Here is a 66,215-nt window from a genome sequence, read left to right on the forward strand (position 1 = left end):
TAGGTCAGGACCTGGGTAGAAGTCCCGTGTAAAGGGACACGGTGTTAGGGATTTACACCGCCGAAGATCCGGGTCTGACCCGCCGCTGACCCGGATTTTTCGGCGGTGTAAAAGGGGTATCACATGGCAGTTAGCAGGTGATTGGCTGGACGTTTATCTCCCTTTATCACCCTTGGATTTATCTCTTGTTAAGGCTTAATACATCTGCCCCTGTGTCTGAAAAATGACAGTTATGAATTGTATGTCTGGAACTTTATCACTATTCACTCTCCCCACGATTTAGTAATTAGTCCCCCATGTCATCATTTAACTACCGTATTGCAGTGGTGGTCTATGTGCAGTCCATTGTTGTAAAAAAAAAAATCAGTTCTAGAAATGCTAACTCTAAATAAGAGAGACATCATTGTGTATTATGTGAATGTGGAGGAATACATGGTGGCCTAGAGGGCAGATGTCCTTGGAGATAGAGATAATTAGCACTTACGATAGCACAGAAACAATAGAGGTATATCTGACAAGGAGAGAACAGCCTTGAGCACAGTCTACAATCTAGAGTAAGCAGAAGGCTGAGCAGACAGGTGATGTGGGACAGGGAATGTCAAACAACTGTTACTTAATTGGATTCCATATTTCATCAAATGCCGCTCAGTGGAAAGAGTGCAGAGTGCGTCTCTAGGGAGAAGTCACGTGACTGCAGAGTGCGTCTCTAGGGAGCAGTCACGTGACTGCAATAGAATGTACTCTACCTACAAAGGTGTATTCAGTTACGCTTAGTCGAACATGTTGACGGCGTCCAGATTGAAAGTTAGACACAAGTGTTTGACTCACAGAGACATGGTTGACCTGAGTTTTTCACTTTTTGTTTTCGACTGACTTGGTGCATACTTTACCATCCAAGTGGGCATATAGTTAGGTTATAACAGTGTGCCGCACCGCGCCGAAAGCATGGTGAGTGTAGCGAACCATGCGAGGAAACGCTGAACACTTATTTGGGGTCCATGTTGACTTATGTCAACATAGCCGCCAAAAAAAACCATGAACAACTCATGTCAGCCTTGTGGCGGTCAATCACGCTCCCTTCGCCCTAAAGCTTGCGTCTAACTTTCGTTACTGTTGATCTAGACGCTGCCGACTATCGTTAGGCATCTAACTAAATGGGTACGGCTAAGCGTTTTCTGCCATAACATGTTCGCTCGGGACACCGTTGATGCGCTATACCACACAGGAGGGAGACAATTTGTGGGTGACCCCATTTTTTCACAATTTGGGAGCTATAGAGACTTAAAATACCCTGTTCTAAAGCATGACTTATTTTCCAGTGGGGCTGTTACGTCATTGTGACACGTGGGCATAAGCTCAGTTTATCTTCTAACTCCCCAGAGCAGTGGCGGACAAGTTGACCTGTATGCAGGGGATGGGACCCGCTAGTCCTCCACAGCGAAGGAGTTAATAACGGATGCTGCTGACATCTATATTACACTATGATATATCACTTCCCATCACACAATGTACATTTCATGGACATGTTATTCTGGCTACATATGAAAGTATTATGCAATAAACTGAACACTAGAACCGCACATTGTTATTGTGTTGACCTACTTTGATCGCTGCACCTGATATGGGTGGATGAGTTGGCTGGCCCAGTCTGTACTGGACATTCCGGTTACTACGGTAACAGGTTCTAGGGCTTAGGCCTGTATTCCTGAAATGTAAATTGTAAATGACAAGGTTTCTCCTATCTCCTGGCCAACAACCATTCTGTTACAGAATCTCCCAGAATTACATTTTACATCTGTAATGGATTCATTTTACAGATGATAGATAATTAATATTTTCAGTTGACTGTATGGCTGTAGTAACTCATAGTTGCCGACTTTTTGGCTGCCCAGGCATTGCACTGCAGGGGGTGGGGCTAAAATACCGCAATCTCGTCATTTGACCCGGTGGGAGGAGGTTCGCGGGAGATGGAGGGCAATGCAGGAGGGTTGCCCCCCTTTCCGGAGGGTTTGGGATGGGGGCCCGATTTCCGGGACAGTATTCACACATTTATACACGGACCTGTGTTGCGGGACGTGTGTGAGGTTTATGGCCGTTGCGGTATGTAAATCGCAACCATGCAACGGAAGTTACAGGTGTCATTTTAAATGTGTGGAATTTGCATGGACCTCCGCATCCTGTTCTGTAGACGCTGCTGTAAGGAAGCCAGTTCTCTTCCTGCGTCTGTTGGACCTATTCTTCACTTGTCACATTAATAAAAACGAATTGTAGTCATAGAAACAATCATCTGTAAGACGAGCTGTTAAGTCATATGAAGCTTTCATGTTTGCACGCTTAACCGGAGAAGTTGAAATCCCTCAGGTTTTACTGAAAGCCCCATTCATCCCCCTTCTGCAGACCTCTGCCTGCTGACTTCTGACACATTCCTCTCGTCTCTTCACCCTTAAAGGGCCACTAAAAAAGCCAAATACAAGTTGATTAATATAAAAGGGCTTGTAATAACTTCCACACAGCCTTGCCTACTCTAGTGACGGGGGTGTGACAGGGGCTTGATGATGGGTCTCACTGCTGATTGGCCTCTTGACCTCACCCCTTGTGGTATTATGCCATCACTAGTTGCAAGCTTGTCAAAATGACGGGTGACGTCGGGATCCCGACTGTCAAAACACCGACAGCCGGGTTCCCGACGGCCACCAGCTATTTTCCCTCATGGGGGTCCACGACCCCCATAGAGGGAGAATAGAATAGGTGGCTCGCGTAGTCATATGCAGGGCAGATGTATCCTGTATTACATGTGGTTTGCAATCCTCTCCTACTGCGCATGCTTAGCGACATTAATGTTAATTCGCATACAGTAAGGGGGTTACTCTGGTTCACTCGCAATGGCACAATCTCTAATGGACAAAACCATATACACTGCAGGTGGGGCAGATGTAACATGTGCAGAGAGAGTTGGATTTGGGTGGGGTTTGTACTTCAAACTGATATCTATATTGCAGTGTAAAAATAAAGCAGCCAGTATTTACCCTGCACAGAAACAATAGAACACCCAAATCTAACTCTCTCTGCACATGTTACATCGGGTGTGGATCGTATTGTCGACCCGACAGGTCGACAGTCATTACAGGCAGCAAGGTCAACAGGGTTTTAGGTCGACATCGGTTTAGGTTGGCATGGCTTATGTTGCGACGGTGACATGGGTTTTTTCACTATTGGACACACATGGACACAGCTGGAAGTCCTCGCTTCGCTCGCGAGGCTTCGGGCAGTATTTTATTCTGCCACGCACCCTAGTGGATGGATGAAATACCCCCTGTCGGCTCAAAAAACAGTGAAAAAACCCATGTTGACCTGTCGACCTAATGCATTTGTCAACCTTGTCCCATGTCGACCTAGACACTTGTCGACCTAGAACCCTGTTGACCTAAGTCGGGTTGACAATACGACCGTATCCCGTTACATCAGACCCACCTGCAGTGCACATGGTTTTGTCTATTAGAGAGTGATTGTGCCTTTTGTGAGTGAACTAGAATAACCCCCAAAATATGATTGCCGGGACACCTCTTCCGAATCTAGATGCAAGTTACAGAAAGGATCATCCCTCAGGTGATTTTTTTCTGAAAAGATATCCATAAGCTTCAGTAGCCCATGCCATCGAATAATGCCATATTTTTGCATTTACAGTACTGTAGGTCTTCCTGCCCTTAGTAACTCCCTGCATCTAGTTCTGCACACACGTGTCTACTAGGCTGCTTAGTGCATAGGAGAAGCCACATTTTCTCTTTACAATGTAAATGTTTGGAATGATTTAATGTTGTTCACAGGGCCGGTGCTAGGGTGTTCGGCGCCCTCCTGCAAACTATAAATTTGCGCCCTCCCATACTTTAGAAAGAGACAGCAAATAACAAATGTGGACGCTGAAAAAAAAGCTATATAATACCTGTAGTGCCACATCATGTGCCCAGTAGCATCAGTGTAGCAACTATACATTTTGGTGCCCTGTGCCAGAAAAGGAATTAGGTCCCTGTACCTCCTGCCACCCATACATACACACACTGAATACAGGGAGAGTGTGCACTGTGCCACTTCTGCACATTGTTCCAGCTAGAGCACTGCACTAGGTAGAGACTTTTAGACACGCTGTACCAGGTAGAGCCCTTAGACACCCTGCGCTTGATAGAACTTCTATAGAAGAAGCACCAGCACTAAGCACACCATAATGCCCATTACACTTTATGCCGCACATCTTAATGCCCATGACACATTATGTCTCACACCGTAATGCCCTTTACATATTCTAACACACACCATAATGGCTATTACACATAATGCCGCACACACTGTAATGCCTATTAGACATGCCACACACCGTTATGCCCATTACATATTATGCCACATAAGTTCAGCTTACCTACACGCTCATTGCCAGGAGTTACATGCTCATTGCCAGGGATTACTTGCTCCTTTCCAGGGGCTTTATGATTGCTACATGCTAGTTGCTTTGGTGGTTTACATGCTTGTTGCCAGGGGAGTTACATTCCTGGGGATGCAGGCGCACAGCATGCCAGCACTCCTGGAATCAGCACTTCCTGGTAGCGCTAGGCTCCCTGACAGATGTGCAGGAGGCACTCAAGCGCCTCAATCCTCTATTGTGGCAGACATTTATAGGGGCACTGGTTCTCTGTCTGTACATGGGCACATATATAGGGCATGGAGTACCTGATACAGGGGAGTGGGAAGTAGAGGAAGGAGAAAGGACTGAGGCACCTGCCATACAGTAGCAGGGGTAAACGCAGGATTTTCGGAGGGGGAGGGGGGTTCCCATAATAAACACATACATACACATAGGACATAGACGCACATACCATGCATACACACAGGGTATGCACTCAAACAAAATACGTACACATAGGGCATACAGGCACACATACCATATATACCCCCACAGGGCATGCACACCCAATACATACAGGTTATACAAGCACACGTACCATACATACACATAGGGCATTCATGCACACGTACCATACACACACATAGGGCATGCATGCACACGTACCATACATACACACACACACACACACGGCATGCACTCATACTGTACATACACACTAGGTATACAAGCACACGCACCATACATACTCACTGGGCATAAAAGTACCATACATACACACCTACCATAAATACAGACACACAGGGTGCACATGTACCACACACACACAGTATATGTATAAAAATACACAAGCTATAGACATACACAGCAAACTGTATATATACACAGTACAGGCATACTTGTTATTAGAACAAATAAACCACACAAGCAAACATAGAAAATGCCCTGCAGCTGCAAAGATATCATAATGCTCCCTGGGCCAGTATACAGTTATTTAAGGTGCCCCCCACCCACATCAAGGGTCACACACACCTGATAGTCAACATCAACCAGTGGCCAGCATCAGCTTACATCTGAAAGCCCCATGTGGTCACTGTCTCACGGAGTAGAAGGAACTGCAGAAGAGCAGAGGACTCGGAGCTTTGTGTGCACTGCAGCGCCACCTACATGCAGCTCTACACAGCCTCCCTGCTCTCCTTTCAGCTCCGCTCAGCTGGCTCGATTGATTGCCGGGCGGGCAAGGGGTGAGTGTGGCGAGGAGAGAGGAGTCGGAGGACGGAGGGAGCCGCACTGCTTATCTATACCCGCTCCAGCCGCCGGCACCGCAGGTTCCCTAATGGATTGTCAGGTCAGGCTAGGCGCAGCGTCAGCAGCCGGATAGCAAAGGCAAGGAGAGCGCCTCTGCACGCTGGCGCCTCCCTGCTTTGCATCCGCTGCTGAGCGGGTAGCGCCGGCCCTGGTTGTTCATCAAAAGAATGTGAAATTCCTCTAAATGAGACTGGAAAACCCCAGCTGTGTCACGCTATTTATCCCCACTGCTGCCAATTGTCATTTACTGTATCTTGTGATGTTGTCGGGAATTTCCATCCTCTTTTGCATACAACTTTTCTATACAAAGTATGCTATCTTCCGTTGTCACTTTCAGGGGTGAATTTATGAAGCTTGGAGAAGTGTTATCTATCCCCATAAAGAACGTTATGAGCAAGGTGAAAATGGTTCAGCCAATCAGCTACAATATGTAAATTGACAAGTAAGAGCTGATTGGCTGAACCATTATCACCTTGCTCATAACATTCTTTATGGGGATAGATAACACTTCTCCAAGCTTCATAAATTCACCCCTCAGAAACAGATAAAGATTATTTAAAAATTAGTTTTATAAGCTTTAAAAAAATGGTTCACCTATAATTGCATTTCTATCAATTTAAAGGGCCAGATGTGTCAAGCTTCAAAAAGTGATAAAATGGAGAGTAATAAACAACCAGCCAATCAGCTGCTACCTGTCATGTCACAGGGTGGGTTTGAAAAATGACAGCTAGGGGCTGGTTGTTTATCACTCTCCATTTTATAACTTTTAACGCTTGATACATCTGCCCCATAGATTTGAAATACTCTTAGCTATTAAGCCAGTCAGCAATCTAATGGAATCATCACTCCTTCGTCCAATATTTTTAAATGATACCATGTAGTTGACTGTTCTGACACTCCAATACAGGGTCTGATTTGTTGTGAACGGGTTAAATATGGGAGCCATATAGAAATTCTACCTATCTGTCTAAAGACCTCTCTGTTCGATCCATATAAATCTGTTGAGATAGACGTGGACAAGGGGATGACAAACTTGGGGCATCCACAGAGACCCATTGGTAAAGAATGACCTTTTTTCAACAGCCGCTACTGTAGCCAGAAGGAATGGGATACGGTCATTAGGTCTACACCAACTAGGTCGACACCACTAGGTTGACATGGGCTAGGTCGACAGTCAAAAGGTCAACATGGGGTTTTTCACTGTTTTTTGTTCCGACAGGCGGTACTCTTTCATGCCCTACCATCCACTAGGGCGTGGTGGGAGAATAAAATAGTGTGCCGAGCGTAGCGAGGCACCGTGCCCGACGCATAGCGAGCGAAGCAAGCACTTGAAACTGTCGACACTCGGGTAAAAAAAACAACAACGCCATGTCGACCTTTTGACTAGCGACCTAATGTCCTGTCGACCTAGACCCATGTCGGCCTTGCTGCCTGTCGACCCTATGCTTGTCGACCTAGTTGGTGTAGACCTAACAACCCACACCCGAAGGAATTTAGGTGGTGGGTAATAAATGTTCCATAGTGCCCATGCATTTGTTTATTTAATTGTAATTCTCAACTTCTGTATGTTATTCTGTGGCTTTCACCAAAATAATTATACTTTGGTGCATCACCACACCACACCACACCAATCAAAACGTTCAAATCATCCAGTGTGTATGCACTATGCGACTGCTGATTCACACTCCTGCCAGTTGTTGCTCGCTACTTCTGTCTTAGTGTGTAACCAGCTTTAGATAAGAATGGTAACAATTAATAATGCATTTTAGGCATAGAAACCAATGGAGAAGTTCAGCTAACTGCAGCTGCCAATATATTAAATCTAGAAATACCTGAAAATTCCATACCTCCATTAACTTTCCCAAATCTGTCTTACATTGAGGGCCTTATTCTAGTTCACTCTTTCTGACAAAATCCTTCTTAGATGGACAAAACCATTTGCACTGCAGGTGGGGCAGATGTAACTTGTGCAGAGAGAATTAGATTTGGGTGGGGTTTTACTTCAAAGTGAGATCTATATTGCAGTGTAAAAATAAAGCAGCCAGTATTTACCCTGCACAGAAACAAAATAACTCACCCAAATCTAATTCTCTCTGCACATTTTACATCTGCCCCACCTGCAGTGCACATGGTTTTGTCCATCTAAGAAGGATTTTGTCAGAGTGAACTAGAATAAGGCCCTGAGTGTGTTTATAAGTATGAGCTATAGAAAGGCTGCATATTGCTGTACCCAACGCACAGGTCCTGTCTGTCTCCATCAATGCTGAAACCATTTAAATAACATAACTTACAACCTGACAGATAAGTGTATAAATATATTTGGGCATTTACTATGAAGTTGCGAATACTTAAAAGATAAAAGGCCACATAAAAAAACACTGTCTGTGACATGACAGGTAGGAGATGATTGGCTGGCTGTTTATCACTCTCCATTTTAATTGATAGATATATTGTACAACTTGAAGAACCCAACTATCTTAGAGGAGTGTCCATCTTGAAAATCTAGGTTGTCTAGGTTGTGGTAGAAAAATATATTTTATGGCTAGATTTCATAGTGCCGAGTTTGCTGGAGGTGTGGAATGCCGGCCGGCCGACCATACTGAGGCATTTATTATTTAAAGTGGTAATTCTTTAAAAGGCATGTGTTTAAAAAAATAAATAAATTCAAGCTCAGCCGGCATCCTGCACTTTAGCGTAAATAAAGCACTCTCCAAGCATTCTATGAAGGGTTTGGGGGGGAAGGGGGGGGGGGGGGGGGGCATTTCTGGGCCATTTTTTTTTTTCCATGCTGAACTTTGAAAAACTTTGGATCCCGGGGTTGGCCTCCTGACGGCAGAGTGGGCGTGCGGTGGTGTGAGGGCCAAAATCGCAGGGACTGGGGTGTGCGGGGACTGGCAGTGGGGACAGGCCAACACAGATAAGAGGATGGGCAAATGCGTGGCTGCGGCGAATGACTTCGAACATCACTCCACACATCATGCTTTCCAGGCAAGCGGCTAAGCAGAGCGCTGCTGGTGCTCAACGCTGCTCGGCAAAAGGTGATGAAATGCACATTTCAATCCTGAAAAACTGGGGTTGGCTGTTCCAATCCTGGGATTGAAATCATGGCCAAAAATGCCCGAAATCCTGGGATCCCGGCGATCCCGATATTGGTATCCCTGTACCCAGGTAGCTCTAAGAAATCTGTTTTCATGTAGCTGTAGGGAATGACTCCCTGGACAAGTATGAAGGAGATGATTAACATCAGGAATTAACAGAGAAACTGTATTACGTGCAAATATGTATTTTGGTACTTCTTTACTTTCATGGCGCCACTAGATCAGAAATCGCGGGCATTGAATGCACTTAAAAACAGCCGCGACGCGATGCCCGCGATTTCCCATAGAGATCAATGTTAAATTTCTCAATGGACCCGATTTTACTGTTAAATGCCTCAATTGACACGATTTTTCCATAGGAAACAATGTTAAATGGCCCACAGAGGCCAAATAGTCACCGTAAAGTGTGAAATGGCCCCCACATTTTTTAACGCCACCCCACGATCAACGCGAACCCGAAGCGTGGCGAGCGGCGGCGGTACGCGTCCTACGACCTTTTCATACCCCCACTATCCACGTCGGCGTGGAGTTGAGAATAGAATAGTGTGGCGAGCGCAGCGAGCCACCGAGCCCGAAGCGTGGCGAGCGGACGAGGATACCTGTGAAGCCCGCGAAAGGACGCGTTTACCTGTGAAGGTATCCGCGTCCCCTCGCGGGGCTCGCTGCGCTCGCCACGCTTCGGGCTCGGTGGATAGTGGGGGTATGAAAAGGTCGTAGGACGCGTACCGCCGCCCCTCGCGGGCTCGCTGCGCTCGCCACGCTTCGGGTTCGCGTTGATCGTGGGGTGGCGTTAACAATTGTGGGGGCCATTTCACACTTCAGGGTGGCTAATTGGCCTCTGTGGGCCATTTAACATTGTTTCCTATGGAAAAATCGTGTCAATTGAGGCATTTAACAGTAAAATCGGGTCCATTGAGAAATTTAACATTGATCTCTATGGGAAATCGCGGGCATCGCGTCGGTCGCGTCGCGGCCGTTTTTAAGTGCATTCAATGCCCGCGATGACCGCGATTTCTAGTGGCGCCGTGAAAGTACAGAAGTACCTGTATTTTTATATAAGAGGAAGCATTTGAAGTGCATACAGAATCTTAAGGCCCGTACACACTGGGCGACTTTGAGCTGAAAGTCGCTCAAAACAGGAGGATTGAGTGGCTTTCAGCTCAAAGCCGCCCAGTGTGTATGCCCTGGCGGTGAGCGGTGAACGCTGCTGCGCGCTCCGGCAACATCGCCAGGAAAGCCGTTCATCTGCTGGTTATACCAGCAGATGAGCGGCTTTCAGATCGGCTTTCTTGAGAATCTCTGTGTTGTACCATGGCTCACACTCATACTATGGCCTCCCCATATATATCACCAAGACCTGTCATTCACATTTCAGTAAGGATCGGTCTGGCATCAAATCTAATCAAGTCAGATTTACTGCCAAATTAGATCAGGATTCTTCAGTTTGAAGATGAATGTGGTGCTACAGGAGAGGGACAGGTAAGAATGTGGTGCTACAGGAAAAGGAGAGGGGATAATGTGATGCTACAGGAAAATGAGAGGGGATAATGTGATGCTAGAGGTAGGTCATGGGGAGAATGTGGTGCTATCGTGGGGGGCTACAGGGGGGAGTTTGGATAATGTGGTGTTATGGTGGAGGGGAGAGTGTGGTGCTACAGGTAGGTTATGCGGGGAATGTGGTGCTACAGGGGTAGAGGAGAGAATAATGTGGTGCTATTGTGTGTGTGTGTGTGTGTGGTGGGGGACTGGTGCTACAGAGGGGAGGCGGGATAATGTGGTGTTATGGTGGACGGGAGAATATGGTGCTACAGGTTGCTCATGGGCATAATGTGGTGCTATTGTGTGTGTGTGAGTGGGGGGGGGGGGGGGGTAGTGTTACAGAGGGGAGATTGGATAATGTGGTGTTATGGTGGAGGGGGGAATGTGGTGCTACAGGTGGAGAGGAGGGATGTGGCTCTACAGAGGGAAGCTGGGATAATGTGGTATTAATGTGGAGGGGGGAATGTGGTGCTACAGGTACAGTAGGTTATGGGGAGAATGTGGGTCAATGGCGGGGAAGTATGTGATGCTACAGGTAGTATAGAGGAGAATGTGGTGCTATGGCTGGGGGAATGTGGTGCTGTGGCAGGGAGGGTAAAGTGTGTGGAGCTACAAGTTAGCGTGGCAGTGGCAAGTGCAGATTGCCATACCTACTGGGGATTTCTCCACCTTGGTCAGGAGCTTGTGAACAAAAATCTGCAGTAAGTGCCGTGGTGTAATTGAATCTAGCCCTTAGTACACCCAGTAAATATGTATGATCATGTGTGTTAGATTTACCCTATGTTATCTTATCACGGAATTCAGAATATTTTCCACTGAGCCAAGAACAACTGTGCTGGATAATTACTACAGGAGGCAGGGCATAAAGTGGTCAGGCAGAGGTGGGGGAACTCCTTTCTTGATGCCACCTAATTACACCCCCTCCCCCCATTAGGCAGAGATGGGGCTAGTGGTAGGGATCCCCCTGCAAACTAGAATGATTTTCTCTGGTAATTACTGTGCAGGGCCAATGTGCAGGTAAAATGTTCCATTCCACCCTTTTCCCGCTCACTTTAACCCCTGAACATAGGTGATCAAGAATAAACTTCCTTTTTTTTTTTTTTTTTTTTTTCAGGAAAATTGTTTTCAGAAAAAATAAATAAAATATTTCAGTCAATGGAATTTGCCTCTTGCATATATCTGGTGAATTTAATAATACAGGTAGAGTCTCCCTTATCCGGAGAAATATTAAAACCATTTTTAAAAAAATATATATTTCGGATTTTTTTTTCTCCCCCCTGCCCCTTTGTTCATACTTACCAAGTCCCCCGATGTCCATGGTGGCCTTTAGGATCTTCTTCAGCGGTCCCAGGAGTGCATTGCACAGGTGCGCTGGTGACAGCATCAGCGCGACTGCAAACTCACGCAATGCATCCCTGGGGCCGCTAAAGAAGATCCTGAAGGACGCCATGGGACCATCGGGGAGACCAGGTAAGTATTAAGAAAAAAAAAATCCCTTATCCGAAATGCTCATGACCCGAGCATTTTCGGATAAGGGATACTCAACCTGTAATAATAATAGCATCTCTTCTGGATCCAGTGATTAATCCCTCTGATGACGCACATGGTATTCATACTATGAAAAGATTCAAGGTTTTTTATTTATTTTTTTAAATCAAAACCAGCTTCTGCCCTTGATACACTATACTGACAAGGAATCGCCACCCACAGGTTTCATCTGTTTTCTTTAATAAGTCTGCTGTAAACATCTGAAGTACCTTCATGAATTGTATCAATACGTATGTAACTCCTAATAATACAAGTACACAATTTTAAGTGGTATTGTGAAATATCAATGTTCGTAAATTTATGTGGCCTTGTGTACTAAGTTCACTACCGCTGACAATGAGCGACATGATTGGTCAACAACGTTTAATGTATCCTCCAGTTATAGATTATCATGCTGTACAGATATCACCCTGTGCTAACACTGGGTCTGATGGCAAGTCACTGGACTTGGGCCGCAAATAGCAGGGATAAAATGCGTGACACAAAAAAGGGGCCACAGCCTAGGTGCCAGGTTACATTAGGGAGAGATTACATACTGGGGTGCTGGACAGTTTCCATACAGTCGGTATCCCGACAGTCATTACCCCGACGTTGGGATCCCGACTGTCAAAACCCAGACACTTGGGGTCCCAACGGCCACCAGCTATTCTCCCTCGTGGTGGTCCACGACCCCCATAGAGGGAGAATAGAATAGGTGGCGAGCCACCGTGCCCGCAGTGTGGTGAGCGCAGCAAGCAAGGGGCTTTTTTTGCGATCGCCCCGTTGCTAACCCACTTTCCACCACCACAAACCAGGATCGCAGTCCGGACCAGTCTAACAGGATCCAGCTTTGCTCAATGACCCCGCTCTCCATCTCGGGGGCACTCAACACCTTTCAAATCAACATCCATCAGGTACCACTCCTTTTGGCCACTTGGGACCTATTCAGCAAAGTTTTCTTCCATCTGTATCCTGTGGACTGGTAATTTGAGCCAAGATTTGGGCTGACCACTTGGACTTATGGACTATACCAGTGGTAGCCAACCCTAGCCCTCGAGAGCTACCAACAGTTCACACGTTCCAGACAACCTAGCTGCTGCACAGCTGCACTCATTAATCACTGACACATTTTAAAAGATCCACAGGTGGAGCTAATTAACTCACTTGTGATTCTGTGAGGAGGCTACCCCAGGACTATACCATCACTGCATTTGCTTAACCAGCCAGGAGTGGTAACTATTGCTATAACTGCATGTACTGTTGGGCGTACTAGGAATGGACTCTCCTTACATTGCTGCTAGTGTGGAAGTGGGGTTTTCCTGTTGTTATACCATGTTTTTAACATGTTTTATTTGTATTATTTCAAGTATTAAATTTATTGGAAAGATCATCCAATTTTTTTATTTAAAGATACAGCGCTGCTATTCCCTTTTTCTTTGCACAGCACCTTACAGGAGTAACTGACCTGTTTTTAGCAGCTGCTGAGAGACCACTCATTTCAAGTGCCCCTTTAGTTCCAAACCTACTCCAAGGTTAGGTTCTAGACAATCCTCTTCTTTTTGGTCATCGAGTTTATCCTCAAACTGATCTACTGTGGTATAAATGACCTGAATGAGGTTACCGTCTAATCATTATAAACCAGGGTCTCCGATGACTCAAAGTGGCTGTCCAATCTGAGTGCACATTATAATTAATGATTATACCCCTGGATACTATGAATCTAGATGCCCGTTAAATTTCCACTGTACCTACTACGCTGTAAATTATGAGGAAACTGCTGTTTCAGAAAGATTAACTGGGGCCTTATAAATTTGTAAATTGGCCTCATAAGCTCCAAAAAAGTCAATTTAATATTTCAAGAGGTGACATTTTTCTTACAAGTTTAGCACTAGACAATCATAAAATGTTCCTAAAATTCTGCTTTCAGTGTGTACAAGTGGCAAGTAGACTATAACCTCTTCTGTGCTACCACGATAGAATGAACTGTTTAATTACCGTATTTTCCGGCGTATAAGACGACTTTTTTCCCCTGAAAAACATGCCTCCAAGTGGGGGGGTCGTCTTATACGCCGGGTACACTTCAGTTGGGATCAGGCCAGGCTGTGCAGGGTTAATGGAGGGGAGCCGCTGCAGCATTCCTGAGTGACAGGAAGAAGAGGAAGCCACAGGATTGGCTGGCGCCGGGAGGAAGATGCGGGCAGTGGAAGAGAGGAGGAAGGAGCGTGCACCGTGCAGGGAACTCACGTGTAGCCAGAGAGAGGGTGCCGCACCAGTGCCGTGATGACCGTTTCCCACACCGACGCAGCACAGCCGCTGAAAAGGGAGGCCACACAGTGTAGCCGAGGCCAGAGCAGACAGAGGCGCCGGGGACAGCAGCACAAGGGACCCGCCACCCGCCGCAGCACACATGGAGACCGGAGCCATGGCACTCAGGGGGAGAGGCTCCCCACAGGTACAGCTCCCACCCACTCGACCACGCACCACAGCAAAGGGGGATCAGGGACAGGCACTCCAGTTAACAGCAGCAGATTATACCGGTAGTCGGGGAACCCCTCCAGCCTAACCCTCTGCCTCCAGTTCTAGCACCCCTGCCTGAGGGACACTAGGTCCTCCGAACGCCCCCTGTGATTGACAGCCCAGCAGTATTCCCTCCAGGATACACAGACTGGCTACTTGCTATATCCCATCCAGTATCGCACGGTACGTTTTATTTGGTGTGTGGAAGAGGGGGTAGTCTTATAGGGCGAGTATATAACAAACTCTACATTTTGAGTGGAAATCTTGGGGGGTCGTCTTATACGCCCAGTCGTCTTATACGCCGGCAAATACGGTACACAGAGGAGGTAAATTCTGTTTCAGTTAGCACATGTACAAAGCTGTTGCATCGACAAATGAGAATTATAGAAAACACTAGTCCCATGTATCATAATCCAAGTACAGTACCTCCAAGAATGAGATCACGGGTTTTCCTACATGAGGGACATGATCTGGGTCTCTTCCATGGGTACTTTAGGGTGAAAGTGCTTAAAGTATGTGTTTTAGCTGCTCTAACAGACTTATGCTGAGCATACACTTGTGCAACTTCCACCTTCATAGAGGTTGCACGCATCCTTCCAAGTTGAACCGCCTGGATGGCGGCATAGCATGCGATAAATCGATCCGATAGATCACTCCTGCTGGCGGTGCAACTCACACGCTCCAATGCAATGTGCACGGGACCGCGCATCATGTCAGACCTGCACTTTTTATGCGATTGATTGCCGCAATCTTCTCATAAAAATGACCAAATCATATGTGTGTATCGCCCTAGTGTCTAGGCACCTTTTTAGATGTCTGATACTACCATGGCAATGGTTCTGTTTTATTATTTAAGTAAAAATAAAGTTTCTAAATATGGAACTGAACACACACAAACTGTTTTATACCTACAGCTGAAGCTACGCTCATCATTGCCGCAATGCAGCCGATAGTACCTGTTTGGAGCACAAAGGTTGTGTGCGTTTCACCGTGTGTGTTGTACCTGCGACACAGCAGAGGATCAATGCGGCTGGCTACATCTGAATGTATTTCATTAGGAGAAAATAGCACACAATACTGCAAACAATCAAAACTCACAATCAAATAAGAGAAACTTTAGTTGGATCAGTTTTTTTAACCCTTTTAGGTTCAACGTTTAGTCCGGTTCAACAGCCCTAGCGCCAGTAGCAGATCCAATGGTGAGCCACTTTAAAATAAGAACATTAACCTCATTTAACATTCAATGTAGACCATTTTTGAATAAAAAAAAATAAAATAAAAAAAATACCATTAATTTAAACCAGACTTTTTAAATTGCAAAAAAATAAAATTTGGGCTGCAAAGGGTTAAATAGCTGTATTCTTTCTAAATGTTTGCTTTTTTTTTTTTTTTTCATTATATTAATCCTAAAAATTAAAAATACAATAAATTTGCCTATAGGATCCAGGACCTCAAACGGCTCACGTTTTCCAGCTCACCTAGCAGGTGCACAGGTGAAGTCATTGCACACTGACCCAAATTAAAATATCCACAAATGGACTTGTGATTCTTTGAGAACCTATTTATTTATTTAACAGTTTCTTATATAGCGCACACATATTCCGCAGCGCTTTACAGAGAATATTTGAACATTCATCAGTCCCTGGCCAGTGGAGCTTACAATCTATATTCCCACCACATGTACAGGCAGACAGACATTCTAGAGTAAATTTTGTTGGAAGCCAATTAACCTACCAGTATATTTTTGGATTGTGGGAGGAAACCCGGAGTAAACCCACGCAAGCATGGGGACAATATACTGTACAAACTCTGCACAGTTAGGTCTCCAACCTATGGTAGGGATCGAACCCATGACCCCAGCACTGTGAGGCAGTAATGCTAACCATTACACCGTCCGTGCTGCCCTAACCTATGACTTACATTAAATATGTTTCAGTGCCAAAAGCCTTTCCCTCTTTGAAAAAAAAGACCAAAAATAAAATTCCCCTTTTAGAGAATAAGTTATTCCTGGACAAATAAACGTTTCTGGTTTCCGGAGTATTAAATCTGTCACAAAACCAAGGAAATGAACAAGTGCATATAACTACCAGAATCATTGGCCAGTAATACTATTCCATTATCTTTTGTAAATGTTTTTCTTGGTACTGACCGTTTCTGTGCTATATTTGACCTCTGCTTTGCTGAACAAACTGCGTCAGTTTCCACTCATTATTTTAAATGAAAAAAATATAGAAAATATTATGTAATAGCTGTGTAATTTCTTATGTAATTTTTTTTATGTTTTACTGCACATGGCAAGTGGCAAACACTTTTTATAAATACTCAGTGGTTACAGGGTGTGTAGGGAATTAAAAAAAAAAAACACATGGGTTTTTACTACCTATTATTTTGTTACCTAGGAAAACATTAATGTATCTATCAGTGTTGCTATACATTACATAATTTTCCATTCTGAATATGTAGCTCAGTCTAGTACAGCTGCGTTGGGTGTTTTTAGTTTTGTTTCTTGGCCCAGAGCTCTATTAAACAGTGGGTACTTATGTATTATCTGGACTCCCATGCTAAATGCACCCCATTTTTTCATACCCCTACTATCCAACTACGCATGGAGTTGATTTTATATAGTGTGGCGAGCGCAGCGAGCCACCGTGCCCGAAGCGTGGCGAGGGGACACGGTCTCATAAGAAAACCGGGAGTCCAGATATTACACAAGTACCAAACAGTGTTTGAATTTACTATAGTGCATTATCTACTGTAGTTAAATCTGAACATTTTAAATGGCAGACTTGTCTGTTATAACATTTTGTGGCAAAGGTAGCATTGTTCCACATGATGGTAATGTGGAACAGGATTAAGCTTTAGAGCAGCAGCAGTAGTAGTAGGACTGATGTATCCAGTCCGGGTTTTCCGAAGATCTATTGTGAATCACTGTCTGCCAATTAACAACACCTGTGGCTTCCTGTTAAATGTTTGTTCTGAACAATGGGTCAGTGTTTCCAATGTCTTTTAGTGGCTGGGCAATAGGCTGGGGGAGTGTGGTAATTACGGTAGGGATCTGTACCCGCATTGTGAAGCTGATGTGTTGCCTGCTGGAAAACCTGCCATGCTGTAACTTGAGACTTATCAAGCTGTTAACCTGGTGTACAGTGGCTACAAATAAAGAACCAGACTTTATTTTATCCAGTGTATGTGATTCCTTGTCACAGTATTTGTGCAGATCCTTGAATACTCACCAAGATTAGCCATTTCACCAAAAATTTGATTGCTCCCATGTTCCTACCATTGTATTAACCGGTGTTGAATTTATTGAAGTTAAAGTAAAATAACTCTGGGTATATAGAAAGATGATAAAGAAACATTTATTTCCCGATCTTCTTGAGGATTCCATGATTAGAATGACGTGTAGGGTCTTAGTAGGATTTTTTTTTTAACAAATCTACTATACTAGGTGGCCCGTGCGCAATTTTAACATGCATATAAAATACTATAAATTTTATGGCGAAGGTGGTGTTTTGTTGTAGGATGAAAGAAGAACTGATTCATTTGTAGCTATTTCGAATTGCCGAGCAAAACTGAACCATATTGACGCATCCAACGAAAGAACTCAAAGGCCAAAAGTCAATACTTAACCTGGATTTTCAAACAATTAGCTGTGTTTGGAAAATCTCTATAGGAGATAGCAAACCTTCTAAAGCCATCAAGTGGAGAAGTTACCCCTAACAACCAATCAGATACTACCTATGATTTATCAAATACATTCTATTAAATAATAGCTACGGATTTAGACACGCCTCATCTGTAGAGGTCAGTTGGTTGCTGTTAGCAACTTTTCCACCAATCCAGTTTAGAAGGCTTGATCAACCTGTTTTTGGTCAACCCCAGGGGCCAATTAACTGCACCTTTTTTATAGAAACCAGTTATACCCCTTATTACACCAAAATCCCATATCCGACCTGGTATTTGGAACAGGGTTCCAAGCCAGGTCAGATCTGGGATTTGCTACGTTTATACTGTGGTGCCGACCCGCAGTGTAAACGGGGGCGGTGCTTGGAGATGGCATCATCATTAGAGATGACATCTCCAAGCACCGGGGCTGCCGATCGCCGTGCCGGACTGCCGCACTGGGGGCAAGCCCAGCACCAAGGTAAGCTGCTGGGCTGCCCTCAGCCTCCACGTATGCACCCATCCTCGAGGTGAGTGGATGCCGCACATAGGTTATTGTTGTGTCCTTCCTGGTCAAAGGAACCTAGAACGTCATTGCTCTTTCATTTATGACAGTAAGCCATTCATTCTATTCCTGTCTTCTATAGACTTTTCTTATACTCTTCCTTCGGTCCTGGATCAGTATCTGCAGAGTTTCACTGCCTATTGATACTTAAATGGCAAATATTTGTAAAGTTTTTATTTTTATACTTGTTTATAAAACTTTTGTTTTCTAAAATACAATATTTAATTGTAAATTTATTTAACTTTTTTTTAACAACCATTGCCATTTTTTTAATTTATTTTTTTGCCACATGCGAAAACGACAATGATTAGCAATCAGTACTTAATCCCGATCTTTTTAACCATTTTTTAATACATTTTTTTTTCCAAAAAAGAAATTTGGCACAGATTGAATATCCCCTTTAGTGTTCTTTTCTGTTCCACAAGTAGGACATACTGCAGAGTACAAATGCATTTATTGAGAATTAAAATGTACTGTACATTTTAAGGAGGTATTTATTTAAGATAGGAATTTCCATTTTCTTGCTAGTGTTCTATTGCTTTTTACTCCTTACATTACTGACACAATACTGATGAATAACTGAAAAGGGATACAAAGAAAATAATAAAATGGAGTGCAGGTTATAAAAAAAAAAAAAAATGAGGGTGGGGGGATTATTGGGGCAGCATGGATGGTGTAATGGTTAGCATTACTGCCTCACAGCACTGAGGTAAGTACCAACTTTGCGAAAATGGACTTACTGCAGTATCTGCCCAGATACATTGTTTGAAAAGCGTTCGCTTAATGGTTACTTTTTATTTACATTGTGCTACAATGGATCGCCATACACAGGGGACAGTACACACAACCAAATAGCAAATGTTACAAAACCAATTCCCTGATTTTACATCTATACATAACTATTATGTAATTTGATACAATTGTAAAAAATAAAATGGGAGAGGGCCCTGCTCACTAGAGCTTACTACGTGGATGTGGATGGACACAAAAAGGGAAGAGGGCGCGTGATGCTGTGTATTTACAACACTTTTTTTATGAACACTGTATGCAAGACGTTATAAGCAGCTTTGTCAAGTTTTCAGAGGGATACGGTCGTATGGTCGACACCATTGGGTCGTCATATAGCAAGGTCGACATGACATTAGGTCGACATGGGTTAGGTTGACAATCAAAAGGTCAACATGGGATTTGTATTTCATGCCCTACCATCCACTAGGGTGTGGTGGGAGAATAAAAGAGTGTAAAAAAACAGTGAAAAACCCATGTCGACCTTTTGACTGTCGACCTTATGTTATGTCAACCTAGACTCATATCGACCTTTTGCCATGTCGACCCCTGTCAACCTTGTTGTATGTTGACCCGATGGTGTCGACTTAATGACTGTCGACCTAATGTTGGTCGACCATATTATCCCAACATGTTTCAGAAAGTTTTTGGAGTTTCTGTGCAGATTTCTCAGGCAGTAGAATTCTATGCACCAGCAAAGACTGATCTGTGTCAGTCCAGCATCTGTCTGTCTGAGCAGTTGTCTGAACAGTCTCAGAGGCCATATCCACATAAGTGCACCTCCATGAAGTGTAGTACTACTGTACAGTGTTTGCAAATATGCGCTATAGTGTGAATTTTATTGTGAGGGTTGTAGAACCATTTTCTCTCTCTCTCTCTTTCTCTTTCTCTTTCTCTTTCTCTTTCTCTTTCTCTTTCTCTTTCTCTTTCTCTTTCTCTTTCTCTTTCTCTTTCTCTCTCTTTCTCTTTCTTTCTCTCTCTCTTTCTTTCTCTCTCTCTTTCTTTCTCTCTTTCTCTTTCTCTCTCTCTCTCTCTCTCTCTCGCTTTCTTTCTCTCTCTCGCTTTCTTTCTCTCTCTCTCTCTCTTTCTCTCTCTCTCTCTCCCTCCCCCACCCGTCATTCTCTTTCTCCATGCTTCCCCTCTCTTTCTTCCCTCTCTCTGACAGTCTCTCCCTATCTATCGCTACCTGTCTCTTTTCCCAGACACCCAGTCTCTCCCTGACATTCTTTTACTCCTGCTTGTAACCCCATCCCTCTCCTTTGCTCTTTCACCTTTCTCTAACACCCTACCTCTCACCCCTCTCATTATCTCTAACACCCCCCGAGGTTATATTGTATGTATTATACCATATAAGTAGGTTATATATTTGTAAGTATTTATACTGTGCTTTGGAATGTGTAGTAAATATATATATATTTTATATTCCTTTTTTGATTGCAGGTTAATCTGCCATGACTACAGCAAGGTATAGGCCAACGTGGGATTTGGCGTTAGATCCACTGGTTTCCTGCAAACTTTGTCTTGGAGAATATCCTGTGGAACAAATGACCACAATATCACAATGCCAATGCATTTTCTGCACACTGGTAAGCACTGCCATTGATTGCCACTGTTTCCATTGCCTGTCTCTCTTCTTTGTTTATGTATAACTTCCAGAATCAGTGGAGTCGCCTGCCTCTGGGCTCTAAGCCCTGAAGGGGCACCTGTGTGGTTTTACAGCAGGATCCATGTGTGACCGCTGCTCCTCCAATGAAGCTCTACGGTGCTCCCGCTGCTGCTGCACAGTTAACTGGCTCTGTCCCAGAGCTCTGCTTACAACTGCAATAGGGGCAGGGAAACTCAACGGTGCACTCACCACTGCTGCTGGACTGTGAGATTGGACCCACCAGTAAACAATGATATGCTGGAGATGACTCAATATCATGAGTCACTAACCCACCGGCCATCGTCCCACTACGGACTCCGTCCTTGTAAACTGTCTGAAAGTGCTATGTAATTAAACTTCAACTTGTCTCCAGGTGACTGGGATGAACTTGCGCCTTATCTCTATCTTTGCGGGTATACTTTACAGCACACCAGTATTAAGCGACTGTATGTTACTTTGGCATCTCCTTTTACTATGGCTGTTAAACATAAACAAACACATAAACCAAAGATGTATACAGCTCTTTTGTGACAAGGTGTGATGACCTCCAACCTGCATCAGGCTGTAAAGTGTAGGAGTCTATCCCTAGCTCACCCTGTTATGTCTGTATTACACAGCTATTATCATACAAGTTATTTCAAGGCCTCAGTCTGTGTAATACACAAGACGTCATCAGGCTTGTGCATGCAGCCAGGGGTTTTTCAGTTGCTGCAGCAGAGAGCAGGGAGCCGGCAGCGGGACTGCTCAAACGGGATGCAGTTCATTTAGGAGAGCCACTGGCACCACCAGGTCAGAGGTTCCAATGCAATTTTATCATATAACTTTTTCAAAGAAGTCGTAATATGACGAAACGTGCATTGGAACCTCTGACCTGGTGCCAGCGGCTCTCCTAAATTAACTGCATCCTGTTCCTGGCTAATATTTTAAACCATACGGAAGCATTTGCTTATTGTCTTCCTTTACTGTACAGTGCTTTAAAATTTATACTTATAATATTACTGAGATAATGATGACATCATTCTGGGATTCTTCTAATATGTAAGAAATATATATCCTTTGGTATTGGAAGTGTCAGATATGGCTGGTAGGTTAAGGTTGGCATAGGACTATTTACAAGAGGGCTTGGTAGGAATAAAGTTTTCATGCTGGGCACAGAGTATGGTGAGTATAATGTGCTAAGGTCCATACACACTGGGCGACTTTCCCTCTGCCCGGTGCCGTCAGTGTGGGGGGGGGGGCGACTGAGTTCGGTGGCCGTACGTGATGCCGTGCATTGTTAATGATTGCCCTTTTTAAAAAAATATCAGAGTTTGGCTGGCATCCCGCTCGGCCACCGAACTCAAAGGCTATTCCATTTGGCCGAATGTCTTCTCCCACACTATGCACATTACTGTCTATATCCTCTCTGTATACAGCTTTCACACAACCACTACGCTGAATCTCCCCTATATGCTCTAGGCGAGGGCCACACTCTGCCGCTGAATATCCCCTGTCTGCTCTAGGCAGGGGCCACACTCTGCCACTGATTCTCACCTGTCTGCTCTAGGCAGGGGCCACACTCTGCCGCTGAACCTCCCTTGTCTGCTCTAGGCTGGGGCAACACTATGCCGCTAAATCTGCTGACAGAGGTGTTTGTACTCCTCGTGAGACCCACTGGGGCTCAGTTCCAGTAAACCCAGCTGGAAAGTGGTGATGCACTGCAGGCAGGGGGCTGGTGCTGCCTCCCAAAGCAGCCCCACAATCATCACCCAGCACCACTTCCCGCACCAAAACATGCTAACCATTCCCTCCCACCCTCTGCCAGTAAGTCTTAATGAAAAAAATAATTGCCTGTGCTAGCAGGGATCTTGTGCAGTGGAACCTGTTGAGCTGTGTTCTCCCCCAGCAAGTAGAGCTCATAGGCCTGTGCCATGTGTGCCTAGTGGAAAATTCACTGCTGTCCTCCATTACGGAGGGGGGGCAGGGCGGTTATTGGTGCTCTGACATGGGAATGCCCAGCATTCCCCCCCCCCCCCCCCCCCCCCCCCCCCTGCAATCACTGCCTGTTCCCATGTTAATGTGGCTGTGACGCAGGCTGCCGAGGGCTGTGTCACATGACTTTTGCCACCTGCCCTGTCTTTGTCCTGGAGCCCGAATATATAAGTCAGTCATCAATGACTTATATTTGCGAGCCCAGGAGAATGATTTCTCCTGTTCCGGTCACACGAGGGGGGTGTTTTTTTATTTATTTTTTTATAACCTCTCCCCTCGCATAGTGTGGGGAGATGGCGGCCAGCCCTCTGGGACTCCATTAGCTGCGATTACAGAGTCAACCTGAATCAGGCCCCTGATGTACAAGTCCAGTTGTCTAAATCACATTCTTTTCTTTCTGTATCTTTGATGTGTAATGCAACGTTTCCAGGGCTTACCACTTTAGATAGCAGAGAAAGGAAAGTGAGACGCTTTGTATGTTTTTTTTCTTTTGACTTCTTTTTATTGCGCACTTACATTCACGTTAGATCTTCCCGGACCTTCTCACACGTCAAGCTCCTGGCTCCACAACAAGTCCAGACCTAATTAAAATGATAAAATGTGCTACCATGCAATAAACCACTGCAATTGGCAATGTGCTATGGTTGCTGAGGTAATCTAGTGCACTTCTCCATGGCCGAGGTTGCTAAGCAATTATATGTCAGTGTACAAAGACTTATTTCTTAACAAACACCCTGTTGTTTATCATTACAACAGAATAGCATAAGGTTGGCAGAAATGGCTGGCTGCAATGACGCCTCCCTAATCCCTCTTTGTCTCTCTTCCTTCTCCTGACAGACGGCTCTTTACAGTATACATCTATATAAAGTAATAGACATATGCGCCATAAATATATTTGCGCAGAAACCTTCGATTCTTAAATGCTGTATATATTTCTTTTTATACCTGTATTGGTTCTCTATCCGTAACCGTTTTGTCCTGATTTACAAGGGGCACTTCCTCCGTCAAGTAGAGTGGGTCCCGGGAGTTATCACATGTTACAATTCTTCCCACCCATTACACTTCCGTACCAAAGAGGGCCTGTAGATCATTAGGTCTACAGCAAGAAGGTCGACAAGCATTAGGTTGACATGGGTTTAGGTCGACAGGTCATTAGGTCGACACAAGCATTAGGTCGACAGTCAAAAGGTCGACATGGTCTTTTTTACTTTTTTACCTGAATGTCGACACAGTCGACATGGACACAGGTTACAGTGCACTGCGTCCCCTTGCATGGCTCGCTGCGTTCGCCATGCTTAGGGCACAATGCCTCGCTGCGCTCACCACACTATTTTATTCTCCCAGCACGCCCTAGTGGATGGTAGGGCATGAAATACAGCCTGTCGGCCCATTGTGAACAGTGAAAAAAACCATTTCGACCTTTTGACTGTTGACCTAATGCTTGTGTCGACCTAGACAGATGTCCACCTTTCAGCATTTCGACCTAATGCTGTTGACCCAATGCTTGTGGACCTTCTTGCTCTAGAACTAATGACAGTATACCGCAGACTGCATGCAGGGTTGTGCTCAAATTTGACACTGGGAGAATGATGGGGTGCATATGGGGAGCATAGAAAAAAAATAGATATAAACTGATTGGTTGCCATGGGCCACATCCCATCTTCAATTGAACTCCATCTAATGCTGGATACACACTAGGCAATGTGTACCCAGCACGACATCGGGCATGGGACGCAACGTGGGACATGATATGTAACTGGCACTACTGGGGACATGATATGTAACTGGCACTAAATATGTGCAAGCAAATGATTGCTTGGCAATCAAATTCATTCTTGAGATAGTTTTGAAACCTTGTTTTATGCACAAATAAAATATATTTGTGTGTGTTTCATGTGTTTGTACAACAAAACTGCAAGATACTGTACATCATTGAAATATAAAAATATTCTGAAATACGGAATAATCCGGTATCCACAATTCTCCTGCTCCTGAGCATTTTGGATCAGGGATACTCAACCTGCACACATGAGGTGACTCCATAAAGATATTATTCACTCGTAATAAACATTTTCATTATCAACCTGAATTCTTTATGTGTGTGAACCACCAGCATGCCATGGACTTTTGATCTTGTAAAGTAAGATTGAGAAATAAACATGAGGATGACACAATTATTTAAGGTGCACTAGAGAACACAATTGTATCTGATAGCTGAGCCAACTTTGGCAGATGTTCTCCGTACTGCTGTCACGCGCAAGGTAGACTTTGCCCTGATTGACGGTTCTCTCTGCTACTGTTACTGAAAAATGCTTCAGTCCGATATGAAGTCACGTTTTGTAGGAAAGCAAGGCACATGTATACTTTGATTTCCTTTGTATCCCTTTTAATAACAATGTAACAAGTCTGCCAGCCTGTTACTAGTACAAATTAAAGCTACAATCACGTAAAAAAAAAAAATTTTTTGCTACTTGTTTCCTAGCACGGCCACTCCGATTTCCATCGGGGTGGTCGTGTCGGAAAAATCGCGTCGGTCGCATGCGATGCGACCGACCCGATTTTTTTATTGAATCAAATGTGAATAGGGTCCCTGGGACCCAATTTTACATTGGATTCAATGTAAAATATTTTCTAGACCCCCAATTTTACACCGTAAACCCCACCCCACGATTGACGCCAACCCGAAGCGTGGCGAGCGTGCGCGTCCTCTGACCTTTTCATTCCCCTACTATCCACGTCGGCGTGGAGTTGAGACTATAAAGTGTGGCGAGCCACCGAGCCTGAAGCGTAGCAAGGGGACGCGTATAACTTCACAGGTATACGCGTCCCCTCGCGGTGCTCGCCACGCTTCGGGCTTGGTGGCTCGCTGCGCTCGCCACACTTTATATTCTCAACTCCATGCCGACGTGGATAGTAGGGGAATGAAAAGGTCGGAGGACGCGCACCGCCGCCCCTCGCAGGCTCGCTGCGCTCGCCATGCTACGGGTTCACGTCAATTGTGGGGTGACGACGGGGACATATATAATGTGAAATGGGTCATATTGGCCCATTTCACATTTTTTACTATGTGAGATGGACTTAATCAAGTCCATCTCATCTTGTGCCATTATAATGGCACAAGACCGACGCGATGCTCCCGATTTTCAATGTTAAAAAATATTTTAACATTGAAGCCTATGGCAAAATCGCGGGCATCGCGTCGGTCGCGTCGGGGCCAATGTTAATGGTCGCGACCGACGCGATGCCCGCGGTTTTCCCTTTGCCGGCAAAATGGACCTGATTTCAAAGGAAATCGGGTCCATCGCGTGCATCGTGTACCTTAACTTAAAGGTACACGATGCCCGCGATTGTGGCCGTCCTAGGAAACAAGTACCGATTATTTTATTTTTTTTTTTTTAATCCTAAATGACGCTGTTAGAATACATATTAGCATTCTTTTATCATTTTGTCCTTTCCTTAAGCTGGTATTATTTACAACATGCCAAGTGTCATGTGATTGGCGTGGCTGCTGCAGGCAGGGCTAGTTTTAGAGCAAGTTTAGCACAGGGTGAAAATTTAGTGCCCTCCCCCTTATTATAAAAACCGAACATGCTGTACGATCAGGCAATGCTTTCTCCATATCGAACTCAGAGCCCCTTCATATGCCTCCTGGCCAATTTTACAATAGCCCAGAACCCCCATATGGCAGGAATCAGGGGTTCGGCACCTTTTCATGATACCGCTGCTGGAGCCAAGGGCACACATACTGGCAGAGATCCATCCCTGCATGTGTAAGAAGGGAAATGATCACAAATTGAACGGTTAGCTTCAACTTCATGAGCTTGGGACCATTGCCGTCTTTCCCATTGGGCACAATGGGCAGTGACCCAGGGGCCCAAGGATTTTAAGGGTCCACCCCAATGGGAAAGACGGCACGGTGGCGGGTGGCACACGGCACGGCAGTGGGGATGATCCGGGCAGCTGACAGCTTGTAGCACTATTTGTCGGTGGGGTGGGAAGCGCGATGAATTTGAAAAGACTGCCTTTTAAATTTAACAGTGCTTCCCGCTGGCACATAGCATATCGCTACAAGCTCCATGCTGCCACTGCCCGGATCCCCTCAGGAGGGGACTCTGCCCTGTGTCACACTGTGCAGGAGAGCAGACAGCGACAGCCTCACCTGATACCTGCAGGGGAGAATCCGCATGCTGGCCCACTCCGTCTCAGAGACCATCGAGGGCAGCAGACGGAGATGAAGCTGTGCGTGCAGAGAGAACTGGCAAGGTCGCTCAGCACTGACCACGTCATAGACACCAGGAAGCGCAGAGCAACGCCAGCCTCCCCGCACTGCCATGCCCCCAGCGGCGGCACAGCCCCGGCAGCGGCACAGCACCGGGCGCCAGGGCAGTCTCAACATCAGTGAGGGCCCAGTAAGTTATTTTGCCCAGGGGCCCTCACTGATGTTGAGACGGCCCTGCTTGTGATGTCCTGCACACCACACATGTGGGTGCCCATTGCTGAGGAGGTTTATGGATCATAGGATAGACAGTGGCTAGGTCAACACCAAAAGGTTAACATGCACAAAGTCAACATTGACAAAAATGTCGATGCAAGCTATAAGTCAACATGCATTTTTCCCATTTTTCTGCATGTTTTCAAGATAACTTCCACAATTATTACTTGCCTATTTAAAAAAGGAAGGGGGAGAGCTTTAAAACCTTGCCAAGTACTTTCACTTTGAGCTGCAAAAGTTTTTACTTTCACATTGAGCTGTGACGGGTTTTTTTTTTTTTTTTTTTTTTTTTAAGTCCACCAACTCTCTACCCCACCCCCAGTCCCTATCTGCTCCTACTTAATCACTGTCTTCACAGCCCCCTCTCTCCATATCAAGCGGGTTTGAATCTGATCAGTTTCCCTGCAAAATTGCTTTTACTTTCTGTTCTAACATCTTTCAGCACCCAAAGGCATAATTTGGTATTTCGAGTGGCCTCTAGTGGTCAGTGACAGTATTTCAACTCATAGAGGACACGAGTAGTTTGCTAGATAGACAGATAGGGTACAGTCAAAATAATAGTAAGTCAAAAAGGAGCAATTTCCCCCTGGAACAAACCATGTTGCAAAACAAGAGGGGGTCGATTTTTTTTTTTATTTTTTTTTTTTTTTTTGTAGGCAGGAAAATATCATCTGCTTTTGCAAACTTAGTGAACTAATACTGGCCAGCTTTGTTTTTGCACTGAAGTTTAGAATCAAGCTAGACGCTGCCATTCCTCAGTCTAAATCTCAATGCACATTTTATATCTGTCCCACCTGCAGTCCAAAATGGTTTTGCCCAGGTACAGATATCTCTTTTTTTTTTTTTTTATTGTTCCGAACTGTAAATCCATAGACTAATAACAGCCCCCCCCCAAATAAAAAAAATAATAATATAAATGATACTTTATCCAATTATGATTTCTGTGTGCACTGCCCGTATCCTTCCTGGCTGCTGTCTTTTGCCACTGCAGAGCACTGTGGAAAGGCGTCCAGCACTTATTATTTATTTTATTTATTTATTTGCAGTTTCTTATATAGCGCAGCAGATTCCGTTGCGCTTTACAATAGTAAACAGTGATAAAACAAACTGGGTAACAACAGACAGACTTGGAGGTAGGAGGGCCCTGCTGCAAGCTTACAATCTATAGGGATATAGGAGGGAAACACAAGGACAGGCACCAGTAATAGCATAGCAGTCCCAACAAGTTACAAGTCCAGAAGGGAAGCTATATAATACATAAGTGCCTCAGAGGGTTATGCGTGTAGAACTTAAATATGATAGGCTTGCCTGAAGAGGTGAGTTTTCAGGGAACGCTTGAAAGTTTGGAGGCTAGCGGAGAGTCTAATTGTGCATGGAAGGGCATTCCATAGGATGGGAGCAGCCCGATGAAAGTCCTGTAATAGTGAATGGGAGCTAGTGATCCGCTCAGATGAGAGACGCAAATCTTGTGCAGAGCGGAGTGGTCGAGATGGGAGATATTGTGTGATAAGTGCAGAGATATATGCTGGTGCAGTATGGTTAATAGCTTTATATGCAAGTAGAAGTGTTTTATATTGAATACGGTAATATACAGGCAACCAATGGAGGGACTGGCAGAGCGGATCAGCAGACGATGAGCGTCTTGCAAGGAAGATCAGCCTAGCAGCAGCATTTAAAATGGATTGCAGTGGTGAGAGTCTGTTCTTGGGAAGTCCAGTTAGGAGACTATTGCAATAATCAATGCGGGATATAATGAGTGCATGGATAAGAGATTTAGTAGTGTCTTGTGTGAGATACGGTCGTATTTTGGATATGTTTTTTAGATGCATGTAACATGATTTGGAGACAGATTGAATGTGGGGAACAAAGGACAGGTCAGAGTCGAGGGTGACCCCTAAGCAACGAGCTTGTTGGGTAGGGTAGATTGTCGAGTTGTCAACAGTGATGGAGATATCAGGATGGTAACTGTTCTTAGTTGGCGGGAATATAAGTAATTCAGTTTTGGAAATATTGAGTTTGAGTTGGCGAGAAGACATCCAAAGTGAGATGGCAGAGAGACATTCAGAGACTCGGCCCAAAACCACTGGTGACAACTCTGGGGTTGATAGATAGATTTGAGTATCATCCGCATATAAGTGATACTGAAATCCGAAGGAGCTGATTAGTTTGCCAAGCGAGGAGGTATAGATTGAGAAAAGCAGAGGACCTAAGACTGAGCCTTGCGGAACTCCGACTGACAGAGGTAGTGAAGAGGAAGTAGAGTCAGAGAAGCGAACAGTGAAAGAGCGATCAGATAGGTAAGATGTGAACCAGGAAAGGGCTGTATCATTAAGACCTAGGGAGTGTAGTGTTTGTAAAAGAGAGTGTGATCCACAGTGTCAAATGCAGCAGAAAGATCTAGAAGAATAAGCAGTGAGTAATGGCCTTTAGACTTAGCTGTTACCAGATCATTAACCACTTTAGTCAGTGCTGTCTCAGTGGAGTGTTGAGAGCGAAAGCCTGACTGAAGCGGGTCTAATAGGGTGTTGGAGTTTAGAAAGTTTGTTAGGCGAGAGTAGACAAGTCTCTCAAGTAGCTTGGAGAGGCATGGGAGCTGAGAGATAGGACGATAGTTAGAGAGAGAGTTAGGGTCAGAATTGTGTTTTTTCAGAATGGGAGTAATCGCTGCATGTTTGAGCAGAGACGGAAAAGTACCAGTAGCAAGAGAGAGATTGCAGATTTTAGTTAAGGTTGGAATAAGCACAGGAGATAGATTTTTAATGACTTGTGCAGGTATAGGATCAAGAGGAGAGGTAGTAGAGTAGGAGGATAAGAAGAGTGCGGATACTTCCTTTTCATTTGTGGGCTCAAACGAAGAGAAAGTGCCAGAGGGTTCAGGTGTGGCAGAAAGAGGGTTAGAGATTGTGGAGCATACCATTTCATCTCGGATGTTATCAATCTTGTCCTTAAAGTAGGAGGCAAGTTCTTGTGCACTGATGGTAGCCGGTGGGGGAGGAGGGGGAGGGTACAGAAGAGACTTAAATGTGTTAAAAAGTCGCCTAGGGTTGGTGGCATGAGAAGAGATGAGAGATTGGTAGTATGTTTGTTTGGCCGTGTCCAAAGCATTGCAGTAGGAGTGGTAGCTAGTCTTATATGTGAGGAAATCAGTAATATTACGAGATTTACGCCATTGGCGTTCAACTTTACGTGACTGATTTCGTAGTTGTCTTGTTGTGTTGGAGTGCCACGGTTGGCATCTAAGCCTACGTGGGGTATAATGGGTAGCTGGAGCCACTTCATCAAGGGCTGTTTCAAGAGTCTCGTAGAGGTGGGAAACAGCAGAGTCAGGAGAGGTAAATGTAGAAATTAGTGAGAGCTGTTGTTGCAGGGAGGTGGAAAGTTGTGGAAAATTAATAGCATTAGTATTTCTGCGGGTTAGAGTAGGCTTGCATGATTTCTGTGTCAGTGAGCTTGAGGTAATGGAGGAGAGTGAGAGAGTAATAAGATTGTGATCAGAGAGAGGGAAGGGAGTGTTAGTAAAATCAGAGACTGAGCACAGCCTGGTGAAAACGAGGTCAAGGCAGTGGCCTTCCTCATGAGTAGCGGCGTCGGACCACTGGGAGAGGCCAAGAGAGGAGGTTAGAGAGAGGAGTTTGGAGGCATGCAGAGATGGTGGACTGTCAATAGCAATGTTGAAGTCACCCAGGATGATAGTGGAGATGTCAGAGGATAAGAAATGGGGGAGCCAGGCAGAGAATTCTTCCAGAAATTTAGATTTGGGAAGCCCAGGTGGACGATAGATAGCAGCAACACGCAGAGAGAAAGGGGAAAAAACCCTAATGGAGTGTACTTCAAATGATGTAAATGTGAGTGAAGGAACTGGTGGGAGAACTGAGTATGTGAAGTCTTGTGACAGTAATATACCAACTCCACCTCCTTTACAGTTACCAGGCCTAGAGGTGTGAGTGAAGTGGAAACCACCATGTGACAGTGCTGCAGGCGAGACCGTGTCTGATTGTGTGAGCCAGGTTTCTGTAATTGCCATCAGATTGAAGTTGTGGGAGATGAAGAGGTCATGGATGGATGTTAATTTATTGCAAACAGAGCGTGCATTCAATAGGGCACATGTAAGTTGTTTGGTGTGTGGTGGGAGGCATGTGATATTTATGAGGTTAGCTGAATTTCTAGGCTTAGAAGCCATTAAATCTGGGTGGGTCAGGTGGTTGGGGCCTGGATTAGGTGATATGTCCCCAGCTAATAAGATTAGAAAGGAGAGATAGAGATAGGTGGATGTTTGCAGTTTTTTGTATTGGTGATGGGAAGTGGATGTGAAAGTACAAGTAGAGAAGTAATTAAAGAGCTCATGAGTGTTTAGAAGAGGGGAGTGAATAATGGAAGAGGCAATGTGTACAGAGTGGTGAGTGTCAGGGAGATTATAGGATGGTTGAAGTTTGGTAAGTATGCCATGTAATGAAATGAGAAGTAGCATTGTGGTGAGCATGATGTGATAGTTTGTCTGTTGGTGACCAGGTAAAGGGGAGATTGTTTGAGAAAGTGTGGAATAAGTATAGTATTTACCTTGGTTGATGTTGTTCAATGTTTTTCAACTGTTCTTTATAAGTAAATCCACTTTGTATATTTCCCACTTAGTAGATTTCTCAGTTAGAGAACTGCCCAGGCAGAGGACTGCCTTCTATATGACCAGATATAGCAGGTCTAATTAAGATAGACTACAGCTGAGGTCACATGACCAGCTAATCAAGGCCTTTGTAACATAAACACTAGCCAAAACATTTACTACAATAAAGTATGCCTCACTGACCACAGCTTCAAACAGGTACAATAAAGACTAGAAACACATTAATAATACAGCATTTGTTATGCAAAGGGCAAAAATACAGATTAGCAGTTATATTGTTTTATAGACCAGTTTAAATCACATACATGTAATACTGCTGCAATGGGCTCATAGGGATTTTTGCAGAGCAGAATGCTGCGACTTGTAGAGAAATGGACCAGTTTAAATCACATACATGTAATACTGCTGCAATGGGCTCATAGGGATTTTGCAGAGCAGAATGCTGCGACTTGTAGAGAAATGGACCAGTTTAAATCACATACATGTAATACTGCTGCAATGGGCTCATAGGGATTTTTGCAGAGCAGAATGCTGCGACTTGTAGAGAAATGGACCAGTTTAAATCACATACATGTAATACTGCTGCAATGGGCTCATAGGGATTTTTGCAGAGCAGAATGCTGCGACTTGTAGAGAAATGGACCAGTTTAAATCACATACATGTAATACTGCTGCAATGGGCTCATAGGGATTTTTGCAGAGCAGAATGCTGCGACTTGTAGAGAAATGGACCAGTTTAAATCACATACATGTAATACTGCTGCAATGGGCTCATAGGGATTTTTGCAGAGCAGAATGCTGCGACTTGTAGAGAAATGGACCAGTTTAAATCACATACATGTAATACTGCTGCAATGGGCTCATAGGGATTTTTGCAGAGCAGAATGCTGCGACTTGTAGAGAAATGGACCAGTTTAAATCACATACATGTAATACTGCTGCAATGGGCTCATAGGGATTTTTGCAGAGCAGAATGCTGCGACTTGTAGAGAAATGGACCAGTTTAAATCACATACATGTAATACTGCTGCAATGGGCTCATAGGGATTTTTGCAGAGCAGAATGCTGCGACTTGTAGAGAAATGGACCAGTTTAAATCACATACATGTAATACTGCTGCAATGGGCTCATAGGGATTTTTGCAGAGCAGAATGCACTTCTGGTATCCTTTCAGCACTACCCGGATGTCCCAACCTGGGTTGCGACCATTGACACCGCCCACGACCCAGCTCCAACCAGTGTTTAACCCTGGTCAGGACCTGGGTAGGAGACCAGTGTTACTAGACCTAGGTTGGCCTCTTTTACACCAACGCTGACCTGGGTCCAACCTGGGTTATGCCTTGGTGTAAAAGGGGTATTAGATACTTAGCTCTTGGTAACTGCACATAAAACAAATTAAAATACCAAATATGCATTAGTATGTATGATTGTGGTAGTAACTATGGTCATTGTTGGTTTATCCTCTCACAAAAGCAGATAATCCTTTTTATACTAATAGAAGGCTGATGAATCTATCCCATTCACATATTGGATTCACCCTTATTTGGTATAAAATTCCAGTGGCAAAAAAGACAAATAAAAGTAATTGTTACATGGAGTAAACACAACGGGGGGAAATTTAATAGAGATTCAGAAAGTGAGAGATTTGATAAGAAATCGCTGTTGTATCTTTTAAAGCGGCAATCATTTACAATGCAAAACCCATTTAGATTTTGAAATGTAAATGATTGCCGCTTTAAAAAATACAATGGAGATTACTTACCAAATCTCTCACTTTCTGAATCTCTCATCCTATTAAATTTCACCCCAGATATCACCAGTTCATTACATTACTTTGGCATTTTATGAATTGGGACATTGTATTCCCTGGCAATAGCAAAGGACTTACATTGACGCATTACCATACTTGAATGGTTGATGGCGTGAGTCAGGAGACGTGGGGTTGCAGATCCTAATAAAGTGCATTGGACATGGTTAAGACCTTAAGTAAATTGTGTTGATCCTGGCTTATATAATGGAAGTTGGCGCTGCTACAAAACTTGCTGGCCCAGCATGCTGGGACATGTAGATCACATGCTGCCTACCGTTGGTTTACAGGGCACACTGGGGTGAAAGAAGTGGCTGTAGTATTTTTAAATGAAGCTGATTCATTTCCAGAAGCCGCTGTATAAACCATATGTGTGGCGGCTGCATAAATATTTTGGGAGCTAAGAAAACCAGAGCGAGTACGAAGCTTGAGTCACGGCGCGGAGTTGTGTGGAGAACATTACAGTATGTAAATGAGCTGCGGTACTAATCCTTAAGAATGTGCCACTTCACTCTGCCAAGATCAGCTCCGAGGCGCTCAACCAGGCTTTCCTTGGCAGATGGGACATTAGAAGGGATGCTGACACTTTCTTTACTTGCAAAAGAAAAATGGCTGAAACTAATTTTATCCTTTAGCAATAAGGTAATAGTTTCATTGAAAATGTACAGGAGACTTGAGGTAAAATATCTGTCTTGGGTATGGTGTAGCTCACAGACAGTCTCTAGGGCAATAATCAATAGATAGATCCCAGTAGATTGACAAGCGTAAGGTCGATGCTGGAAAAAGATCGACATGGAAAGCCATTGTAACCTCAGCACAGAGACTGCCAATTAGTGTAGCACATCCCCTCAGATGGCTTGCTTTATCCGTCGTGCGTCAGGCCAGGAACCTCACTTTGCTACTACTGAAATCTGCACTCTTTACTGCTCCCACTTGGGAACTGAGGGAGTTATACTGGTTGATTTGAAAGGCCACCACCGCTTTCGGACTTATATCCAGAGTTTGACAGCTCTGGATATAAGGGAATCCATACTTGTGACCTACTTAGCTCCTCGGTCATTTTTATATAACAGACTGTGGTCAAGCACGGATATTCTTAAGACCTGGAGTGTAAAGGCCCCCATACACTATGCGATTTTGGGCCGATTCCATGCGATTTTGGCACTTGGGCCGATAAATCGCGTGAAATCGTCCCAAAATCGCATGTGTTTGACATTTAATCCGATCCGATGCGCGGTCGGACCGGATCAGGATGTCGGACGTTCAGCAGGTACGATCACGTCCGACCTCCTGCAGTGGGCTTGGGGTGGGGGGGAGAATGAGTGCCCAGCGGGGGATGCCGGTGACAGTGGGGCGGGCAGCGGTGATAATCACCGTGCTCTCACGGTGCAGCTTGCTGGCAGCAGCGTCTCTGGGTGCAGCGGGGGATGCCGGTGACAGTGGGGCGGGCAGCGGTGATAATCCTCATGCTGTCACTCAGCGGGCGGGCAGCGGCGGCTATTACATCTTTAAAATAACATGTCAAATGACTATCCGCCTTCTGATTGGCTGAGATAGCGCACTCTCAGCCAATCAGCGGCCGCTGCTACATCTGAGAGGAATCTTTTAAAATGAAATATCCAAATGTAGATGAGCCCTAAAGCAGTTAGTAAGAGCTACTATACTTGGTAAAGTGCTGGGAAATGGCGCTGATGACTCAATGTAAATGTATCTAGCTCTCATTCCTTTTTTTCCCAAAAATTTAACAGTGTAATGTGGGATAGGTGTAATGAGGGAGATTGCTAGACTAATGAGGGAGAGCGGGAGATTGCTGTTATTTCAGGGAGTCTCCTGCAGAATGCAGGAGGGTAGGCAACTATGGTTACTAGTGGCGGCTCCAGGAGTGGTGCTGTATAGGGGGAGCCACACCCACTGCTACCAACTGCCATTCCATACTGACTCACTGGCAGTGGGTGTGGCTCCCCTATTTGCATTTTGAACTGTGCCACAGCCCCTCCCCTGAAGCCGCCACTGCTGGGTACTTAAGCAAGGAACAAGCACACTGCAGGGATATACTTACACAAATCTACTCTTTCCCTATATCTTTCCATCACTGGATACAAACCTTTACAAATAAGGCCACTAGATGGCACCAGAATGACAGAAAACAATGTGCAGTCACTAAAGACTAGAAATACTTTATCTCTCTCCAGGCAATCCCTATAGAACCTTACCAGAAAATATGAGACCTTTTTATTTCTTAAGTAAAAATATTCAGTGGAATAAAAAAAAGGCATTTATCCTATAAAATAATTATTTATTATATATTCGCGGTCCACCTTGCCCATCGTGGTATTCACTCACTGTCAGACTGACAGTCCTTACTTATGAGCAAACTCTGATTGGATGGCTCATTAACATTGATTAACCAATATATCCTACAGAATTTTTTTTGACATTCCTTGTAGTATTTTGTTTTGTATGTTATGTGTGTGTTTGTTCTGTTATGACATAATCGCCATAATACATATATTTGAAACCAATAGACTATTAAACGTTAAGTTTTAAACAAGCGTGCCCCCCAAAAAAGAGAGTGCTTTCTTCTTCACTTGCTTATACTGCTGGGTACTGTAAGAAGGCTTCAGCCATGATGTGGTGTTGTTATTAATTACAATCACTTAATAAAACGTAAACATTGTTCTTCTTTTTTCAACAGTGTTTGAAACAATACATTGAACTTCTTATCAAGGAAGGTTTAGAAACTGCAATTAGCTGTCCAGATGCCGGTTGCCCTAAGAGAGGCCATCTACAAGAAAATGAGGCAAGTAGACCTGAGTTTAATGCTGTGTACACATGGTGCGATTCAGTGTCCAAATCAAATTAAAAGTGACCCCGAATCGCACAGTGTTATACCCCTTTTTACACCAAAAACGTTGGGTCGCACATGGGTTTTTGATCCCCGCTTCAAGCTGGGCGCAACCCGGAGCTTGCTCCCTTTTACACCGCCGCTTGGAGATGATGTCATCTCCAAGCACTGATCGCCGCCACCGGGACCCAGCCCACTTCGCTGGGGGCAAGCCCAGCACTAAGGTAATCTACTGGGCTGCCCCCAGCCCCCGTGCATCCCCCCCCAGCCGTCGTCCGGGAGGTGAATGGATGCAGCACACAGGCATCCATTCACCTCCTCCGCAGGCTTGTGTGTGCCCCCCGTCCAACCTGCGGATGCTGTGGTCCGCAGGTTGGATGTCCCCCATTCATGTAAATGGGAGCCAGTTCGGATGACCCGGCATACCAGTTTACACCGCCCTCCACCCAGGTACTAGCCGTGTTCTACCCAGGTCAGGACCTGGGTAGAAGTTCAGTGTAAAGGGATGCAGTATGATCCATTTACAGCGCCTCTGACCCGGGTTTTTGCGGTGGTGTAAAACAGGTATAAGTTGCAATTGAAACAGCATTCCCCCTCCCTCCCCCCCACTCACCGTCCTCTGAATCTCCCTCCCTCCCTCCTGGCCGATGCTAGCAACCTGCCAGGTACCGGCAGCTTTCGATCTCAAATCGGTTGTGATTGCACCCCGTAGGCCCGTGTGTACACAACATAAGGGTTACATTTACTGAAAATCATTAAGTACATGCAGTGCTATTTTTGTAGTAAAATAGGTTCAGGAACAAACATAATTCCTCACTCCGTCACGCTTATTATACATATGCCACACAGAGATTTGCATTATACATATGCCACACACCGTGATGCCCATTATACGTATGCCCCACACCATGATGCCCATTATACATATGCCCCACACCATCAAGCCCATTATACATATGCCCCACACCGTGGTGCCTATTATACATATGCCCCACACTGTAACGCTTATTATACATATGCCACTCACAGAGATGCCCGTTATATATATGCCACTCACAGAGATGCCCGTTATACATATGCCACACAGAGATGCCCGTTATACATATGCCACACACCGTGATGCCCATTATAGATATGCCCCACACTGTAACGCTTATTATACATATGCCACTCACAGAGATGCCCGTTATACATATGCCACACAGAGATGCCCGTTATACATATGCCACACACAGAGATGCCCATTATACATATGCCACACACAGAGATGCCCATTATACATATGCCCCACACCGTGATGCCCATTATACATATGCCCCGCTCCGTAACAGTTATTATACATATGCCACACACAGAGATGCCCATTATACATATGCCCCGCTCTGTAACAGTTATTATACATATGCCACACACACCGATGCCCGTTATACATAAGGCCCACACAGATGCCCATTATACATAAGGCCCACACAGAGATGCCCATTATACATAAGGCCCACACAGAGATGCCCATGTAGCCCACACAGAGATGCCCAAACATATGGCCCACACCAAGATGCCCATGCTGCCACACTGAGATGGTTCAGACAGCAACAGCAGTGTTAAAGATAAAATTGCATTAATCAGTGATGTTCAGTAGATTACTGTACCAGGCAATTGAGGCTGCCGCTCGGCTTGAGGGATCAGATGGGACTGGAGAGAAAGCTCCCTTAGGCAGGCAGGCGGAGGAAGAGTGGTTCCTGGGGGCGCTTCAGACAGGCGGGCGGGAGAGAGGAGCAAGAGAGGCGGGCGGGCGCCCGGCGGGAGAGAGCAACAAGAGAGGCGGGCGGGCGCCGGGCGGGACAGCGTTTCTCGGCGGGTGGAGGGTGCAGGAGTCACCATGGACGCACACTGACGTCAGGCGCATCCATGGAGTAGGAGGCCAAGGGGCGGTGGCAGGAAGTACATCTTCCTTGCCACCGCGGAAACAGAGATTATCATTGTAGACAATCTCTGTGCGTGCAGCCTGCGCCCGGCGTTGAACTTCCGGAGCGCCGTTCCTGGTGAGGTCATTTTTCAATTGAACTTCAGGAACGGCGTTCTGGACCGTTCCGCCACAAAAATAGCCCTGACTACATGATGTGCATTTATATTAAAAGACTGTAGTGAATTTTATACCGACTGAAGTTGTTGAATTTATAAATTAGGTTGTTTTTAGCTATGTTTATCAACCTTTTCCTTCACTTTACCTAATTTATAATACAATATGAGGGTGTGGTCACACACAATCTTGGGAGTATTCCTTTACTGCACTGGTACACATGCTAGAAAAGTGCTGCAGAACAAAGGGTATTTGTTAAACCAATTCAGGCTGTAAAACCCCCACAGGAAAATAATATATTAAAAAAATACAGCTAATCTGAATGTGCTGCACCAAATATATATTTTTTTTAATGGAGTCAATCAACCTTTCCAGCATAGTTTAAATTGTGGGAGGAGTAACACGTAGTTTGGGCCAATGGTGGGAATCCAACCCAATATCTCAATACAATAAAGGCAGTAGTGATAACCATAACACAAACCATGATATCTCTAAACTTCTAATGCAGGCATGTCCAACTATGGCCCTCCAGCTGTTGTGAAACTACACATCCCAGCAGGGCTGCCATCAGAAATTTTGGGGCCATTTGCTTGATGCAAAAGAAATTCTCTGAGAAATGATTGTACAGGTTGAGTATCCCGTATCCGAGTATCCGTTATCCGAATTATTCCGAAAACCATACATTCCAGAAAGTGAATAAAATATATTTTTTTTTGCTAAAAACTCACTGGGGACATTTGTAACAGCACTACTGGTGACATGATATGTAACTGGCACTATATATGTACAAGAAAATGATTGCTTGGCATTCAAATTCAATATCTGAGAAAGTACACAAATTTTGTTTCATGTTTTGAAACCTTGTTTTTTGAACAAATAAAATATATTTGAGTGTATTTTATGTGGTAATAAAATATATTTGTGTGTATTTTATGTGTTTATACAGCATACATGCAAGATACTTAAAAATACATAATTAAAAATATTAAAATATTCCGAAATACGGAATAATCCGTTATCCAAAATTCTCCTGGTCCCGAGCATTTTGGATTCGGGATACTCAACCTGTATATATTATAACCTACATATATTCTTTGCTCACCTGTATGTATTGTATATTTCTTTTAACAGATTGAATGCATGGTTGCAGCTGAAATAATGCAACGATATAAGAAATTGCAGTTTGAAAGAGGTAAGCCGCATGTTTCTTAGGACCTTATTCTGCGAACTCACAGCCTTGCAAGTCCACCAGATGCCGCCCTGCGAATGCTGATATGCACGCACCCCTCAAACGCTGCGTTCGTATGCACGGGCTGCGAATAGATGTTTAACATTAACATCCATTCGCAGGCTGTGGGGGAACACCCACATCATTCGATGGTCGCCGACCATCGAATGATGTGGAAGGCACACATCTAAGGTTACTCTGAGGCATACTTGCCTACCTTTGAAAACTAGTTTCAGGGAGATTATAGTTGGTAGTAGAATTTGGCACTGCGCCCCATTGAGGGGGCGTGGCATGCTCCACCCAAAGGGGCATGTCTACTTTCATATATGGAGAGATTGTGAACGTGGCCCCTAGAATCTTTTTAAATGACTTCTATCCAAATGTAGATGAGCCCCAAAGCAGTTAGTAAGAGATACCATACTTGGTAAAGTGCTGGGAAATGGTGCTGATGATTCAATGTAAATGTTTCTATCTCTCATTCCTTTCCCCCCCTAAAATGTTACAGTGTAATGTGGGCTAGGTGACATGAGGGAGATTGCTAGACTAATGAGGGAGATTGCTGCTATGTCAGGGAGTCTCCTGCAGAATGCAGGGGGAGGTAACTATGATGTAACAGTGTAATGTGGGCTAGGTGACATGAGGGAGATTGCTAGACTAATGAGGAAGAGAGGGAGATTGCTGCTATGTCAGAGAGTCTCCTGCAGAATGCATGAGGGGAGGTAACTATGATGTAACAGTATAATGTGGGCTAGGTGACATGAGGGAGATTGCTAGACTAATGAGGGAGAGAGGTAGATTGCTGCTATGTCAGAGAGTCTCCTGCAGAATGCATGAGGGGAGGTAACTATGGTGTAACAGTGTAATGTGGGCTAGGTGACATGAGGGAGATTGTTAGACTAATGAGGGAGAGAGGGAGATTGCTGCTATATCAGGGAGTCACCTGCAGAATGCAGAAAGGGAGGTAACTATGATGTAACAGTGTAATGTGGGCTAGGTGACATGAGGGAGATTGTTAGACTAATGAGGGAGAGAGGGAGATTGCTGCTATGTCAGAGAGTCTCCTGCAGAATGCAGGAAGGGAGGTAACTATGATGTAACAGTGTAATGTGGCCTAGGTGACATGAGGGAGATTGCTAGACTAATGAGGGAGAGAGGGAGATAGCTGCTATGTCAGGGAGTCTCCTGCAGAATGCAGGAAGGGAGGTAACTATGATGTAACAGTTTTAAAGATATTTTTGTTTGGTAACCTGCGCTCTGAATCTTTTGGTTTTTGGTTAGCAGCCGCACTAAACGGATGACTGGTTCCGTTTTAGTTTGTACAGATTTTTAGATGGGTTTGTGCTGCGCTCAACCTTAGATGCGATTACCTCTACGGATAATTAACATATATACTGAGATGTATGTTTTAAGAAATTTGTCAATTTATTTAGACCATCAATCATAAATTGTATATTATAAAAATCACAGTACTGTGTGTGTATCACCCTGCTGGGTAACACTCCCTCATAAACGTGAAGGGATTTACATGGGCAAATAATATTATAAAATAGGCAAAAAATATGCAAAAAATGGATGAAAGAATATATGTAAATATGAAAAAATGAATGAAAAACTGAAAAAAATGAAAAAATATGAACTTAGTTAATTAATGTGCACAAAAATTAGGTCTGTTCAGATTGAACAGTTAGGTCCTTTAGTCAATGAAGTAGCGGCGTCCCGCTGTTTGATACAATGTGTTGTCTTTTACTTGTCTGGGCAGTTTTCAGGTACCTCTTTCATTCAGGTTTTCCGGGTCTGGTACTAGCGAGTGCTGGTGCGCACTGTGGGTCCCGGACTTCTTGGGCTGCGTGCGCCGTCTGTCTGCTCCAGGGAGCTGCGTGTATCACACCGCTCTCCGTGCAGGCAGGGGATGGCCGGACGCTGCACCTTGTCTGCGGCGGTTACTAGGATCACCGTTCCGGGTTTGTAAGTACCCGTCTCGGTGACTGTTCACCACTCTACAGGTCCCCTGGCTCACCTACTCACTTTCCCTTCTCCGTACTCACCTCTTTCCAGGGCTTCTCCTTGGCGATCTCCTTGCTGTCATGCAGTGTGTGCACACACTGTTTGCCGCTGCCGTACCGTTCTCTCTGCCTGTCCTCCAAGATAAGTTTGGTTGTACTGGATCGTACTGGGGGTCTCTCTCCAACGCGTTTCGGCGTAAGCCTTCTTCTAGGGAGCTGTATGCTGGTGTATCCTGACTATGTTTAAATAGCCCTCCATTCTGCTGTCTTTCGTTTCTCATTGGTTCCCTTGAACCTTCTATGATTGGTTCATTAGGTTGTCTGTCAGACTGGCAGATCGTTAGTGCACAGTTCATTCAGCCGCAGTTGTTTCCTTCTGTTACAATTGGTTCATTAGGTTGTCTGTCAGACTGTCAGATCGTTAGTGCACAGTTCATTCAGCCGCGGTTGTTTCCTTTCTGTTACAATTGGATAATTGTAACAGAAAGGAAACAACCGCGGCTGAATGAACTGTGCACTAACGATCTGACAGTCTGACAGACAACCTAATGAACCAATTGTAACAGAAGGAAACAACTGCGGCTGAATGAACTGTGTGCACTAACGATCTGCCAGTCTGACAGACAACCTAATGAACCAATCATAGAAGGTTCAAGGGAACCAATGAGAAACGAAAGACAGCAGAATGGAGGGCTATTTAAACATAGTCAGGATACACCAGCATACAGCTCCCTAGAAGAAGGCTTACGCCGAAACGCGTTGGAGAGAGACCCCCAGTACGATCCAGTACAACCAAACTTATCTTGGAGGACAGGCAGAGAGAACGGTACGGCAGCGGCAAACAGTGTGTGCACACACTGCATGACAGCAAGGAGATCGCCAAGGAGAAGCCCTGGAAAGAGGTGAGTACGGAGAAGGGAAAGTGAGTAGGTGAGCCAGGGGACCTGTAGAGTGGTGAACAGTCACCGAGACGGGTACTTACAAACCCGGAACGGTGATCCTAGTAACCGCCGCAGACAAGGTGCAGCGTCCGGCCATCCCCTGCCTGCACGGAGAGCGGTGTGATACACGCAGCTCCCTGGAGCAGACAGACGGCGCACGCAGCCCAAGAAGTCCGGGACCCACAGTGCGCACCAGCACTCGCTAGTACCAGACCCGGAAAACCTGAATGAAAGAGGTACCTGAAAACTGCCCAGACAAGTAAAAGACAACACATTGTATCAAACAGCGGGACGCCGCTACTTCATTGACTAAAGGACCTAACTGTTCAATCTGAACAGACCTAATTTTTGTGCACATTAATTAACTAAGTTCATATTTTTTCATTTTTTTCAGTTTTTCATTCATTTTTTCATATTTTTTATATTCAATTTTTTCATATTTACATATATTCTTTCATCCATTTTTTGCCTATTTTATAATATTATTTGCCCATGTAAATCCCTTCACGTTTATGAGGGAGTGTTACCCAGCAGGGTGATACACACACAGTACTGTGATTTTTATAATATACAATTTATGATTGATGGTCTAAATAAATTGACAAATTTCTTAAAACATACATCTCAGTATATATGTTAATTATCCGTAGAGGTAATCGCATCTAAGGTTGAGCGCAGCACAAACCCATCTAAAAATATGATGTAACAGTGTAATGTGGCCTAGGTGACATGAGGGAGATTGCTAGACTAATGAGGGAGAGAGGGAGATTGCTGCTATGTCAGGGAGTCTCCTGCAGAATGCAGGAAGGGAGGTAACTATGATGTAACAGTGTAATGTGGCCTAGGTGACATGGGGGAGATTGCTAAACTAATGAGGGAGAGAGGGAGATTGCTGCTATGTCAGGGAGTCTCCTGCAGAATGCAGGAAGGGAGGTAACTATGATGTAACAGTGTAATGTGGGCTAGGTGACATGAGGGAGATTGCTAGACTAATGATGGAGATTGCTGCTATGTCAGGGAGTCTCATGCAGGAGGGTAGGCAGCTATGCTCTGTGAGCTAACCCTAGATGTGCGTGGGTATTCAGAAGGATGTGGGCGGGCAGCTGACATCCGGTGATGTCAGCTGCCTGCCCCTGGCACCCACGTCACCAGGCGACTTCCAGGTGAACGCCCAGTGTTTTCTTGGGAACGCTCATGAAACATTGGGCGTTCCCATGGGCGAGACTATCCGCCGCCGCCCCATGCACCCAGGCCGCAGCCTTGGGTGTGCGCACCCAGTGAACAGTCTGTGGCTGCACGCACCCCGTGTATGCAAATGCGCAGAAATGCGGCTGCGCGTCCGCAAAACATTGGTCCCCGTGGGAACTTACAGTCCTTTCAAACGGACCAGAATAATTCCCTTTTGTGTAGAAGTCCTGAAAGAATCATTATAGTCAAAATTGTCACCTGTCCTCTAATACGTTAGCTCGGTTGTAAATGAAAAAAAATATCCTTTTCTCCAAGTCTAAACAAAACAATATATATCAATAGTCTCATAGACAGATGATCCTATATAACAAAATGCTTGCACTGGACCTCACCTCTGTGAGGGCAATTTTTGGTGTTGGACGTACCAGCGGCCAAAAGCTGGAGCAAGGCCAAGCAATTCAAGTGTTGCTCCGTTCAGACACTGACATTATTGTTACATTGTTTTATCATTGAACTAGTTCCAAGCTGGGACTTGTAGTTCATAGTAGCCGATGAGTCACTGGTTTAGTAACTTGGCTGTAGAGGTAAAGCTATATAATAATAACAACATAGTGAAGAAGGGTTCAGTATTATAAGCTGCATTACCGTGCATTTGGATTCTCATAATTGTCTTTTCAGTAAGGTTCAGATCAAAGATTAGAAAATCAAACCGGCATAAGTGTGTCCGCTTAATCACCAGCCGGTCCTCTGCCCGTGCTGCCCTGTGCTTTCATCTCTGCGCTGGAACGGAATCTTTAATTCAATACCATCCTTTTCCCAGCACACAAACAGCTTTGATTTTAATAACAGTGTTTCAAATGTGGTTAAATAATTTACTTGAGACTTCCTCTATTCACGCAGCATAAGGGTTATTAATGGCATATGTAAGGAGGACCTGTCAGCTGTCTTTAAGTGTCTGACCATTCTCAAGCATGTGTATTCCTAATACATAAATCATGCAGCAATTTAGAAATGTTTAAATATTCAGAATGAGTATATTCTCCAGTCCTCCCGGTTCCATGCATATTGCTTGTGTGTATTATGACCCAAAAGCTGCCCTGAGCTGAATGCTCTATGTGAACCATTGTACTGGTTCACTCAGCTGCCAGGAATTACGGGCACCTCGTCTCTGCTCGTTGGAATGCCGACGGTCCATTTATATTCAGTTGGGTCATTTGCTCCTGGTGTAGGGATGGTGTCTGTGTGCATTGATAATGATGATCCCTATGTTACCCAGCATATGGGTAGGTGCAGTGCCGTCACATATGCATACAAGGAAATAGCATCCTGCACGCAGTGTGGGTGAAATTACTGCCAACTTGCATTCAGGGATCCTCTACGATCAGCACCTGCAAACTGTTCAATTCCAGAAGTCTATCTTGGACCTATAGTAAGAATGAATGCAGCATGAATGAATCCAGCTAGGTGATTTGGAAAACGTGGACCGTTGGTAGATCTTGAGGACCGGTTTTGCCACCCCTGCTCTAGAGGATGGGCCAGGCAACTGTAAGAAGAAAAAACTTATATTATCTTCCACATTGACTTGCAGAAGAATCCTATTAGCTGAGATGAATTCGTGGGTGCAAATTATCACGGCACCGGCCGCAATTTACGGCACTGCAATTCTCAGAAAAATGCTCGGGTGCCGTTGCCGGCATTTAAATGCTGTTGCATTAGCACCTTGCTCTCTTCGCAATTAACGGGATCAACCCCATAGAATTTGATGGCAGATAAGAACCACTTGATCCATCTAGTCTAACCTAAACACACACTTACACACTAGGGATCATTTTCTTGGAAGCTAATTAACCAACCAGTATAATTTTGGAGTGTGGGAGGAAACTGGAGTACCTGGAGGAAACCCACGCAAGTACAGGGAGAATATACAAACTCCGCACAGTTAGAGCCGTGGGGGGGAATCAAACCCCTGACCCCAGTGCTGTAATGTAGTAATGCTAACAATTAACATCAGTACTGCACATACAGGAAGCGCCTGTAGTAGTGTCTGAGACTGACAGGTAGAACTTCCAATAGAGAGTCTCTGCAATCAAAGGGAATCCAGTGCAGTCATTCATTGCAAGTGGTGGATTTGACTACTGGTGGTGGTGGTGATGGGGGGGGGGTCCAGTCCTGCAAGCCATAGGTAAAATCCGACACTTGTCAATTTTGGGTCCTTTAAAAAGTGTACAGATTATATATTACTCTGTAGGAGATTAACCAGTAACGGATCTTCCTATGTCTTTATAGAAGTACTTTTGGATCCATGTAGGACTTGGTGTCCCTCATCGTCCTGCCAGGCGGTATGCAAGTTACAGGAGCAAGTACCACAGAATCCGCAGCTGGTACAGTGCGCGTCTTGTGACATCGAATTCTGCTCATCTTGTAAGGCCAACTGGCACCCGGGACAAGGCTGTCAGGAGAACATGCCCATCACCTTTCTGCCCGGGGAATCCAGGTAGAACGACCAGTGGTTATTTAGATGGCAAGCTAAAGTCTCTTTTCTACTTTATTTTAGCAGCATTAGAATTCTGTTCTAAGCTTATTCACAGCAGCTGCAGCGGATATGGGTCATTGGGTTGATCAATAGTAGGTTGGCATGCATTGAGTCGCATGAAATAAGTCGATGTGGGTAAGGTCCGCATGGATGGAAGGTTGACACATGGCTAGGTCAACAGTCAAAAGGTCGACATGCATTTTTCACCCTTTTTTTTGCCCCGAATGGACACCGCCTACTAGGTATATTCAATGCCAGTGGCGAGGGGGGTTGTATGGTGAGAATGGCTTTTTTTTTGGTGAAGAAAAGCCATCCTCGCCTTCCAACCCCCCTCGCTGGCCGCTTTCCGTATTCAACTTTCCGGGGAAATCCTCGGCATCTGAAGACGGCTCGCTCCATTAAATGGCGAGCCCGCTGCATTTTGTGGTGAGCCCTGCCATTTGGATGGCCACACTCCCCATTTCCACCTGGCCTCAGGGAACAGGCGTTGCTCGTTGTATAGCTTGCCGTCAGGGGCTCATCTGTTCTCCCTCCACGATCTAGTGGATGGTAGTGCACGAAATACCACCTGTCGGCACAAAGAAAAAGTGAAAACCCCCATGTTCACCTTTTGACTGTCGGCCTAGCCATTGTCGACCTATTTCATGTGTCAATCTAAGCCTTGTCAATCTTCATTGGTTGATCCAATGACCTATACAGCTGGAGCTGTGTACACATTACATGCAGCTAAGATTCAGGCTCCTTATGTAATAACAGTGTAGATTATGACAGTGTGTTCTGTGTAGAATTATTAATGCAAACCTCTGTCTGGGTATGTAATGATAGTGAGCGGATGGCTCGCAGACGGTGTCTAGGTAGACCGTAAAGTAGTTGGACACTGACGTATGATACAAGGATGATGCAAATTCTACACAGAAACATTGCTAAAGACCAATGTTCTTAACTCCTATAAAAAGGCAATACAACCGTTATTTTAATACACCCTATTTTTACAGTTCTTGATATTTAAATAACAATAAATGAAAGACCTACACTCAAAAGGTCGACATGGGGTTTTCAGTTTTTCTTTTGAGCCGACATGTGCCGACAGGCGGTATTTCATGCCCTACCATCCACTAGGGCGTGGAGGGAGAATATAATAGTGTGCCTGTAGCATGGCGAGTGCCAGAGCCATTCGAGGGGGTGCGGTGCCCCCGCGTCCATGTCGACCGAGTCGACTTTTGGACCAAAAAAAAGGTGAAAACCCCATGTCGACCTCCCCAATGTCGACCTAATGCTTGTGTTGACCTAATGACCATGTCAACCTAAAGCCACGTCGACCTTTTGAGGGTGTCAATCTGAAGGCTGTCGACCTTCAGTGGTCAACCTAATGAATGTCGACCTTCCTTTGGTCTTACCGAATGAACCACACCGATCTGCCATGACAGTAGGTCCTGGGACAACGTAACGTTACATACATATATACATACCGTACATATGACATTGATCTGTAACTTAGCATTGTTCTTGCACTTCAATCATCCGTTTCTGTTCTTTCAGCTCGGCATTGAAAATGGTAGAAGTTGACGTACCGATTAAACGTTGTCCTAAATGTAAAGTCTACATAGAGCGAGATGAGGGCTGCGCACAGATGATGTGTAAGAATTGCAAGCATGCCTTCTGCTGGTACTGCCTGGAGTCGCTAGATGTGAGTATATATTATATTGTCTGTAGTACAAATGTAATAACAGGTGACCTTAGCCTACAGTGTAGTGACCATTGGCACTACTGTGATTAGCCAATTAAAGTTACTGATTTCAGTTGGAATCCGCAGTTCCGTTGTCTCTCTGCAGATTTTTATTTAAGAAACTTGGTTACAGCTATATGGTATATTTGTGCTTTTCACATCTACGGTATACTGTATAAGTGCATGGAAAGTCATTTCAATTTGATATATCGTTATTCCAACAATTGCATTAAAAAATTTTAACGATAATTTAAAAAAATGTAAAACCGTTGCACAACCTATTTCTTGTGCATCAATGCTCACTGACCGTAAAACACATAACATTTATTAACAATGCATGACTAAAAGGCATCTAAAGTGCACAAATTAATTTCCATTGTTTTACCTATTTTCCTAGCACTTCAATATTCCCGAAGCCTGTGCTATTTTAACATAATAGTTTTTTTTTAACCCGTTGGCTGTGAAGAACGGGCAGGACTTGTCCTTCACATGTATCTTAAGACTATGGAGGATGAGTCCTTCTTATCCTCCGCAGTGATTTGGGGGACCCCCCAAAAGAGAAGAGAATACCATATGCCTCCCGGAGCAGAAAGCATAGGGTACGGAAATGAAGTTCTTCTATAACTCCCACCATGGTATCTACAAAGGTCAAACACTGTGGTTTGAAATGAGTTTGTCCCACGGAAGTTGTTGCCTGGTGATCGGTTGGATCACCAGACAATATCCCGATCTCCTGTACTCGGTTTTCCATAAATTCATTGGACCCATGATTGTTAGAGAGGTCTCCTCTATTTCAAATGATGTGACCTTCTAGTAGGTATTTATACTTTGTGCTACAGATAATATACAATATGTGGATATTGGTAGAGGTTACAGCATACTGTACCATCAACTTTAAAATTGTACTTGGCTATGGAATCCCACTTGGTCGGGATCCTACAGCGGCTACTGGCTCTTTAGCTAATGCCTCAGGGCAGCCTTTTCAGAAGCCAACTGGCGGTGACCTTAATCTACAGTAGCATACACACGGTTCGATATGAGCTACCAATTTTGACTATATAATCTGATCTATGGGGAGATCAAGGGAAATCGCATATCAGTCGTACGTAGCCAAAATCTCACAGTGTGTATGCACCTTACCAATGCAAACACAAAGATGCATCATCTATCAGACATAGGGGTCAATCCTATTAACCCTGAAGGGTGTGGAAGACCTCCATAGGGGTGCGAGCAAATTTCAGTGAATACGGCCCTGTGAAGGGTGTGATTTAGGGTTAATTTGGGTGCCGTTTTCAGCGTGAAAACGGCACCCAAATGGCAACTCGCGCCCTTTAGGGTTAATAGGATCGACCCCATAGACTGCACCACTGGACACTAGAGCAGTGGTTCTTAAACTTGGTCCTCAGGACCCCGCACAGTTCATGTTTTCCAGGTGCACTCGTTACTGACTGACCCATTTTAAAAGAGCCACAGGTGGAGCTAATTATTTCACTTGTGATTCTGTGTGGAGACCTGCAAAACATTCACCGTGCGGGGTCCCGAATTTGAGAACCGATCCACTACAGCATACGAGTTCTCAGATTGTCACCTATAGAAATGACACTGTTCTCCTTGCATTGTGATATTCGACCCTGGCAGTAACCATCAGATCTTGTGTCAAACAAAATAATGTTTTTTTTTTTAATACTTTTAATATGATAGATTTTGGTTTTCTAGATTGTTGGACTACTGTATATCATTTGTACACTTTGTAGTCAAAATGAGGAAAAGGGCAAAATTTCATAAAAACACCATATATTTCTGCTTCACCAGGATGATTTCCTGCTCATACATTATGATAAGGGACCTTGTCGGAACAAATTGGGACATTCCAGGGCATCAGTCATATGGCACAGGACACAGGTTGGTGATAATGTTCTGTGCTATTTAATACATTATGCGAGAATAACAGAAATGATAAAGGTATATTGTTTATACAGTATAAATGCAATGTAATCATTGGTCCACATGAGTTTTTCATTTTTTTTATTTTTTTTTGGTGTGTGACCATATCGAAACCATATTAGTGTCCCGCATCCTCTCAACCTAATAATCCACACCGGATTTGCAGTGTTCCTTTTCACTGCCAGGTACTTGCATCTCTTGTCATTTTTTTGACAACCAGCGCCCTCTTGTGTTACAAAAATAATATACATGTACAGTAGGCATACATGAGATGATTTTTAAATGTCATGTTATTCTAGTGCAAAAATATAAAGATAGAATTCTGTATAAATAATAAGAAGAATTTCTTTACTAGAATATTAGAATAATATTCACATATAATCATTACCCTGGGTACTCTTTACCTAGAAGGGCGCCCATCGCGACCATCGAATGCACTAAAAATCGGGTGCGACGCGATGCCCGCGATTTCCCATAGGGACCAATGTTAAAAATGAGATTGGACCCGATTTTAGTGTTCAATGCCTCAATGCCCGCGATTTTTACATAGGAAACAATGTTAAATGGGCCACAGAGCCCTAATAGTCACCGTGAACTCTGAAATGGCCCCCACAATTGTTAACGCCACCCCACGATCAACGTGAACCCGAAGCGTGGCGAGCGGCGGCGGTACGCGTCCTCCGACCTTTTCATGCCCTACTATCCACGTCGGCGTGGAGTTGAGTATAGAATAGTGTGGCGAGCGCAGCGAGCCACCGAGGCCCGAAGCGTGGCGAGCGGACGCGGATACCTTCACAGTTATACGCGTCCCCTCGCGGGCTTCACAGGTGTCCGTGGCGAAAAGCGGACACCTGTGAAGCCCGCGAGGGGACGCGTTTACCTGTGAAGGTAGCCGCGTCCCCTCGTGGGGCTCGCTGCGCTCGCCACGCTTCGGGCTCGGTGGCTCGCTGCGCTCGCCACACTATTCTATTCTCAACTCCACGCCGACGTGGATAGTAGGGCATGAAAAGGTCGGAGGACGCGTACCGCCGCCCCTCGCGGGCTCGCTGCGCTCGCCACGCTTCGGGTTCACGTTGATCGTGGGGTGGCGTTAACAATTGTGGGGGCCATTTCAGAGTTCACGGTGACTATTAGGGCTCTGTGGCCCATTTAACATTGATTCCTATGGCCAAATCGCGGGCATTGAGGCATTTAACATTAAAATCGCGGTCAATCACCGTTTTTAACATTGATCCCTATGGGAAAATCGCGGTCATCGCGGGCACCTGTTTTTAATGTACCCGCGATTTACCCGCGATGGCCGCGATTTTTTACCCCCGACGCCCGCGATTCCAATCGCGGGCGCCCTTCTAGGTAAAGAGTACCTTACCCTGTATTGTTTTTTTAATATGTCTTACTGGTTCTCATTTTCAGGGAACTGTGTCAAGACAGTTGATAATAATAGTACAATATGTAGACATGTATGCAGATGGTTATTTATGCTGCTTTCCCACTGCAGACCCGTTTTAAGTACTGGTATTTTTAAACGGTATTTAAAACGGTATTAGCATTCCCACTGCAGCAGATGACCGTTTTAAATACTGTTTAAGTACCATTCCCATTGCAGTGAACCGTTTAAAATGTAAAGAGTGCCTACCTCCCCCCAAGTGTAAAGAGTGCCTAACCCCCCCCCCCCAAGTGTAAAGAGTGCCTAACCCCCTGTGCCCCCATCTCCCCTCCCCTTGTACTTACCTGCACGGGGGGATCCAGGCCGGGGATGCAGGGCAGTGGGGAGGCAGCGGGGGTCCATACGGGGTCCAGGCAGTCCCTGTGCCTGATGAGAACTAGTAGTTCCCACTTTGCGCATGTGTAATGAGCGCAGAGCATAATAATGAGCAGCTCATTACATATGCGCATATGTAATGAGCGGCTTATTATTATGCACTGCGCTCATGACACAAGCGCAAAGTGGGAACTACTAGTTCTCATCAGGCACAGGGACTGCCTGGAGTTTAAATACCGTTTAAAAGGCATTCCCACTGCCTTAAAAACGGTATTTAACCGTGTAGGACTCTGCTTTTTAAACGGGTTAAAATACCGGTTATCTTTAACCGGTATTTCAACTCTGGCGCTTTCCCACTGCAGCCTTAAACGGTAAATTGCGCTGAAAAATCGACAATTTACCGTTTTAGACCTGCAGTGGGAAAGGGCCATTAGATGCCTCTTCCCAAACAGTTCTATTTTGTTTATTTATATTAGTTGTTAAAATAAAGTTTGGTCTAGTAAAGAAAAAGAGAACAATTTAATGAAAAAGGAAAATCATTATAAGCCATATATATATAACCAGGTAAACAGACATTGCGAAACCAATTTTCTAGGAATGGCTAAAATAAAGAATAGATTTAAAACATTTATTATCACTAAAGGGCCCATATACTATGGTAATTTGGCCCGATTTTACCCGATTCCAGCAGATCGGGTCGAGAAATCTGGTGAAATCGCCCCAAATACTATGTTTGTGTGACATCCGATTGAATGCGCGGTCACATGTGCTGCACTTAAGATCTCTGGGTTGGACCCCTTCCAACTGCTCATAAAAAATCCATGTTCGATCTTGAAATGGCTATGAAAATTAATCTGGCTAGAGTTTAAATAATAACAAAACACACAAAAAAGTTATCGCTGGTGAAAAAGTGGTAAAAAAAAAAAACACATACTATTACATTATGGCCCAAAATATTGATGTAACCATTAATATGCTGTAGTACACTTATTTGATATTACTGTAAACTTTGGGAGTCAGAGAATACAATACAGGTTGAGTATCCCTTATCAAAATATCCGTTATCCAAATAAATCTGAAAACCATACATTCCAGAAAGTGAAAAAAAATTCTTGGTAAAACCTCTACTGGGGACATCTATAACACCACTACTGGGGACATGATCTGTAACTGGCAGTACTGGGGACATCTGTAACTGGCGCTACTGGGGGCATCTGTAACTGGCGCTACTGGGGGCATCTGTAACTGGCGCTACTGGGGGCATCTGTAACTGGCGCTACTGGGGGCATCTGTAAATGGCGCTACTGGGGGCATTTGTAACTGGCGCCAACTGGGGGCATCTGTACCTGGCGCTACTGGGGGCATCTGTAACTGGTGCTACTGGGGGCATCTGTACCTGGTGCTACTGGGGGCATCTGTACCTGGCGCTACTGGGGGCATCTGTACCTGGCGCTACTGGGGGCATCTGTACCTGGCGCTACTGGGGGCATCTGTACCTGGCGCTACTGGGGGCATCTGTAACTGGCGCTACTGGGGGCATCTGTAACTGGCGCTACTGGGGGCATCTGTAACTGGCGCTACTGGGGGCATCTGTAACTGGCGCTACTGGGGGCATCTGTAACTGGCGCTACTGGGGGCATCTGTAACTGGCGCTACTGGGGGCATCTGTAACAGCGCTACGGGGGGCATGATATGTAACTGGCACTACATTGGATATGATATGTAACTGGCACTAAATATGTGCAAGAAAATGATTGCTTGGCATTCATATTCAGTGCCTGAGATAGAACACAAACTTTGTTTCCTGTTTGGAAACCTTGTTTCATGCACAAATAAAATAGATTTTTGTCTATTTCATGTGTTTGATGTGTTTGTACATAATAAATGCATCATTGAAATATTTAATATTCTGAAATACGGAATAATCCGTTATCCAAAATTCTTCTGGTCCTGAGCATTTTAAATAAGGGATACTCAACCTGTACAGGATATTTTTGCAAACATTTAGTAAAAATCATGAAACAACAAAAAAAAAACATCTATATATTTAGCAGGTGGTGTAATTCCCCAAAATGATGAAGATATCATTAGTAGCACAGTGGCTAGCATTACATTTAATGTATCGTAGTGGTGTGCAGACCCAAAGCGTACAACAGATGATATATACACATTCTGCCATGATAAATATATACTTTGTACTCTCTTCTCCAGGTGGTCGGGATATTTGCAGGATTCGGCCTCTTGCTATTGGTAGCTTCACCCTTCCTTTTATTGGCCACCCCGTTTGTCCTGTGCTGTAAATGTAAATGTAGCAAAGGAGACGATGACCCGCTACCAACTTAACCCTTGACGGAGTCATGGATTAATACGCATTTGGCTGCATTTTACATGGGATAACGTTTAGCCTTTCCCGGCTCTAGCAGCCTTCGGAGATACAGACTGCGCCACTGTACTAAAGTTGCCTATTCTTGATGTGTCCGGAATCGCTCTAGGCAGCATGTTGTCTACGCTGCCGAGAAGATATATGAAGATTCGATCGCACAATGTACAGCAGATCTGCAAAATTTCAATGTAATGTAATTGATGTTTCGCTGACATTTATTTAAAAAATTTACGCACATTCGCCCATTTAAAAAAAAAAAAAATATTTGTAAAGTTGTCCTCATCCATGTTTTTACTTTATGCATTCCTTATTTCTTAAGTGTTTTTTATTATTATTATTCTTTTTATTTGATTTGGGTTATTTTGCTATAAAATGCTGTATATTTCTTTAAACTGCATTGATCTTAAAGGGAATGTTTTTTTTCTGATCATTTTAACTTTTTAAAAAACAAAAACATATGTTTATGGTACAAATTGCACTGAGCCTCCATGTGTTGTGTGTATGCATCACAGTCGCAGTCTGGATTGACCAAATGTTCCTTCATTTTATAGATGTATATTTTTATTCCATACATGCTTATTTGTACATTTTCACTTTTTTATGTATATATTTTGCTGGCCAAACATTTTGTTAAATCAATTTAAATCCACCACACTTTGCGTTGTGTAAATTGGTAAATACAGGACACAAATTTTATATTGAATTTAAAATCTGCTTTTGCCTCTAACAAACCATGCTGGGTTTCACTTTCTACACCAGTGTGTTTTGATTGGCTTATTGTCCATCTGGTTCTCAACCTCGGTCCTCAGGACCCCCCAACAGTTCACGTTTTCCAGGTCTCCACACAGAATCACAGGTAAAGTAATTAGCCCCACCTGTGGAACAGGCTGAATTCAGCCCCGCTGATGGTCAGCCGAGAGAGTTTCACACTCTCCTGGGCCGTTCGCTCCAGGAGCGGCGGGCAGGGGCCGAAAGCAGGGGAACACCCAACATTTTATGGGCGTTATGCCGAGGCCTGCGTTGGGGTGGGCATCTGACGTCCGTGGCATGCCTAGAATTCGTCAGATCGCAGCCTAGCAAACAGGCCTGAATTAAGCCCTTAGTACATCTGTCGTTACTTGTATATTATCACGGCGCCCAAGATTTTCATCGTAGGGCATCGTATTGATCGCATTGCATCGCATACGATCCGATCGCATGCGATGCGACCAGATTTTTCATTGTACAGGTACCCTGGTGTGTGATTACTATGCTAAATGCACCCCCATTGTTAACGCCACCCCCACTATCAACGCCAACCCGAAGCGTGGCGAGCGCAGCGGTACACGTCCTCCGACCTTTTCATACCCCCACTATCCATGTCTGTGTGGAGTTTATTTTAGATAGTGTGGCGAGCGGACACCTGTATTCCGCGGGGCTTGCTGCACGCTTCGGGCTCGGTGGCTCGCTGCACTCGCCACACAATCTAATATCAACTCCACGCCGACGTGGATAGTGGGGGTATGAAAAGGTCGGAGGACGCTTACCGCCGCCCCTTGTGGGCTCGCTGCGCTCGCCACGCTTTGGGTTGGTGTTGATAGTGGGGGTGGCGTTAACAATGGGGGTGCATTTAACATAGTAATCACCCATCAGGGTACTTGTACATATAAAAATCGCTTTGCATCGCATGCCATTTTAACGATGCAATACTTTATTGTACAGTGCGGGTCTTTGGACCCGAAAATCGGATCCCAACGCATCCCATCGCATACCTTAATTAGTGGTATGCGATGCGATGGGCGCCGTGATAATACACAAGTACCAATCTATTCCTTAATGAGCTACTGCCTGTGTATATCTTAGGTATCTTGTTAATGAAGATAATTTTCCCTTTTAATCTAAAAAAACAATCTGTATTGTTTATAGGTACAGATCATTTGTTTTAATGACTATTTTTTTAAATAAATAAAAAAAATATTTAAGGTGTATGTGAAATGAGCAGATTCTTGATTCTACACAAACCTGGGGCCAAATGTAATGGGGTGAGAGTTTCAGAAAGTGAGAGATTTTGGGAGAGTTTTCCCCTTTTCTTAAAGGAGCAATCAATTACACAGCAAAACCAGGTTGATTTTGCCATGTAATTGATTGCTGCTTTAAAAAACATGGGAAAACTCTCCCAAAATCTCTCACTTTCTGAAACTCTCACCCTATTACATTTATCCCCATGTCTCCTTTTCCATTGCTGGAGTCACAAGGAAACCAGGGCCCTCTCTTTGTCTTGCAGGTACTTTGTATAGTTACAGCATCTGGTTCCATGTTTGGTGCATGACATAGTAAAGATGTCTCCTCAAACACCTAGTCTATTGGTGCCATATATAACAGAATCGCTTGGTGCGACCTAAACGCTCCACTACGGGTAATGATTCCTGTTCTTTGGTACATGTCCCTGAATTGTGGGTCTTAATTCACTAACCGGGCACGAAGGGCCTTATTCAGTAACGGACACAATGCTGATGTTTGTAGGGCGCATGCATCGGAGTCTCACTGCGTATGTGTTCCGTGGATTGGCGACGGTGAGGGTTTTCATGCAGAGTGACTGACAATGAGCAATGGATGGTGGGAAATCAAACACTTGGGGCTATTTGGCGCCACTTGAGGATCGGTGTATATGGACACACCTGTAAGCGTCTCACAATCCATTATTTGGCAGCAGCAGAGATGTACAGTAGGTCAAATGTTCTTTATTCCAACAATATTTACTTTTTGTGCAAATGTTTAAATTTTGATTGTGGAAATTCTTTACTTCTTAACAAATAACACAGAACATTTCTTATAAAAAAAATAAAAATATTGTGGCATACATTTTTGTATTTCTCAATTACGCTACTTTTGTGACCTAAAATAAATGATTGGTTTACTTTTTGTGATTCCGTGATTCGGTAGGTCCCACAATGATCAAAGATCAAATGTTATAAAATATAACTTTGAATTTGCAGTGTGCTTCCTTAATAGCAACAATGCCCTGTTTCGCTATATGCTATGCCTAAAAAGCAGCTAAAAATAACAAATAATACATTTTCAGTATATTCTGCCTAATACGCTCTTATTCGGCCACTAAATATCGACACATGAAATCGGTCAACAGGCCTAAGGTCGACAGGCTCAGAAGGTTTCTTCAAAATAAGGTGGTAATAGTGTGCTGGGGGCAGCAAGCATGGAGTGGACACTGATACTTATGTCGACATTCGACATCCAAAACATGTGAAAACCTCATGTAGACCTTTTGAGGGTCTTCAATCCAGCGTCACGACTGTCAGGCTAGCCCGACAGCCGTGACCTGGTCCAGTTCTCGACCGGCTCAACGACAGCTTGGCAGGCGGCAATTCAATGTTCCGCCTGACGAATGCCAAAGAGGGGGCGTGGTCGAGCTGTGGCCGGGAGCTCAACAATCCCCAGTCGTTCTGGGCAGGACATGCACGTTCTGCCGACATCCCTGTTCAATGCTGTCGGGGAAGACAGCATTGAGTAGGGCCCCGCCGCCGCTATTTCCCCATCGGGAATAGCGGCGGGAGATTGAATACCCCCCTTTGACTGTGGACCTTCTGACCGTGTCTTCCTTAGACCTATTTCATGTGCCGACATAAGCCTTGTCGACCTTTAGTGGTTGACCTAATGTATGTCTACCTTCATACTCTTGACCCTATGACCCATACCCATAGGAAAATATTTCCTCTTCTGTACTTTTGTACATTTATGCTGCGTTGCTTTAATGTGGATGCCACAAGTTGGATTAAAAGGGAGCTCACCTAGGACAGGATAGTGTGTGGGACGTATGATAATGTTACATAGTCGCACTTATTACACTGAGCACTAACATATGCGCTTTCCATGAGCAGTCATTAAAAGTGCAATGTAGTGTAAAAGAGAGTCTGATATACTGTATATGAGCTCAAGGAACATGTGCAGAAAACAACCTGTATGAGCTGCAGTGGAGTGACGCAATCTCTGAGGACGCCGCTGATTGAATGAGGCGGAGAAACGCGTAAATCAGACATATTGCTACCAGGACTCTTTCATTTTGGCACCTATCATCTCAAGCTAAAAGGAACGTTCTTCAGATAAGGTTGAGGTGGAAGTACCAGCCAAGAGACGCCCTACGAGTGCGGTGCTACTGGTGGCCATCTTCAAGGAACTGCATGCATGCAGACAGCTTTAAAAGGATAAAAACTTTCCATACAGTTGGTAACTATTATACAAGAAAAAGAAAAACAACAAGAACCGCACCAATCCAGAGTTAAATTAAAATTCTTTTTACGTAATATAAACAATCCCCGGCCGGTGCAATATAAAATGTATATTACATATACAGATGCACAAAATGACTTAAAGTAGTGAATATATTTGCATATTTTTTATGAGAAAGTCATCAGATTCTGTTAATATGGTGAACCAACATTCTATTAATGTGGTAAGTATGTTGGAATTTGTATATTAGTAAGTCCAGTTCTTTAAAGTCAGTCAGCAATCTCTCTCACAGATGTTAGATGGGTTATTTGAACATTACTAGCATGCCACAAAGATAAGTAGATGTTAGTTACTAATATTAGATAGTAGGATGACATTTTGGATAAAGTCTAGAGTAGTGCGTTAGTTTGAGCTTTAGCTCACCAGCCTCACTCCAGCTGTACAGATGTCCTCCGTCTAGACCAGGGGTGGCCAAACCTGTCCTCAAGATCTACCAACGGTGCATGTTTTCCAGGCAACCTGTGGATCTATAGTAGGAATGAATGCAGCAGGTTTTAAAATGTGACCGTAATGACTACAGCTGTGCACCAGCTAAGTAACCTGGAAAACGTGGACTGTTGGTAGATCTCGAGGACCGGTTTGGCCACCCCTGGTCTAGACCGTGGTGACCTGGCTGCCGGTGCTTATCTAGAATAGGCAGCCCTTCAGGGTTCTTCCACGGGACAGTTTGTGGGGAGTAAGCGGGTGAGCGGTAATACGGTCGGTGTAACCGGCTGTAGGTATCAGTCATTCGATCCTTTTATGCGTTTCTCTGCCTGAATCCTCGACGGCTTCCTCAGAAAGGCAGGGCTCCTACAGAGTAAGGTACAGAGGGACAAACACAGGCTTTTCATGTGGTATTTTATATCTATATTTATGTTTATATTAATCCCCCTCCCTGCAGTTACCCATTGACCAAGGTTATACTGCGTTTACTCTGTGTTTTGACAGTGTAATATTCTCCCATGCAGTTTGTGGCCAGTAATGACAAGTGGGAGGGGCCCCCCTGTCTAAGGTGACCCCAGGCCCCTCCGACGGCTTAATCCGCCCCTGGACACAGCTATCTAAAACATGCCTATCCCCACAAAAAGGCCTGCAGTACTTTTTGAGTATGACTGTCTGTCTTTCAAAATGTCTGCCACATTAAATTAAAGTCACAGCAATGTTCCAATGAGGTTGAATGGTGCAGGTTGGACTGCATGTTGCTTCTATTTGTTGCCTACAGTATGCTCACTTTCAGCCTAGCGCTCCATTTTTTTGATGTTCATGTTCCTGTCGTGATTTCTGCCGATGTTGTGACTGAGCCGCATTACGCTTGAATTGAAAAGAAACTATTAACTGCAGACTTTGTAAAAAGTATCACAAGTTCATCCATGGGCACATCCACTGGTCCAGACCACTGACCCCTAATCATCATTCTCCACAAACTCCTGAATAGTGCCTCCACATGGATCCAAAATGTCATGCTCAAGTTTCAAAGATTATACAAATGGCTGCAGATACCTTATCCCTCCCGTCTAGGGTGGACACCTCATGAGTAGTCACCCACTCACCCCCCCCCCCCCCCGACAACAAATAAAACCAGTACACATTCGGAAAGGGGCATGGCCATGTCCCCGTTCCAAATGTGTACTGGCCTTTTTTCCCCCTACCTCTCCATGCAGCGAAAAATTGCATTTGTTAATATGTCACCAGTGTGGCTCACTATTCTAATTCGTCTAAGATGTGCGCTGGTAATATTCAATTGTTTCTGATATTCAATTGTTTCGGCGGGCGTGCTAACGTTTCACTCACTACCCCGGAGGTCAGGATGCAAGCTGAAATGCGCGAAAAGTCACCCATTTGAGCGCTTAAACAGTACTTTTTGAATTGCGTATGTTAGATGTTACACACTGTGTGACTAAACCCAACTAGTGTCACGATATGCGTGATAAAAACTATCAATTGAATATCGCCCCATGATCAGTCACTTTATTCAGGAGATCGGGTTGCGATTAAACATTTAAATATTAAAGAGGTCCATAAGTTTTTTTCACAGTCATAGCTCAAACCCAGTGCGTGAGGCTCCCATTCAGCAATGTGGGTGACAATATTTATATATATATCTTTACCATCTGAGAAAATAAAGAGCCTCATTCACAACTACCACAAAAAATGTAACGCTGTCATTGAAGTTAAAGGCTCAAGGCTCAATACATGGTATTAAGAACTGGGGTATGTAAACTTTTGATCAGGGTCATTTGGGTAGTTTCTGTTGTCATGATTTAAAAAGAGTAAACACAGTTGTTTGACAATATATGGCTTCACCCAACCGCTAACCATTAGAGAAAGAAAAGTTTGTGAGTTATATGCAGCAAATAAAGCAACATGTAGCCATAAAAAACTTGGTTGATGTTTCAGCCTTTACTTCGACTTTTTTCAAAACAGCTTACAGTACATACAGAAATCATGAACACTCACCTCTATAAGTAGAGCAGAATCACTAGCTTGTGCAGGGACAGCAGCCACTTCCGGACCAGGCGGGTCTACAAGCAGTAAGAAGGTTACTCACAAATAATGCCAAGTATTGGGGCCGTACTTAGACTTCTTTATGGAGATATTAGAACATGTATTGAGTAAAAATGATTTATTTTGTGACGGGGCTTATTACCTGCAGACAGAGGGTGTGGCGATGGAGTCCAATGTGGCCCCATTGCTAGCCAATGCCTTCATGTTTGAAGTAGAGAAAGATTTCTTCTTTAGTGACTCTTCAATTTAACAGAGCATTTTAAGGTACTTTAGGTACATTGACGACATCCTCATTTTTTGGACAGGGTCCGAGAATGAGCTTAGAGGCCTCATTGATATGCACAATGGAACAGACAGTCCGGTAAAATTTACATATATGATTGATCAATTTTCAAACAACCTGGCGGTATTCACACAGTTCTTTACAGGAAACCCACAGACCGGAATAACTTTGTCCTGGCCACAAGTGCACACCCAATTCACAGCAAATTATCACTACCTTACAGTCAATTCCTTCTAATTTTGTGTATTGTAAGTGATCCCCTCGAAGCTAAAAAAGAATTAGAGATGATGACTGATAAGTTTGTCGAAAGGCGGTATAAATGTGGTAATTTACAAAAACAAATGTCAACCAAGTTATTTATGGCTACGTGTTGATTTATTTACTGTTAGTCCCGAGTGCCGCAGCGAGAGAGAGAGAGAAAGTTTAGAGTGCACTTCAGAATTAATAATGGAACCATTCCTTTCAGTGTCTGAATGCAGCTTTCAGACACTGGAAGGAGTGGTTCCATTATTGCTGCTACTATTTGGTTTGCATCACTATTCTAGGATTTTCCCACTATTCTATGCCAGCATTTATTCATTAGCTGAACATCACTACATCATTTTTCTAATACAAGAAGTTGAGCCTTCTTACAACTTTATCCTCCTCACCCTATAAATTAATAGGACGGAGTCGATTCCCCTGATGAAGTCTTGTATGATGAAACGCGTTGGGTTACCATCCATTGTGAAAGAACAAACCAATGATTACTGTGTCTGACTGTAAAAGCTTTATATTATTAGTTTTAATACATTTTACAAAAGTGGTTCCACTGTGCAATTGTTTAAAGGTGGAGGCTGATTCTGAAGTGCACTCTAAACTTTCTCTATATTCTATCCACCCTACCCTCCATTAACAGGGAGGTTCTTAGAGTGCTGCTATTCTATCTAGCGCAAACAAAGGTCTATTTTCTTTTGATGTATGTATATGTATATATATATATATATATATATATATATGTCTAGAGTCCATGTGCAGCCGAAACAATGAAAACTACATCTCTTTCACACATACAGAAACACAGAGGCAAATATTTTGCTTTGAGTGGGTTAGTATATATATATATATAGAGAGAGAGAGAGAGTAGAATGGATTTGACTGCATTGGTTCTGGAGGTCACATCAGTGGTTGGATGAAGCTGGATGTGAGTGCGATCTTTTGCCGTATATGTATATATATATATATATATATATATATATATATATATATATATATAGAAGAGCAAAGAAAGAATGGGCGGCAGTCACGGGTTTAAATCCAAAAAGCAAACTTTAGTGCAGGTGTCACAAAGAACCGACGTTTCGAGGCTTCTATGCCTTGAAAAAGAGGCATAGAAGCCTTGAAACGTCGGTTCTTTGTGACACCTGCACTAAAGTTTGATTTTTGGAATTAAACCCGTGATTGCCACCCGTTCTTTCTTTGCTCTTGTATACATTCTATACTGGGAAGGCAACACGGCCCCTCGCAGTCAGACAACCAGAGTGCCGACCGACCTCCGCATCTATATATATATATATATATCCAACAGGGCAATCATGTAAGACCCTTCCCGTCAGTAGAGTGCATAGCTTGATTTAAAGCACGTTATGCCAATGCACCACTTATTGCACCACAATATTCATAATTACATACATCCACATGAAAACAAACTTCTGTCTACTGTCCCCATGGTGTATAATTCTCTAATGTACACCGCAAATGATTGGATAATATGTTCCATAGGATGCATTATCATAACAGCAGGTCATATTGTTTCCGCTGCATGGCGTGAGTGCGGGGGCTTGGGGAGGGGAGTGAGGCGGAGAGTGCATGCTGCCCCCTTCCACAGTGGTGGCAGCAAGGATGCAACTCGCTGTAACAGGAGGTGGCCTTTTCCAGTCACCTAAAATCCAGGAGAATCCGGGTGATTGGAGAAGCCTCCAGAAGGGTTGCCACCAAATCCTAGAGAAACCAGGAAATCCAGGAGAGGTGGTAACCCCACTCCCGTCTGGTTGCCCCTGATGCTTACGATGATCTAGATGTCATGGATTTGAATGTCCTCTCTTTCAGGTGCTTGGAGGAGCTCCATGATACCACACTCGCTGATAACCTCTGCCAATGGTCGTCTTGTATTGTCCTGCTTAACTTCTTTCTCTGAGGAACATTCGCATAACTTCAATTCTTTCTTTACCCTTCAAGATAAATTCTGTCAGATGGCATCCTCCTGCATGGTCAGCATTTTTCTATGCTCTTTAGGCATACCAGGTGTACCCTGGGCATAAATCCACCATATGGCAGCTATGGATGCCAATGTTGTTGCCCTTTATTGGCACTGACACTGAGCAGGTCTTCTCTGTCTGTGCTCTAGCAATGGCTTCATAACAAGGGATTGCTCTCTGTCCATGAGATTACTGACCTCTCTTGGTGCATCGTTGCCACAGATCTCTTTGAATGGAGCTGGAATGAGCACCTTGTGTTAGTAGGTTCTTATTCCAGTTGGTTCCAGATGGATTTTCAAAGTTGATGAGTTGGTCGCAGACGGTTTTTATCTATGGACTGCAGGGCTGCAGCCCCCTCAGAAAAAATCTGCCATTGTTCTCTGCCTAAGTGAAGATAGATGCAGTCTGTGAGTCTGCTCTGGCTTCACTGTGACTGGCAGTGACTTCCTAGTAGAAGTCCGACCTACCATTCACTCAAGTCAGTCCTATTGGGAGGTGCTCCCTCCGGGATGTCTCTCTAAATGCAGCTCCGGGACAGCCCCAAAAACAGGTTCTGCACATGCGCAGTACTGTGAATGATACTGTGCATGTGCCGGACCAGGGACCCTGAAAATGCCTCTGGGGGCTGCTGCAAAAGCAGCCCATAGAGGCTGGGGCCAGCGCATGAACAGTATGTAAGAAGCTACTGCGCATGCACTGGCCCAGTGCCGGGGAATGGCGGCTGGGACTGGGAATCGGGGGGGCCGGCGGCAGCAGTGGGGACAACAAGCACAGCAGCGGTGGGGGGGCCCACATCTTGGCAGCCACCCTCCTTGGTAGAGGTAAGAGCCGCTGCTGGTTGGTTGGAAACAACTGCACAAAAATAACTAAAAATGCCACCATCCATATTAAATTAATTATCACTCCAACCTCATTTCCATTGGCTCTTGATTATTCCATGCAAAATCATCCAGCTCCTTAATTCCATCGTGACTAAATAAATTAACCTTTCAAAATAAAACATTACCTTTTACCAACAGTACCTACCAAAGCCAATTAACTAAATTCTGCACTATGTGGTTTATTTCCTCAGACCTAAAAAACTGACATTTCTTTTATTATGCTCTTGCTGCTGAATCTTCAGAAAAAGAGACACAAAAAGCAAAAATAGACAGAAGAAAAAGTTGAACTTAAAACCAGCTTGTGCGAATGAAGACTATATAATAGAAAAGGTGTGGTGTAAAAAAAACAAACAATTAAGACTACATACAGTATTTTGTGTTTGATAACAGTATTGTTAGTAATTGTGAATTTAGTTTACCAGCAGATGGAGCCAAAACATAAAAGATCTATATTAACTGCGACTTGTTTTTCTTTAGACTTGTATTGTTGTTGAATAATGTACCAAGTATTGTGTCAGTGTGTTTCCATGGGTTTCCCACACATATTTTTATACAGATTATCATGTGCTGCAAGGTTGGGTATTATTTGGGGCATTCATGAATGCCGACACAATGTTAATGTTGAGCATGCCGACATTAATAATGTAGACTGATAAAATGTCAACATGTTAAGGCCCATGTATGTTAGACGTATCGGGGGAAATTTACCAATATGAAAAACCTAGTTTTTCGTATTGGTATTTCCCCTACGACTGCATACGACTGTTTCAGTCGTATGCAAAGTCGTGTTCCGAAGGGGAATGTACAAAGCAGTCGTATACGACAGCTTTGTAACCCACCGATGTCGTAGGAATTCGTATTAGCTGGCCATATAGACGGCCGCTAATACGAATTCGTACAGGCAGTCTGCAAGGATCAGTCAGATCCGTGCAGGCTGCAAGGTGTAAAAAAAAATAGAAAAATTTAATAAATAAAAAAAAACCAGCGTGGGGTCCCCCCCACAGCTGTAACCAGCACCAGGCTGAAGGAGCCGGGGCCGGTAATTAAAAATCAGGGAACCCGACAAATAGGGGTTCCCCGATTTTTAACAACCAGCCCCAGGCTCCAGGTCCGTGGCTGGTTCCCAAAATACGGGGGACAAAATGACTAGGGGTCCCCCGTATTTTAAGAACCAGCCCCAGGCCAAATCAGCCAGCAGGGTAATGTCACAGCCGGGGGACACTTGTGATATAAGGTCCCGCGGCCAAAACATTAACCCTACCGACCAGTCAGCCTGGCCAGAGGCCCTGGGGGAGTGGGGACCCCCCCAATAAAGGGGTCCCCCCCCTCCAGGACTTACCTGACCAGGCTGAAGCCTGGTGCTGTCCTCGATGCCCCTGGGCGGTGGGCATCGAGCTGATAGTGGTGTAAAAAAAAAGAATAATCTATTGTCTAATACTGGGGCACTATGAATCCCAGCAAGCCTCCCCCGCAAGCTGGGA

The 66,215-nt window shown here is 44.4% G+C and overlaps 1 protein-coding gene across 1 annotated transcript; it reads left to right on the forward strand.

The window, feature by feature from the left end:
- The first annotated feature begins 20,837 nt into the window (after positions 1-20,837).
- On the forward strand, positions 20,838-56,657 carry LOC146055749 (putative E3 ubiquitin-protein ligase RNF144A). The gene is made up of 7 exons (XM_083168306.1): positions 20,838-20,982; positions 36,625-36,729; positions 39,986-40,046; positions 46,501-46,708; positions 48,287-48,434; positions 50,286-50,375; positions 54,391-56,657. The coding sequence occupies exons 1-7, from the start codon at positions 20,848-20,850 to the stop codon at positions 54,520-54,522; spliced, it is 879 nt and encodes a 292-aa protein (XP_083024432.1). The 5' UTR covers positions 20,838-20,847; the 3' UTR covers positions 54,523-56,657.
- The last annotated feature ends 9,558 nt before the right edge of the window (positions 56,658-66,215 follow it).

This window comes from Crinia signifera, unplaced genomic scaffold (assembly GCF_055691185.1).
Source record: "Crinia signifera unplaced genomic scaffold, ASM5569118v1 HAP2_SCAFFOLD_552, whole genome shotgun sequence".
In the NCBI taxonomy this organism is placed as follows: Eukaryota; Metazoa; Chordata; class Amphibia; order Anura; family Myobatrachidae; genus Crinia; species Crinia signifera.

Coding starts and splice junctions, on each gene's coding strand:
- LOC146055749 (XM_083168306.1), top strand. CDS start 20,848: ATGACTACAGCAAGGTATAGGCCAACGTGGGATTTGGCGTTAGATCCA. Junction 36,730..39,985: donor GCCATCTACAAGAAAATGAG/GCAAGTAGACCT, acceptor TTCTTTTAACAG/ATTGAATGCATGGTTGCAGC. Junction 48,435..50,285: donor ACTGCCTGGAGTCGCTAGAT/GTGAGTATATAT, acceptor CTGCTTCACCAG/GATGATTTCCTGCTCATACA.